Here is a 71,144-nt window from a genome sequence, read left to right as displayed (position 1 = left end):
TGGAAGCCAACTAAAAGGGATAAAGTTTCCAGGTGAGTACCAGCTTGGCTCGTCTGTGCTCTATGACGCAGGCACACAGTGTCTTCAGCAATGAGGTTTTACTGTCAAGAAACCAAAGCATTGGCTCTAGCTTGTAATCCTTGGGACCTTCCTAGCCAACAACTCCACAAGAATAGCCCGCTCCTGGCCTCTGTCTTGTCCCCTGTCTAGTAGGGGCATTGCCACCCTGTTATACAGGAACTCCCTTTAACCTCCTTTATTTATGTGTATGCATCGATTTTAGGACCTTTCTACAGCAGTAGGTTTCCAGTAGCTTTTCAAAAGGCCTGTAGTGTTAGTTACCCCTCCCTGTCCCCTCCTCCCCTGCCCTCCCACCCCATTTAACCCTTCCTGTTCCATTAGTCCCCGTTAACCTTTTATTATACTGCCGCATCCTAGCTCACCTCCCTTTAATATAACTTTAGAAGGAACATGCTTTCTACTGTTTCTAGTTTTTTCACTCCTAAAAGCTCAGGTGTTAGCATCACCAGTAATACTCCTGGAAAATATTGTAGAAACACACACGGTAATTTCTATAAACCCCCAAAGGGGATTCTTCATTGACATGCTCCCTAGAAGCAATAAAAGGTTGCCTCTTTAACATGACAAAAAGCCTATTTAAAACCAAAAGTCAAAATTACACTTAATGGGGAAACATGAATTATTCCTCTTTAAAACAGGGGCAAGACAAGGACAGTCACCCCCTCTTTAACTTGGGTCTAAAAACTCTAACAAAGCTTCTGGGGTGGGGAGGGAGAGAGATAATCAAAGAGAAGGAAGAAAGAAAGCTATCACGCTTTGCAAACGAAGTGAAAATCACCTCACAATTACTAGAGACAGTCGGTGCCTGCGAGATCCAGGTACGGCACAAATGAACCCAGGACCACAGCAGCACATCTCTCTCTGGTCGGCATCTCCCTTCCGTTTAGGCTTTAGGAAGCTGCCGTGATTTTATCGCTAAGTCTGATACATATCTTTTTTTTAAAACATGTTTTTACTACACACACGTAGGTGCACCACATGTGTGCCTGGTGCCTCCAAAGGGGGTCTTGGATCCCCTGGTAGTGGAATTACAGAAGGTTGTGAGCCGCCATGTGGGTGCTGAGAATTGACCACAGGACCTCTGCAGAACAACACGTGCTCTTAACCACTAAGGCATCTCCCCGGCCCCGTACATTCTTTTGTTTTTGTTTTTGTTTTTTAGAAGATTCCATACAATGTATTTGTTCAATCGGGTATTACTGTCATGTTTCAGAGGGTAAATGAGGTATTAGCAATAGTTTGCAGTTCTTGGGGGTCTGTGGAATCCCATTGGCCAACAACTCAAGAAGGGGTGAACATTCCTGGTAATGGCGTCTAACTGGGGTATTGTTCCCCCACTTCCTCTGCGCCCCATGTATTTCTTATTAACATAGAACATAGCATTGGACTTATTTAGGGCTGTTTTTGTTTTCAATCACTTATAAACACCAATTATTTACAGTTACTAACTACAGAGATGACAGAGGTGTGTCACGTGGGCACAGCATTAAAGTCCTGTCTAAGACGGGTAGGAGCGTATTTTCTGGTCTGCATGGTGTCAGGCTACTTCCATTTCCTACTGTTCTTTTCCTTTTCTTTTTTCTTTCTTTTCTTTTTCTTTCTTTCTTTCTTTTTCTTTTCTTTTCTTTGTGTGTGTGTGTGTGTCTCTTCCTCCCTCCTCTCCGTCTTCCCCGCTTCTCTCTTGGACAGAATCTCCTCAGGAAACTCAGGCTGACCTCAGATCTGTGATGTGTGTGTGTGAATGTCTCCAGTATTAGAGATCCAGGCATGCGCCATCACACCCAGCTTCTTCGTTTTGTGTTATGATGTCCTAAGCCAGGTAACTACTGGGAGGTGTATTAAGAAGCGCCCTGTTCCTGGCACAAGGCATGAGACCAGCCGTCATGCAGGCCAGCATCTCTAGCTAACCATACCTCCTGGTTTCTGGTGACCAGCCTGCTGCAGACATTGCTTTATTACAAACCGCCAAAACATAATGGTCTCAACAAAATGACATCATCGCTGTTTATGATTCTGTGGTGAGTGGGCCTATACGGAAGTGTCTCTCTGGGAATTTACAGGCAATGGATCTGAAGCCTCGGCTGTGCTGAATGGTGGGTCAGTTTTGGGGACTGAGCCCCCAGCCTGTGGAATCTGATGCTATCTACAGGCAAAACAACTGAGTTAGAAGACACCCAACTGGTCCTTTGGAGAACTGACTTATCGGAAAAGGAAACCAGCGTCCCACACACTTCCTGGTGCTCAAGGTGTCTGAAGAGCTGTTCCTTTCCATCTGAGGCTGTCGCCATGTTTGGAGAGAGTTGCCTTCATTCAGGCTGTGGAGCCGAGCTCTAACTGGGGGTGTAGGGACCCCTTTGCTCCTAGTGTTACAGCCCTGGGCTCCGATGTCGGTGGCTCGGCCCCCAGCAGTCAGTGCTGAAGCTCCAGCTTGGTTAGGGCACCTGGCCCTCGGCCCTGCTCTTCCAGCTCTGGGCAGCTTCTTAGCTGCTGTCAGGACCCATGAATGTTCCCGGGCGAGGCTCACGGCTGGCCCTCAGCAGTCCCTCCTCTTCAGTCCGGCCCTTTACGGCTTTCCATCTTCTGAAGTCTCTACTCACCGCCATCCCTTCGCCCGCAGCTCCTTCAGAGCATCAGGATCTCCAGAGTCTGTGCTCACAGCTGTTCACGACTCTTGTCCCCTCTATGGGCGGCTTGTGCGTCTGGGACCAGCAGCCTCTGGAATCGTCTGTTCTTCACGCAACGAGTCTGGCCTGCTCTACCTGTGATAAAAAGACAAAAGGTGGCTAGATAAAGCTCTACCTGTGATTTAAAAAAAAAAAAAAAATAGGCAGTTTATCGGAGGAGGGCTCCCAGAATGCTAGAGGAGCACCCTTCACTCAGCCAGCCTCTGCCCTCGCTGTCGTGGGGACGTCTTCCTCGCTCAGTGGAGGATGTCATCATCACGAAGGTCGGAGCACCCGTGGCAGGATATCTGAAGATGTAGTGGACCTCGTCCTCTGAGGGTCGGCGTCTGAAGTCGTCACGGCCTAGGCCGAGGCTCCCAGACACCCGAGGATTAGGGTGGTGGTCAAGACAGCGGTGTTAGTAACCCTCAACGGAAGGAAGTTTCTCTGGGCTGCCAGCAAGTGGCTGATGTCTCCTAGCAGAGTCATGGGCCGGATTCGAATCTCCTTCAGGTAGCTACAAGGGTTTAGAACTGACTGCCCTGGTAACGGCTGGATAAATAACTGAGGCGACTTGATTGACAGCTCCCGCAGCCTCCGTGGAAATGGCTGCCGGCCCTTCAGCAGCAAGGTGATATTGCTCACAGTGTCAGGGGACTCGGGAACTGTGGAGACGACAGCTGTGAGCCCTGATCCAGCCTTCATCTCTGCAGGTCGGGGACAGGTGCTTGGTTTGGCCTTGGTAACCAACTGTTGCTTCAGCTAGGCATTGGGAAAGGTCCGACAGCTGTCAATCAAGTCCCCCACTTACCCCGTCAGAGAGATCCCATCTTTTGAGAGGGAAAGTGTGTAAGGGGTGCTTGTGACAGACTTGACACACGGGTTTACATACTTTTTCTTCAGCATTTTTTTCCCCTGATAATTTGTGACCTTCGGCCAACTAGCCTTAGGGAGGGGCATGGGCTCTTGGTCTGTGTCCTCACTCACCACTGATGCTGAAAACGCTCACGCCCCTCTCTTCTAGCTGTTTGGAATATGTAATGCGTTGTTATTGTCTAAGCCACCCTACCGTGTAAGCACGCCAGAGTGCCTCACTGCCGTCTAACTGGAACTCAGTGCCCCAGGATCCGCTGGCCGCCTCGCCCCTCACCGGTGTTTTGTAACTGAGTCATATCAGGAACACTGACGACGAGGAAGAGAACTTTAAGGTGCTGACTTCCTAGAAGCCAGCAGACTTGGTACTCATTTCCAAACTCGCTTTTGAACGAGGCTGGTCTTCTCTTCCGCTCTGGTTTGTTTCTTTTCTTAGAATTGTACTTGAACAAGAAGGCAAAGCAAATTTAAAAACAGGCATTTCCTCTGTCCTCTGCTCACTTAGGCCTGCCCCCCCCCTGCCTCCCCCGAAATGTCAGCAGGATCATTTAAAGTAAAAGGTTTTTGACAACTGGAATAGACACTGTGAGAGTCTGGGGCCTCAGCCTAGCGAGCCCCAGGCAAACAAGGGCAGAAAGAATGGCACCCAGAGTCCATCTCTGACTCAATTAGGGAGAATCAATCTTGTCACTGAGTTTCCAAGGAAATTCAATTACAGGTCAAGTGTGGGAAGCTGGCTAACTGGGGCTTAAGCAGCGGACATGGCAGGCGGTCGATAGCTGCCTGGGGATGAGTTTGACTTCAAAGCCCCCGAATCTGCCGTGAGAAAAGGCAGATGTGGTCGCAGGAAGCGAAGGCTGGCTGACCACTGAGAGCCAAAGCCAAGGGTCCAGACCGGGAACTGTGAAGGCCCCCACTGCCCTTAGTAGCTTAGTTACCAGTGATGATGGGTGACTGACTCACAGGGGCTCGTGGGAAAGACCACCAGGGCCCGGGAGGGACCTCCGGCACCAGTGTGTGCAGTCTGTATGGGCAGAAACCATACTAGACACACACAGTGCGCTGGACGAGAAGTCTTCACTCTTCTAAGGGTCGGAAGATGTTTTTCTCTGTGAGGTTCGGAGTCGTTCGCCCCCTAGTGGTCGCACAGATGTTGGCAAGGCATGTTTGTAAGTTGGAAAAAAAAATCCAGAAACTATAAATAAAATGACTAAAATCTATTACATTAAGAACGAGTTTTTGACAGAGTGTGGCGGCGCACGCCTTTAATCACAGCATTCAGGAGACAGAGGCAGGTGGATCTCTGTGAGTTTGAAGCCAGCCTGGGCTACATAGAGAGACCCTGTCAATAATAATAATAATAGAGGCTAGTGAGATGGCTCAGTAAGGACATGCCTGATGACCTGAGATGGATCCCTAGGACCCACCCTGTGGAAGAAGAGCAGGAATACTTGAAAGTACCCCCCAACACACACACACACACACACACACACACACACACACACACACAGGAGTGCCCAGGGGGATAAATAAATAAGTAAATATTAAAAAGCTCATTAAACACCTGATCAGAAAGTGAAATACAAACCCAAAGAGAAACGTTAAGATGAAAGTGGCGTAAGCCATTTTCCCTCCCTTATAGACTGTGAGGACCCCCAAACCCAGAGCTGGACAGCGTACCCTGATGGTGAGTTTGGAGAAGCCAATAGCCTCGCATTCCACCCCCACCCCCAGCCCCCGACAGCACAGGGACACACTGTAAGGCTGTGCGTGTCCATGCAGAAATGACAGAGAACATTCACGGAGACCGTCACCGCCGCAGTGTGGAAGTCACCCAAATGCCCGATGCTGGGAGGCCGCTTATGTGTGAGTCACATGATGGGCTAAATATAACACACAGTGGGGAGGGAGGAGGAAGAGTTCTAGGTGCTGATCTGAGTTCCTGGGCTGCCATCACTAACTGAAGCAGGGCCAGGAGAGGGTGCATGGTGCCTCTTTGAAAGAAGGACGGAAATGGAACATACGTTTGGGGGAAATGTCACCTTTCCTGGAAGGGGGAGAGAAATGTCACCTTTCCCGGAAGGCGGGCGAGAGGGCAAGGGAGGGATTGTTTTTCCACTCTGTCTTTTTATACCACTGTGATTCCTAAAGATATACATCTGTTTTTTTATCTTTAAATTTTCCCGAGACAGAGAGATGGTCTGCAGAGCAGAATGGAGTCGAACTTGTCCTGTGGGAAAGGAAAATATTAAGGAAGTGCCAAGGCAGAGGGCATTTCCGGAAACCCCTCCACCCGGGCTGGAAGCGCAGAACTCGGCAGTATCGGGGAAGTGACCTCCGCAATCGGCTAACTGATTTTGTTTGTTTGGTGAGTGGTTAGAGTAGGCCCTCGGCATCTCACATGCTAAACAGTGCCCTGCCTCTGACACACACCAGCCCACAGTTCTGTATTTAAATTTTTAAAAATTTTGTATGTGTTCTTTGTATGTGTACCTGTGCACCACACATGTGCTTGGTGCCCAGGGAGACCGGAAGATGACGTCAGATCCCCCCCGGGACTGCGGTTACAGATGGTTGTGAGTCTCCATGTGGTGTCCGTAGCAGAACCCTGGTCCTCTGGAAGAACAGCCATCGTAACCACTCAGCCATCTTTCCAGTCCAGCGCTGTGGTTATTGGAATCATTTCTTTTTCACACAGTTCCAGAGAGTAAGACAGGAAGGGAGAATCCGCGAATCCACTTACCTGAGGACTCACGGCATACAGTGTGAAAACCTCTGAAGCCAGAGTCCGGCTTCCTCACGTGGGGAAAGCTGACCTCTTTCTGGATGGGGTAACAGTCAATCAGAGCCGCGGCTTCGCTAGACAGCTGACCACCCCAAGGCTGCAAAGGAACTGACTCCGAACTGGATTTGGCTCCATTTCAGTCCTTCAGTACTGGTATGGACAGGGGATGACCCTTATTAGATGGCTGTACACCAAGGTCATGGGACACAGGATCAGCTCTCAGTCTAGTCAGACGGAGAAGATTCATGGAGCCAGAGGGGACAGACAGTTCATCTACTCAGGTGGAAGGCAAGAGAAACAGACTGGCTACATGATGGAGGAGTCCACAGTTTACACAATTTTAACCACTTTTTGAGGATACATTGTTTGTTTCAAAAGCCCACCCTCGCCAAGCATGGTGGTGCAAGTCTTTAATCCCAGCTCTAGGGAGACAGAGGCAGGTGGATCTCTGTGAGTTCCAGGACAGCCAGAGCTATGTAGATACTATCTCAACAACACCTCCCCTGGGGGGGGACAAAACAAAACAAAACCCATGCTCATTGACCTCCTTCTGCCTGCTGACCTACCTCCTAAAATTCCTCTACAGCCTTTCAAAACATCATCCCCACGGAGTAAACAATGCTCCAGAGGGTGAGCCTGAAGAGGCTTTCAGATCCAAACTCTACAGACTTTTAAAATTAACTCTGTAGTTAAGCAAGTGACACTAATTCACCCAAACATGGGGTGTGGAAAGATAAAAGATGAAGCGGCTGATAAACCACCACCTAGTCACCTGTCCTGGCTAACTTTACCCTGAGCTCAAGTTGGGAAGAGCCATCAGATGGCCTGCAGGCAAACCTGTAGGGCATTAATGATTGATGGGGGGCGGGGCGGGGGCGGGGCAGCCCACTGTGGGCGGTGCCTTCCCTGGGCAGGTGGTCCTGGGTGGTATTAGAAAGTCCGCTGAGTAAGCCATGAGAGCCAGCCAGCATACCGAAACTCCACGGCCTCTGCTTCAGCTCCTGCCTCGAGGTTCCTCCCTGACTTCCCTTCATGATGGACTACCGCTGTAGGGGTAGTGTTTGTCAAAGCTCCAGAACGCAGACTAAGACATCACCCGAGGTGTGAGACTGCATCTCCGCTGTGATCCGCAGCTGGAGGCAAAGGGGACGGATGCACTCTAGAAATGACCACTCAGACTGTGCAGTAGCTGGGGTTTGGGGTGTATATGGAAATGCAAAGCAAAAAGAAGACAACTAAAAGTACACTCTCTTGATTTTATATTTATATATATCACATAAATAATAAAGTGGCCAAAGAGTGTTGGGGTGACTCTTACTGGGCCAAGGCTGTACTTGGGCCAGTCTGAGTTTCAGCTGCCAATCAAGTATGTCCAAATCCAGATCTCAAAGGAAACTAGGCCGATTCGTAAGAGTGGGAAAAGAGAAAGTGTGCGGAGTGTGTGTACCAAAGACTTATTATTTGGTTATTGGGAAACAGGTCAGGCATAGGAGGACACTGGCCTTCAGTCCCAGAACTCCATAGGCTGATGCAGGAGGAGCACAAATTTGAGGCTAGCCTAGGCTACATAATGAGTTATGGACCAGCCTTGGCTATATATAAAAACTGTTTCAACAATAACCACCCCCCATGGCATGTATTGGTGGGATCATAAAGTTTTAGTTACTTATTTGTGTGTGTGCAATGTGTACCATGGTGTGTGTGTGTGTGTGTGTGTGTGTGTGTGTGTGTGTGTCTGTGTGTGTGTGTGTAGGCTAGAGGACAAGCATGGGGGCTGGCTCTTTGCTTCCACTGACCACTTGGGTTCCAGGGATCTACCTCAGGTCATCAGGCTTGATGACAGCAAGGACGTTTACTGCTGAGCTATAGTCATAGTCCCATAATGTCCCTAACGAAGCGCACTTGGGGTTGGGAGGACCAAAAGGAATCCTTGTCAGTCTGCTAACTTCATGGTGCCCCACACATAACATGTTTAACACGTTTGTTTTTTAAAGAATTCCCCCCCCACACCAGGTACATTGACAATTATAAAAATGTTGAAAGGCAGTGGGAGAACATACTGAAAAACTCCTGAACTGTCTGAGACATGATCCCACATTCCAATAATGACCAGGATTTTTAAATGAACCTCGACGTCCCTCTGGCTTGGGGTCCAAGGCCGTCTGCACATGAATGACTGAAGTGGTCAAGGGATGGAGAGATATTTCCTCAGCATAGAAACATGTGTGCGTTGTTCCAGAACTTGCTGCCGAGTCCCAGTGGGCTGGGGTCAGTCAGCTCAGAGGGTGTGGGACCACGAGAGGGCTAAGGTGAACGCTTAGCCGGAGAGTAATGTTTGGATAGACTTTCCATGGGCTACCTTTGCCTCCCTTGCAGATGAGTTCTGGGAATGGATGTCCTGACTGGGAAGGTGCCCCCGCCTTGCATGCATGGCTTCCAGTACCGATAAATCAGGTAACACAGCAGCAAACCCAACAAAACCCGTCCAGTTGGTAAGCTGGGAGAGTACGGAACACTTGATGAGAAGGGAGTAGCCCTTTCATTACTGCTGTGTTTCGGGTGTCTGGGGTAGACAGTCTCTGTTTAGCGTCTCTGTGTGGAGGGCCGACTTCAGCTATGGCCAAAGCTCCTTCCACAATAGCCTCTGGGATTTTGGAACAGAAACTCTACATTTTCAAGACAAAGATGGAAACCCTTGGACATATGTAGAGAGAAGAGATGGTTCACAGAAAAAAGGACACATGAGGATCACCAACTATTCTACTAAGGACTCAGAGTTAGGGACAATAACTGTATCATCATCATCATCATCACTATTATTATTTGGGGGAGGGGTCAGGCATGGTGGTGCATGCCTTTAATCCTAGCACTTGAAAGGCAGAGGCAGGTGGAAATTCTGTGAGTTCAGGCCAGCCTGTTCTACATAATGAGTCCAGAATGGCCAGAGCTGCCTGTCTTAAATAATAATAATAGTAATAATAATAGTAATAATAACTTTAAAAATAAAAGTTAATGTGTTTGGGTGATTTGCCTAGATGTCTGTCTGTCCACCACATGTATCACTGGTGCCTGTGGAGGCCAAATGAAGATGTCAGGTCCCCTGGAACTGGAGTTACAGATGGTTGTGACCCACCATGTGGGTGCTGGGAACTGATCCCTGGTCCTCTAGTAGCGCAGCAAATACTCTTAACCACTGAGCCATCTCTCCATATTTGAAAGGATAAAGCCAAATGGTACTGAGATTATTCCTGCTTTTTCCCGGGCAGCAGGGAGTTATTATAGGGTCTTCTGTATCTCAGCCTGCCCTCTCCATCCTCCTGCTTCAAGTGTTGGGATTTTAGTGTGCATACCACGCCTGGTTTGTGTGGTGTTCTCAGTTCAAACCCAAGGCTGCGTGCATGCTACCAACTGAGCAGCATCCCCAGCCGCTACTGCTTTTGGAACCTGACAACGCCAAACACGAGTCCTCAAATTTGAGCGGCACTGCTCTGTAAGACATCTGGCCACAGGCGATGATTGGTCCAGATGGACAGGATTTGTTGTGAGTGACTGAGAAGGATGCCAGTGACATGAAAGTGTCTTTTGACAAAGATTTTGAAACCAAGCCATAAAACAACAACTTCTCCTTTGCCAAAAGCTGTCTAAGCCACTTTTCAGGAGGCAGCCCCAGAGTCGCGACCTCGGGAAGCGAGTGGGACCACAAGGCACTGTAATGAGCAGAAACAAGAGCAGGGTCTCATGACCTGCCAGCAGCTCCATGATGGACCAGGGCTATGCACACACTTCACCTAGTCCAGCAACCTGGGAACAGGTAATTCCACCTAGACTCTTGATTATCGGTAGTCCTGTTTCTGTGGGGCCACTTCAATTTCTTCATTACTGGTTCGTCAACTGACAGGGAGATGGATTTAAGTGTGGCCTCTGTTTCCTCGTCAGTCAACATACGTTCAAGATCCTTCTTCCTGCAAAATCCAGTGCTACACACCGTTACCTCAGGCATAGAACTCTTTTTTTTTTTCTTTTCTTTCTTTCTTTCTTTTTTTTTTTTGGTTATTTAGAGACAGGGTTTCTCTGTGTACCTTTGTGCCTTTCCTGGAACTCACTCTGTAGCCCAGGCTGGCCTCGAACTCACAAAGATCCACCTGCCTCTGCCTCCCAAGTGCTGGGATTAAAGGCGTGCGCCACCACCGCCCCAGGCACAGAACTCTGGCTTGAGAACAACTTTGTGGATTTTTGCCTCCTTCCATGTTTTAACACGATACTAACACTGGCCATGTTTCTGACATTCAGTATCCTTTTGGGAGAGGTTGAGGCAGGGTTTCCTCTCTGTAGACTTGGTCTGTAGACCGGGCTGGCCATGAGTTCAGAGATCCACCTGCCTCTCTGCCTCTGCTGGGATTAAAGGCATTCATCATCACCACCCAGCTAACATTCAGTATCTTATATAAACAGGCCTTGTGCTCACAGCCAACAGGACAAAGTCGGGCTTGAACCGCTCATTCCTATTTACCCATCTCTGGGGAGCTTGAGTCATGTGGAGACACTGCACAGGGACGCACAGGGGTGCTCACCGCTGAGCAACCAGAAAACGCAGCTGTTGGTCATCAGGCACTCGAGTGAGCCACCCTGGATGCCCAACCAGCATGACTCGGAATAGAGCTGCCCAGTGCACCTGCAGAATCATCAAATAGCAGAAGGCTACAGCTTTAAGCCACCAAATATCAGGGTCTTACATTTCCTAGCCACAAATGGGCAAATCCCCTGACGTTTCCAGTTCTCGGTGCTGCTGGGAGCCTTCCGGGTGTGATGTCTCTCCCCGGCCTCTGCCAGCACTTGAGTGCGAGTGCCCTGCAAGGCCAGTCACCCCTCACCCACCGCCGCGTTGTGCTGCTTGGGCATCCAGGGTGGCTCACTCGAGTGGCAGACGACCAGCAGCTGCGTTTTCTGGTTGCTCAGTGGTGAGCACCCCTGTGCGTCCCTGTGCAGTGTCTCCGCATGGCTCGAGCTCCCCAGAGATCGGTGAATAGGAATGAGCCGATTCTGGTTCTCTCCTCAAGCCTGACTTTGTCCTATTGGCTGTGAGCACAAGGCCTGTTTACACGAGACACCGAGCTTCCAGAATGCTCGCTTCTCTTGTGTTTCTCACTGCTGTTCTTCTTGACCCTGTGGGTTTATGCCTTCTAAAATTTTGTTTTTTATGTTTTTATTTACTTCATGTGTAAGGGTGTTTTGCCTGCATGTATGTATGGGTACCACGTCTGTCCCTGGTACCTGTGGAGACCAGAAGAGGCTATTGGGTCTCCTGGGACCAGAGTTACAGACAGTTGTGAGCTGCCATATGGGTGTTACGAATCCAACCCAAATTCTCTGGAAGAGCAGCCCGTGCTCTTAACCACCGAGTCATCTCTCTGGCTCTTGGTTTATGTCTTAAAAAATCCTTTTGTTATAATTTGGGGGGGGGTTGAAAGTCAATTTTATCTGTTTAATCTGCTTGTGTAATTTGAAGTTTCTGCTTCCCTCTCTTTCTCCATGTTCTCACCCTCGACAGGGTCTCACTGTGTAGCTCTCGCTGGCCTGGAACTCATATAGATCAGATGGACTTGAACTCACAGCAATCCTCCTGCCTCTGCCTCCCAAGTGCTAGGACCAAAGGCTTGCTCCACCACACATAGTCTGTCTTCTGCATTCTCAACCTGTTCACAGAATATTCTCCTCCTAGACCCTGTAAAGCCCAGAACTGGGGGCCTAGGGTCAGCCTCCCTGCTCTTTGAGGGGCTCACGGTTCATTTCTCCCATGAGACCCCCGTCCCTGGAGTCTGCCAGTGCTCTTGAGTAACAAGGACATCTCTATATCAGTGTCTGGGCTTTTCAGTCCAGTGGCCTCAGCGTCGAAACAACTACCTCAGCCATCATTTTGGCCTTCTTCTCCGCCTCCAGGGGGGCATGCCACCGCCCCTCAGCCACAGGCCAAACCCTGACTGAGTCACCTCCCAGAGTGACAACCCTGAAGTCACCATTGCAGACTGGCCATTCATCACCACGTGAGGAAGGGCTCCCCTCTCTCGTGGGGCTGATCCTGAGACCTGAGCGATACCTCTTACCCCATCATGAACCCCTGAATGGGTTTTGTGTCTTGTCCTCCCTCTCCTTTTAACCTGCTCTCTGAGGACTGTGCAGTGCCCTTCCGCTCAGCCCAGCAGACAGAGCTGGGTTTTGTTGTGGACCTCTCAGTTCTTGCCATCTGAGTCACATCCTATGTAGCCCAGGCTAATCCACCACATCACCTGGTGGCAGAGGCAGGTTTCAGGGTGGACGCTGGACCAAAGATAGATCAATTTCTCTTGTGGTGACTCATGAATGCAGCTCCAGTGCATGGATGGGAGGCTGGTGCAAGATTACAGAGCTTTCTATGGATGCATTCTTCATCAAAAGCTGAGTTTTCAGACTTTCGTTGAAGCCTTTAGGTGAGTAGGGCTGCTTTCAGTTTGGAAGGCTGGGAGGCCAGAACTTCTACCACTCTGAAAGGGGAGCCTCTTTTGCAGGCTGCCATACCAACCTGCCAGGCAACGGTGTTACAGCTGTTATGGGGGTAACCACCTGTGTGCTGAAAGGCCCACGTCCCCCCACGCCCCGTGTTATCGAATATTTGTACACTGTGTGAAGATGTATTGCTGTGATTGGTGTAATAAAAAGCTGAATGACCAATAGCTAGGCAGGAGAGATAGGTGGGACTTCCAGGCAGAGAGAGGAAGAGGAGAGGCCATCAGACATGGAATGTGTTGGACATACAAAATGGGAGAGAGGTAAAAGCCACATGGTAGAATATAGATTAATAAAAATATGGGTTAGTTTAAGTTATAAAAGCTTGTAGGCCAAGCTTTCGTAATTAAAATAAGTCATTATTTGTGGGCTGGTGGTCCAAAGAGAGTCGGACAAGAAAGCTTGCTCTACCACAGGAGGGCGTTTATACTTGGTGCTGTGGACCTGTTTCGAGGCCCACAGCTGGGGAGGTCCTAGGTCCTGGGGGTGAACACACTGCTTCTGTTTTGCTAAATGGACATCTTGTCAGACTATCTCCTAAATGTCCGTGTTTATACTCACAGACCAGTGCTGCTGCTCTTGGCCCTGTCAGAGAAGGTTCTGTTTTCAGTGAATGGTGACTAATTCAGAGACTCCCATGGCTGGTCAAAGTGCTGAGAGTAAGTGACTCCTGAGGGCTTGATTCGGACAGGACATCAGACCATCCCTGACAAGGCTCAGAGAGCCTCACAGGAGAGGGAGGGGGGAAGAGCCGGAGGACGGGGAGGAAGGCTGCGACGCGCTTGTTCTGGGCATGAGCGAAGCCATTGCACTCCTGTACTCACAGCAATTGCCCACGGACTGCACAAGACCTGCCCTGCCAGCATTCGGTCATGGGTGGGGAGGAGGCTTCCGGAGGGCGTTGGCAGCTAATGGCTGCTGGGAGAAAGGGAGCCGTTGTCTTGGCCGGAGAAGCTACTAGTGGAGTATCTGTGCTCATGCAGGCAGCCCTGGTTAAACTCAGCGGGTCACAGAACAAAATTAAACTAGAAGAGAAAAGGACGGGGGTGGGGGTGGGGTGGAGGGGGTGGGGAGCTAGGGGGTGATGGGGGGGCCGAGAGAGTGGGTGTGCCTGACCAGAATGTATTACATACCTGTATGAAGTTGTCAAAACATAAATTTTAAGGAGAAAAGAAAGGCAGTCCTTGTGGTCAACAAAGCCAGCCACAGGGAAACCTAATGACCCTGGAGTTGTCTTCTTGGAACCAGACCCACAGCTCAGGCTCCCCGCCTTACCCAGGATGTTCTTGTGGCCTCACTAAACCCGCTGTCCAGAAAGTCACGCCCTAAACTGGCCCAAGAAGGACACAAAGCAACAATTCTCTGAAAACAAAACTCCCTCATAAAAGCAAAAGCAAAAACAAAAAACACACACACAAAAAAAAAAAGGAAAAAGAAAAAAAACTTCAAAAACATGGTCTACAGCGCCCCCTGGTGGATAACATTTTTCAGCTCGTTGGCCTTTATTTCACTCTGCCGGGGGCCCAGTATTCTGCATACAGTATACTCATCAGCGCATCTAGGTCAATTTAAAACATCTCTCCTAATTCAAAAAGTATGTAATTGTTGCTACTTAGAATCCTGATCACAGAAAATTCCCACAGCCCTTTGTAGCCTGGAAGTACAATCCCAAAGAAAGCATGTCTCCAAATTGTGCAGTTAATTTAGAATGAGCTAGAACATCAGGAATCAATTGTCATAACTATCAAAAAAGAGAAAAATATGACGGAAGAGCAATGGCACTAAAAAGTGTAAGGCAGCAAGTTCACCGAGTCCAGGTCTCACATCTTCCATTCGCCTCTTTTCTCCCAAAATCTTTTCTCCCCAAATCATTCCAAATGGAAATGAGCAAAGAGAGACAATTTGACAGCCACGAGGAGGATCACTTCCTGCAAATTCAAAACTGGAGAAAATGCATCCGGAGGAAACAGGAGGAAGGGCTGTTTTCCTGTCGAGAGCCAAGCTAGCCTAGGCTGATCTCAAAGGAGGCTCAGGAGGCAGGAGGGACGGGCTCGGCCGAGCAACTGACCTACCGTGGGCCTCAGGGTCCCGCCAGCGGAGTTTCCGAGCTGTGCTGGATCCTGGGAGGCAGATCTATGATCTCACTGTCCCTCTTTCGCTAAGTCACAGAAGGAAACTTGCTGAGAAGCGTGAAGAGGCAGGTGCAGCCCTCAGCAAATCCCAGCTGCCACTCCAACCCCGTCGCTGCCACGCACCGCTCTGACCCGCTCTGAACCGCTCTGACCAGGTCTGCTCCCACAAGAGGAGCTGAGCCGGGAGAGAGCCATTCTGCCTCATCGGCAGGCACAGAGCAGTGGATAAGGGAGGCCCAGGTACACACGGTCTCTACAGGTCGCTCAAGCCCAAGGTGCCCTCACCGTACTCTTGGAGATGCCCCCAGTGACCCATCCAATCCTGGTGCCTGATCTGAAAGGGCCTGGGGCTTCTGCGCTCTCGTACAGCGCCTGTGCCCTACTCTGTGCTCAGGTGGTTCTGAGGGGAGATGACGGCCCCTTGCAGGAAGCTAAAGATGCTCTGTGTGCATGTTGGAAGAATGCACGCAGTCTCCAAAGCATCAGCCTACACCTCCACTCCCAAGCTCTTTAGAACCATCAATGTCCTGGGGGAAGTGGGTAAGGGCCATTGGAAAATATGCAAAGTGCCACCCACCCCCATATTAACGGCAGAAACCTGAATTGTAACAAACAGCTTATAGTACCGAATGCGTATCCACACAACGCAGCAAAATGAATGGGATTCGGTGTATGTAACACACGACGGAGCCCTGAGAATATGCCGGGGAAACAGACCCAAGAGGACAGTGGTTCGTTCCTGTTACCTGAAGTACCTAGAACAGGCAAACTCCTAGGAAGTGGAGCGGCCAGATGGAAGCGAAGAAGTAGCCTTCATTGGACAAGCACAGCTTTTCTTGGAGATGGGGAATACAGTGATGGTGGTCACACACAAAAATGTTCCTTGCTTAACTGCTACCAAACTGTAAGTTTACAAATGGTTAAAATGGAAATTTGTACGTGTATTATATATCTAAAAAACTAACAAAAACTATTTGTTGGAGAAAAAGAAGCAACTAGAGAATAAAGAATTTTTGGAAGTTTAGAATATAATGGCAAAAACGGAAAACTAAATAAGAGTAGGGAATCATGGGATGGGCTGCTTTAAAAATCAGCGTGACTCGGAAAGGCAGCCAAGGAGCTTGCTTAGAAAAAAAAAAAAAACTGAAGATGCTATTTGGATTTATAATTATTTCCATCTTTAGTCAGTTCTATTTCCAAAAAAGTCTGTGGTCTCAATCGAAGAAGAAGAAGAAGAAGAAGAAGAAGAAGAAGAAGAAGAAGAAGAAGAAGAAGAAGAAGAAGAAGAAATAATCAGGCACAAACTCAAAAGTGCAGTTTTTATTCCACAATAAAAAAAAAAAGTCCTTGGGGCTGGGGATTTAGCTCAGTGGTGAGTGCCTAGGCAAGCGCAAGGCCCTGGGTTTGGTCTTCAGCTCTGGAGGGGGTAGGGAGTCCTTGGGCTGTTGAGATGGCTCCGTGGGTAAAGGCACTTGTCACACAAGCCGTCTGTCACTCTAAGTTTGATCCCAAGAATGCTCATAAAGGCAGGAGAGAACTGATTCCACAACATTGTGTTGTGGAATATTATTTTAAGATGTGTTACATCTGTTTATGCTGTGGAACATTTGCTATAATGATGTGAAGATGTGTTGCATTCTTTTATGTTGTATTTGTCTAACTCTGTGAAGCTGTGTTACTTTGCCTGTCTAAAACACCTGATGGTCTAATACAGAGCTGACCGGTCAATAGTGAGGCAGGAGAGAGGATAGGTGAGGCTGGCAGGCAGAGAGAATAAATAGGAGAAATCTGGAAGGAAAGAAGAGAGATCAAGGAGGGAGACAAGAAGGGGCCAGCCACACAGCCACACAGACACACAGCCACCCAGCCACACAACCACACAGCCACACAACCACACAGACACACAGACACACAGACACACAGACACATAACCAGACATGGAATAAGAAGGAAAGAAAAGACATTACAGAAATAGAGAACGGGAAAAGCCCAGAGGCAAAGTGTAGACAGTTAATAAAAGCTGTCCAGAAATAAGCCAAGCTAAGGCTGGGCATTTATAAGAAAAAATAAGCCTCTGTGTGTGATTTATTTGGGATCTGGGTGTCGGGCCCCCCAAAAGAGCAAAAACAACCAACAACATGTTGTCCTCTGATCTCCACATGTGTGGGGACACACACATTAATATAGTAGCAAATTAACAACAACAATAATAAAACATCTTTTGCACCATTTCTCAGTGTGAAGGCAAGGTGGGGACCTTAGTAGGAATGAGAGTGAGAACTAGGGGATGGAGAGGAAGAGCTTGACTTCTTTTTTTTTTTTTTTTTTTTTTTTTTTTTTTTTTTTTTTTTTTTTTTTTTAATGGGAGGAGAGGTTGGGGCCAAGAGTGCAGAGGAAGCCAGAGAAGTGAGATCCCTTGGGGCTGGGTGACAGGTGGTTGTGAACCTCCTTATATGGGCTCCTGTTCTATGCTAAAGAGTAAATACTGAGCCACCTCTCTAGTGTCCCCTGGACGCCTCCCATTTGTTTTAGATGTGATCTCACACTGTAGCCCAGGCTGGCCTGCAACTCACCACAACCCCTCTGCCTGAGCCTCCCAAATTCTAGAATGACAGGCATGAGCAACCAACCATATCTGGCAAGGGCATGACTTGTTTTTTTAAATGAAGCAGAATTGAAGTTTTTTAGAGATATTTAATATAGATGTTGCTAAAATTCCTTCCAAGAAGGAGACATAAACAATATCTCCCCCTCCTCCCAAAGTCCCAATGGCGGTCTGAGGCACGATTCCACTGAAGTTCATGCTGTGGGACCAGTGAGGTTCTTGTGTTTCCCTGCAGATCGTAGGTGAGAGGTTACTTACAGGGGTGCGGCGGCAGCGGCGGCTCCTCCCCAACGTTCTGCTCCTGAAGAGCTTTTACCTAGCATGGATGAGGATTTCCCCGTAGCTGCACAGATGGAGTCCCTCTTTTATCAACCCCCCCACACACACACACATACTCTAGCCCTTTCCTGATGCCACATGCAATTAAGACCTACAACAGGTGATAGGGAGCGGCTGGCTGCCCAGCTGAGGGCCTTGTGGCCCTCCCTACCCCTCTATGAGGGGGTATAAGCAGCCAAAAAGGCCAGCTGGGATAACCCTTTTGCAAGGGGGCACAGCTGGACTTCTCCAGATAGTAGTTGCTTGGCTCTGAGGACGGTCGCTCACAATAACAGGCTTAAGCACCAAGGTTAAGGGAAAGGGGATGCTGGAGAGATGGCTGAGCAGTTAAGAGCACTGGCTGCTCTTCCAGAGGACCCGGGTTCAATTCCCAGCATATGCAAGTCAGTTCATAATTGTGTAACTCCAGTTCTGAAGGATCGAATGCCCTCTTCTGGCCTCTGTGGGTACCACGCATGTGGTGCATAGACAAACACAAGTAAAACATTAAAACATGAATACAAAAAATAAATTGTGAAGCAAATTACATTTTTTAGACTAAAAAGGAGGAGAAAGAAAAAAAGAAAGGCACATTTGAGGGTAAGGGTGTGGTTTTCTGGAATAGTCCCCAAGAGCTTTACTCTTTTTATTTATTTATTTATTTACTTTTATTATTTTTAAGTGTGCGCGTGCGTGTGCGCGTGTGCATATGTGTGTGTGTGTGTGTGTGGTGTGTGAGTTCAAGTGCCTGTGGAGTCCAGAAGAGAGTGTCAGATCTCCTGACGCTAGAGTTAAAGGTTGTGAGCTGCCAGACAATGGGTTGCTGGGAACCAACCTCAGGTTCTCTGCAAGAGTGGCGTGTGCTCTTAACTCCGGGAAACTAACATGCGGCACGGTGACAGAAAGTTATCACAGGGGAGAGAAAGAGGCATGAAGCCCGTGTTACTTTCCCTGCTTGCTTGGAAGTGGGGGAACCGGGGATTCTGTGTGGTGGGAGTGTCTAGATGTCAGGGCTTGTGGACACAAGCAAAGGGAGACTTCAAACCAGGAGAAGCCAGGGGAGCTGCAGTGAGATGGGGGTTAGGACAAGGACAGGGAGGGGGGAGGGGCCAGAGCTGCCACCTCAGGTCTGGGACAAGTTTGGGGGTTAGCGCAGTCACGCCCTACCATGCTCAGATGCTGCTCAGAAAAGTGATGGGAAGATAAGGGAAGTCCCGTGGGGAAGACAAACTTAAAATGAGGACATATTTACTCCGAAGACAACATCTCTGGAGGAGGCAGGACCTCCAATAACTCTCAAGTTAATGTCCTTTCTCTCGCTGCCAAGGGGAGGAAGGAAAAAAGAGATTGATCGCACACATAGAGTCTGCACAGCAGGGACACGAACCGGAATCAGAAGGAAGGACTCAGCAGACAGGAAACCAAGGAACGATGCTGAGGAAGGAGGCCGTGAATCACGTGGTGGAGTCTTAGCTGCCGCCGCTGCATGTATGAAAACTCAACACAATAAATGAGAGAGATTGTTTAATTTCTGGAGCTCGGGAGCCAGCGGGATGGCTCAGAGGGTAAAGACACTTGCTGCCAAGCCTGAGGACCTTAGTTCAATCCCCAGGACCCACACGTGGTGGAAGGAGAGAGAACTGACTTCCACAAGTTGTCCTCTCTCTTCCACTCCAAGCAACCACACATATACACATATGCGAATGTAAAATAATTTGAAAAAATTCTGGAGCTACCTGGGCATGGTGACTGATGCCTATAATCCTCAGCGCTCAGGTGGCTGAGGCAGGAGAATTGCACATTTGAGACTAGCCTGGGCTATAATGAATTCTAGTCCAGCCAGGGCTGCAGAGGAAGGCCTAGCCTCAAATTTTAAAAAAATAAAATAAATATTAAAAGAATAAAACAAGATGTTCTGGCTAAAATACTAGAACTGAGACTCTCTCAACTAATCCGGGTATATTTATAGCTTATAAATTATACCTTAATTTTTTTTAAAGAAAAAGAACCTGTAGTGTGCACGCTGTCTCCCCATCCCTTCTCTCCATCACTCTCAATTCTGCATGAGCTGCCTGCTTCCGGCTCCCCCTCAGCGTGCCGGCCTCATGTTATCATACCGCCTGCTGAGGTTTGTGGTCTAGCCTGTGAAGCCACATAACATCTCTTCTGCTATTACCACAAGCCCTACCGAGATTCAGAGGTAGGGGACACAGACACTCACGGAGAAGTGCCCAAATCACAGTGTGGGGCCTGAGGAATGCTGTGGGGCCGTCTATAGAAAAAGCCAGCCTTCCACAGCCCAACTTCTGGCCACAACAATTTATATCCCTCCCACAAGAAAATTCAAGTCTCATCCCACCACGACATCTACTTGGAGTCTAGGATTTCAGCAACCAAATCAGGCCCAGATGAAGATGAGGTTTCACACGTGTGATTCACCAACTTTTCAAAACTCGGGCGTGCCTGTTCTCAATGAAAAATGTGCTCTGGGGCTGGCAAGATGCCAGGTGGGTAGAAAAACAGCAGCAGCCGACTGCCATCCCCGGTAGGAGAGAACCGACTCCTCCAAGTTGTCCTCTGACTTCCACAGGCACGCCACGTCACCTCCTCTCCAGATAAATACATGTCTGCAATAAAATAATTTTAAGTGAGACCAGCCTCTGGGGTGGTCAAGAGCTCACTCTGAGATTTGGGTAACATCTTTATAGCCGGCCAGCATACCTGGAATAACATCTGCATTCCCACGACCACGTGGGTATGGAAAATCAGCACAACTGAGAAAGACACGGGATCTGTCACCATAAACTTTCCCTGGTCCTCTGGCTGCCGCTGCATGAGCTGGTTCCAGGTCTTAGATGTCACCCCCAAAGGTGGAGCCTCCTTCTTCAGGCTTCTTAACTTTAGAACATTCAACTTTCAAATCCCATAGCTGTATTCCAGGCTGACTTCAGAGGGGGTTTCTTGTTTCTTTGTTTTCTGAGACAGGGTTTCTCTGTAGCCCTGGCTGTCTTGGAACTCACTCTGTAGATCAGGCTGGTCTCGAACTCACAGAGATCCACCTGCCTCTGCCTCCGGAGTTCTGGGATTAAAGGTGTGCTTGACCACAACTGGAAACTTTAGAGATTTCAATATCAGCTACCCCCTCCAACTACGTAAAGGGTTTATACGCTGGCCCTTTCCACCAGCCAACTTGCCATTTTAGAAAGTATACAGCAATGCTTGTTTTTGCCATTTCTTAAACTGTTTATGATGTAGTTGAGAACAAACTCTCTTAAACTGGACACAATTGAGGAAAGGCTAAAAAAAAATATTGCCAGGTGTGATGGTGCACATGCCTTTCATCTCAGAGCCTGGGAGGCTGCGGCAGGCAGATCTCTGTTGAATTTGAAGTCAGCTTGTTTACATAGTGAGTTCCAGACCGGCCAAGACTGCATAGTGAGGTCCTCCTAAAATGAACAAAAAAGGCTCAGAGGTTAAGACCCCTGACTGCTCTTCTAGAGGACCCAGGTTTGATTCCCAGCACCCACAAGGCGATTGCTCATAACTCCAGCTTCTGGGGATCCGGTGCTCTATTCTGGTTTCCAGAGGCACCGGCACACATTGTATACACACACCTACAGACACACATAATCATAGACAAATAAAAAACACAGTAGCATTCTAGTTTCATTCTGTTTTGATACAACACTCCGACTATGGGAACGTAGGGAGACAAGGTTTGTTTGGCTTCCATTTCCAGGTCACAACCCATCATTGAGGGAAGCCAGGCAAGAACCATGGAAGAAGGCTGTTTGCTAGCCTGCTGGCTCCATCTCTGGAGCATGCTTACCTAGTGTTCTTATACAGCCCAGGACCACTTACCCAGGCAACGGCACTGTCCATAGTTGGCTGGACCTTCCAACATAATTAAGACATCAAGAAGTCAAGAGCTGGGTGGTAGTGGTGGTGGTGGCAGTGGCAGTGGCGGCGGTGGTGGTGGCGCATGATTTTAATCCCAGCACTTGGAGGCAGAGCCAGGTAGATCTCTGTGAGTTCGAGGCTAACCTGGGCTACAGAATGAGTTCCAGGACAGCCAGGGCTGCGCAGAGAAACCCTGTCTCAAACAAACAGAGAAACAAAAACAAAAGCAGAGAAAGATAACACTCAATTGAATCTCCTTTCTCAGGTGACCCAAGCGCTTTGGGTTGGATTTGAGGCCTGCTCCACAGGAAGGAATTCTGTACTGAACACACGCATGGTCAGAAGCCCGAGACGGAAGAGGCCATAGTCCTTGGCGGAAAAATTTTACTAATGTTGTTTTGCTGAATGCTCATGTTGTCAAACTGCCTTCCAAATACTTGTGTTTAGTCCCATGGATCTGTGCGGCTCTCTGTCTTGCCGCAGAAGCTCCTGTTTGCATGAACAGTAGTTACTCATAACTGGTCAGAGGACTGCTAAAAAATGACCACTGAGTGCTCATGAGACACTCAGATGTCCCTAAATGGGACAGCTGGTATCTACCCCCCACCCCCAAAGCTCGGGGAACATCTCAAATGAAAAAACAGAGAGAACATAAGAGCCGGAGGATCGGGGGAGCTCTTTGAAATGCTCCCTCCCTTCCATATGACATGACCATTATATGGTTTCCTAACCAAAGTCAAGTCAGTCAAAATTCTGGCACAGAGTGGGGGACTTTCAACGCCCCGCCCCAGCTAAGGAGCTATTAGCAGTTGATGGCTGCTGAGGAAGGGAGATTCAATTTTCTCTGGGGTGCAGCCCCTAGGAGGTTGCCTGTGATCCATTGGATAACCCCAAACCACGCACTAAATGAAATCAGTGAGCTCTAAAAAGAAAAAGAAAAGGCATGAAGGCGAAAGGGAACCCAGAGTGGACACGATTAAGATACATGATAGACAAGCATGAAGCTATCAATAAATAAAAATGATGAATTAAAAAGGAGAATTTTCATATTTAATTTTATGATAGTCATTTAATATTCTCAAAAAGGAAATTTTGGAAAAGAGATATAGTAAGACAGAGGGAGAGGGTAATTGTATTAGCTAACTAAAAAGTTCTTTATACTAATGAAAACAGTGTGCCACTGGATTTTTGTTTTGGGGGGGTGGAGTGTTTTCAAGACAGGGTTTCCCTGAGTAGCCCTGACTGTCCTGGAGCTCGCTCTGTAGACAAGGCTGGCCTCGAACTCAGAGACCTGCCTGATTAGACAGACTAACCAATGGGACAGAAGGAAAAATCCAGAAATACATGCAGATGTATTCTGGGGTGTTTTTATGATGAAAATGAGAGGGGAAAGTGAGTTATTCAATAGGATAACCCAGTACCAGTGAGAAGAAAACAAAGCTGGAAACTCACTTGATGCCTTGAGTCAAGATATGGGACCGCAGTGGCACACACCTTCAGTCTCAGAGCCTGAGCGGCTGAGGCAGGTGAATCTCTGAGTTTGAAGACAGCCTGGTCTACAAAGAGAATCCCAGGAAAGCCAGATTTACACAGAGAAACCCTGTCTCAAAAAACCAATAATAATATTTTTTATTTATTTGCTTGTTTATTTGTTTATGGTTTTTTTTGAGACAAAGTTTCTCTATGTAGCTTTGGTACCTATCCTGGATCTCACTCTGTAGACTAGGCTGGCCTTGAACTCACTGAGATCTGCCTGGCTCTGCCTCCCGAGTGCTGGAATCAAAGGCATGCACCACCACCACATGGCAATTATTTTTTTTTAAAAATAAATAAAAATAAGTGGAGGACCAAAGGACCGTGATTTGAATGTAAAGGTCAAAGTATAGATCCGTGCAAACTCTGAAGAATTTGTTCATAACATCTACTTCTCTAATAAAGACTTAAAATCCAAAAGACATTTCGGGATGTTAAAAGACTGCACATAGTGCCAGGCAAATATGGTTCAAGGATTTAATCCCAGCCCTTGGGAGACAGAGGCAGGCAGATCTCTGTGAGTTCAAGGCTAGCCTGGTCTACATAGTGAGTTTCAGGACAGCCGGAATTATATAGTAAGACCTTGTTTCAGAAATGCACCCTCCCCACCCCCCCGAAAAGCCTGCATCTGTCAACATGGTTAACAAACACATGCCCACATTTAGAGCAAACAGAAAGCACATTAAACTGATTATTTTTCCTAAATCCCATTTTTACTCGAGTTCTCTGGTGTCCCGCTCAGTGGTCATCCCCAGTGTGCCGGCTAAAGAGACAAGAAACGGGGGAGAGCAGAGAGAGGCTTACTGTGTCAGGTCTTGGCTACAGAGTGAGACTCTGCTGTCTCAGAGTGTCCCGACACCGGTGTGTGGATCCGTGGAAAGAAGACTCAGAGGCATCTTAAAAATGAACCTAACCTTTCATGGCTGCAGGGGGCTCCAGCCTCTGGGGACTGAAGCCTTTCCCTTCGCCCAGGGCATTTTTATTTTCTCTCTATTTACAGTTTAGCCAGTTAATTTCTGTAACTTCAAAGCAACCCAAAAGGAGCTCCCAAAGATACAACACCAAGTGCAAATTCCTTGATTTCTCAGGTACCGGGGTCTTTTGGGTTTCCTGAACCAAGTTTTGCATAGGCCTTGGATCCTTGGGAGACTCTCAGACCAGATTCACACCGGGGGATAAGAGAAACAAAAGGTGTCTTAAACAAAGGATGGATTAGGGCTCCTGCTGAGCTACGCTCTGGAGCCCGGCCAGGAGCAGCTCCGCAGGAACGCAGCCACACTCCGCCCAGGAGGGAAAGAAGATGGGTCTGGAGATAGGGCCCAGAGGCCTACAGTGCTCCCAGTGCGGAGCTAGGAGGTACCGTGTTTAGATCTCAGTACCACATAACAAGGCAAACGTGTAACAAAATGCCTGTAGTTCCACCTTGGAGCGATCTCACCCCCTCTTCTGGCCTCTGTACATAGAAGTGTGTTCACCTGCACATGTGTGCACACTCATTCACAGAGACGTATGGCGGAATATTATTTTAAGGTGTGTTATGTTTGTTTATGCTGTGGAACATTTGTTTAATGATACAAAGATGTTGCTGCATTCTTTTTTGTTACATTTGTTTAACTCTGTAAAGCTGTGATTCTTTGCCTGTCTAAAACACCTGACTGGTCTAATAAAGAGCTGAACGGCCAATAGCTAGGCAGGAAAAAGGATAGGCAGGCAGAGAGAATAAAAGAGGAGAAATCTGGGAGGAGAAGATTGAGGAGCAAGAGAACAAGGAGAGGAGGATGCTAGGGGCCAGCCACACAGGGACACAGCCACCCAGCCACCCAGCCACCCAGCCACTTAGCCACACAGCCCCACAGCCCCACAGTCACACAGCCACACAGCCCCACAGCCCCACAGTCACACAGCCACACAGCCAGATACAGAGTAAGAGTGAAAATAAGATATATAGAAGTAAGAAAAAGCCCAGAGGCCAAATAGTTAAAAAAAAAATGGCCAAATAGTAAAAAGAGTAAAGATTACAACCAACAACAGACATGCATACAAATAAATACATACACACATTAAATGTTGAATTTTTCTTACATATTTGTGTACATAGAAGGGCCTGTGGAGGACATATAGACTCCTTTTGACCCAGCTGAGATGACAGGAAATGGGTCAGGGAGGGACACTTCACTGTATATTTATTTGTTTATTTTGTTTTTCATAAAACACACTCCTGCACACACACACAGTCCTGGGCATTGAACTCTAAGCCTTGTATATGCTAGCAAGATCTGTACCGATGAACTGCCTTCGAGCCCTGGTTTTAATTCCCAGGATCACACACACAGGCAGAACATAAAAATTATCTGTTTCCTTGTGTATGAATTTTAATAGCTATTACCAGTGTTGAGGAGAGAGCTCAGTCAGCAAAGAAGTGAGTGACCCTAAACGGGATGTCTATACCACACCTTGTATTAGTCAGGGTTCTCTAGAGAATCAGAATTGATAGAATAAATAAATGCATGTAGGATTTATTAGGGTGGCTTACAAGTTGTGGTCCAGCTAGTCCAACAATTCAACAGTCCAACAACCCAGTAGTCCATTGTTTGGTCCACAAGGCTGGATGTCTCAGCCCATCCTCAATATACATTGGGATGGGTCTTCTCACCTCAAATGATCTAATCAAGAAAAATCCCTAATAACTGATGCAAAATCTCAATTGCTAGAAAAAAATTTTAAGAAGATACATTGCACCTGAGGAATGAAACTTGAGATTAACTTTCATCTTCCACAACGCATCCCTGAAAGCACACACACACACACACACACACACACACACACACACACACATGCACGCTTGCTTGCACGCACGCACGCACGCATGCACGCACACATTGTTTTGTTGCCTCTTTTAAAGACTTTTTTTTTCTTATCTGCTGCCACAGAAATTCCACAAATAGAAAAGAATTCCTTCTGTGAACTCCTCCATGGCACTAAGGGAGAGGGGCCGAGAAGCAGGAAGAAAGACCTTTTCCCTTTCCTTCTATAGAAAGAGAAACCTAGACCTTCTTATGTGCCTCCTGGGGCAGCTGAGGCTATTTATAGTCTTTGGGTTTAATTATAATTCTGCCCTCTGGTAACCTGGCTGGCTGCTACTTTAAGCTCTGGCCCCACCCTTCCTATAAGAGGACCGGTTTTCCTTCTGTACATTACAGATTGGATACAAATTAGCAAACAATAGATAAGAACGTAAACAAGGTGGATCAGTGTGGTGGCCACAGGCTGGCTATGTCATCTTGGGATGAGGACCAGATAGATTTAAATATTCTACTCCTTGAATATAAAATAGTGCAGCAAGTGTAGTTAAAATAAAACGGAAACCCACCATGCCGTCTCCTCAAACAATTAAAAATAGAGTCACTGTATGCTCCAGGAATTTTGCTTCTGGTTATAAACTCCAGAGAATGGATCTGTTGTTATGGTCAGAGTGGCTTTATTCTCTGCAGTAACAAGGTGGAATCAACTTAAGGGTGGATGGACAAATGAACAGAGTGTGGTACGTGTGCACAGTGGAACGCTTCGCAGCCTTAAAAGAGACAAAACTACCCAAAGCTGAGGAGCCATTGACAGTCGATGGCTTCTGGGTGAGGGGAATCTTCTCACTAGGTCTCACTAGGTCCACCACACTCCAGTGGATAATGCCACACCCAAGAGTATATGAGCAGTACAGATTAGAATCTGTGGGTTAAAATTAAATAAACAAGAGAAGTATGAAGTTGGGAGGGAAGAGGAGATGGGAATGGATCCGGAAGGACTTAGTGGGAAGATTGAGAATTGAATACAATCAAAATATACTACTGTATGCATGTATGAAATTCTCAACAAATTAATTACAAATATTTTCAAAAGAAATGAAACTCTCATACATGCCACAATGTGGGGTGGCCATGTAAACATTATGGCCAGTGAAATAAGGCATTAAAAAAAGGACAAGCTCCCTGAGACGGCTCAGCAGATAAAGACACCTGCTCTGAAGCATAGTGACCTGAGTTTGATCCTTGGGTCCCACAAGGTGGAAGGTGAGAGCTGACTCCAACAAGTTGTCCTCGGACTACTACAGGAGTGCCATGGCATAAATGTGTCACACTCTTGTGTGCGCGTGTACACGCGCGCGCGCGCGCGCACACACACACACACACACAAATAAATAAGTTAAAAGGGACAAATAGTATATGATTTTACTCATATGAGATATTTCAACTGATCAAATCCACAGAGACAGAGAGGAGAATGAGCTGGGGACCGGGAAGTGGGGTTAGTGTTTAATGGTCCACAGTTTCCGCTGAGGAGGAAAAGCTCTGGAGACGATCCTCCTGATGGCTGTACAACAATGCAAATGCTCTTAATGTTATTGAACTTAAAATGGCTAACATGGACTTGTTTCGTTAAATATATTTTACTACAAAAAAAGTTTTTAAAATCTTCTCTTCATCCTTACGTACATCATCTGTGAAATGTGTAAACCTTTTGGATAAAGGATATTTGGGAAATTATCAGTTAATCCAGATAAGTCTCTAGACCTCATTTCCATCTGGTCCATGGAGGGACTGGGTGGGATTTCCATCATTTCAAGGGGCTGTGCCAGACAAGGGAGATGGGAGCAGACCACCCTCGTGAGAGGCAGGAAAGAACAGACCATCTAAGTGAACATAAGCTTGAAATTCACTTGTTATTTAAAAATAATTGTAAGGTGTTATAGAATATTATTTTAAGATGTGTTACATTTGTTTATGCTGTGGAACATTTGCTTAATGATGCAAAGATGTGTTGCATTCCTTTATGTTGCATTTGTTTAACTCTGTGAAGCTGTTAAAATTTTTGTTACTGTGCCTGTCTAAAAACATCTGATTGGTCTAATAAAGAGCTGAATGGCCAATAGTGAGGTAGGACAGAGAAACAGGTGGGGCTGGTAGGCAGAGAGAATAAATAAAAGGAGAAATCTGGGAGGAGAGGAAGGAGCAAGAGCAAGAGAGATCAAGGAGGGAGAATGTTGCTGGAGGGCTTCTCTCCAGGTTCCCCAAGCCCCGCAGTCCCACAATCCATTTATAAAATAATCACTCAGACGCTTATATCACTTATAAACTGTATGGCCGTGGCAGGCTTCTTGCTAACTGCTCTTTTATCTTAAATTAACCCATTTCTATAAATCTATACCTTGCCACGTGGCTGGTGGCTTACCAGAGTCTCTACATGCTGCTTGTCCTGGCGGTGGCTGCAGTCTCTCTCCTCCTTCTTCCTGTTTCCCCAATTCTCCTCTCTCTTTGTCCCGCCTATACTTCCTGCCTGGTCACTGGCCATCAGTGTTTTATTTACATAGAGTGATATCCACAGCACTTCCCCTTTCTTCTTTTTTTAAAAAGGAAGGTTTTAACTTTAACATGGTAAAATTACATATAACAAAACAATTACCGAGCAAGAATTATAGTTACAATATTAAAGAAGATGTCCTATCTATCTTATATTTGTGAGTTTAAGGTTTTATATCTAACTTATCTTTTATCATAACTGAGGAAATTATAACTATCTAGTTTTCAACCACATCAAAGACCTGAGAAGGAACATAATGGTACCTGAGAAATGGTAGATGGATGCAAGCAACTTTCGGGAATCTTGCAAGAGTAGACCAAGACAGCTGGCAGCCTGGACAGTCACCTGATGTTTCTCAGCATTGTTGGTGCATTCAAATTGGCTACAGGCCTAGAGTATCTGACAGACCATTTTTAGAAGCAGGAATTTTAAGAGACCATCTTACCCTGTCTTGGCAGAGTACAGTGGTCGCTTTCCTTGTATCCCGCTTGTCCAGAAAGGACAGCATTGCATTTGTACTGTCAGCCATCAAGGCAAGGGCAGTTCTTTGCCCAGTAGGCCATTTTGTGCCAAGAAGACAAACTTCCAAATGGAAATGTCTTAGAAGCCCAACATTCTCTCGGGATCAAATTGGTGCAGCCAGGAGCAATTGTGTCTCACGTCAACAGAATTCTAAGTTATTTAAATGCCATATTCTCCAGGCTGCACCAATACGAATGCCTCGCTGTTTCTTGTCTCTATTTTTTAATCCACAGCCCTTCGCTCGGACATGGTGAACGGGTATTGGTAACGCGGGCGTTACTGCTACAGGAGAAAAGAAGGGGCCAGCCACACAGCCACACAGCCACACAGTCACACAGCCAGCCACGGAGTAAAAGTAAAAGTAAGATTACAGAAGTAAGGAAAGGAAAAAGCTCAGAGGCAAAAGACAGATGGGATAATTTAAGAAAAGTTGGCAAGAAACAAGCCAAGCTAAGGCTGGGCATTTATAAGTAAGAATAAGTCTCCATGTGTATTTATTTGGGAGCTGGGTGGTGGGCCCCCCAAAAGAGTGAAGAATCCAAAGAGTAAAAACAACAACAGTAAGGGCTATTGAGATGGATTGTGGTGATATTTTATTTGTGCTGAAATGTGATATTTTATTTGTATGTTAATAAATAAAGTTTGCCTGGAGATCAGAGGTCATAGCCATAAACAGAAGTCAGGCAGTGGTAGCACATGCCCTTAATCCGATCACATGGCAGGCAGAGTCTTTGTGTGTTCAAGGACACAGCCAAGCATGGTGACACACACCTTTAATCCCAGTACCAACCATAGAGACCTGGAGGTCTGTATAGACAGACAGTGACGAGGAAGTGATGTGGCTGGGCTAAGAGCCAATGAGAAGGCAGAACAGGAAGGTAATAAAGGCACAGGTTAGACAGGAAGAGGTTCTCTTGGGAAGCTATGGTAAGGTTAGTTGGCGGCTATTGTTCTGATCCCTACGGCTTGCACCTCTGTATTTGGCTCTGCATTTCTTATCTATAATGGATCAGCAGGGAAAGGGGCTTGTCACCAAGCCCTCAGTTCAATCTCCCAGCCCCACATGGCAGAAGAACCACTCTGAATTCCAAGAGTATGCTGTAGCATCTGCACCCACATACAGACACACAAATAAATAAATAAATGCAACATTTTAAAAATAGCAATACTAGAGGCTGGAGAGATGGCTTAGAGGTTAAGAGCACTGACTGCTCTTCCAGAGGTCCTGAGTTCAATTCCCAGCAACCACATGGTGGCTCACAGCCATCTATAATGAGATCTGATGCCCTCTTCTGGCTTGCAGGCATACATGCAGATAGAATACTATACATAATAAATAAATAAATCTTTAAAAAGAATAGCAATGCTAAAAAAAGAATAGTAATACTAATTTTAAGGACCAGTAGCATAGCCTGCAGCAAAAACCTGATGGCCTGAGCTCAATCACCAGAACCCATGATAAAAGGACAGAACTGATGCCTAAAAGTTGTTCTCTACCCACTGTCCATGGCACGTGTGTACCACACTCACACACACACATATATCGTGCACACACACAATAATAATGATAGAATAGAAAAACAGAAACAAGCAGTTTAGTAACATTTCTGACCTACAGAATAACCTCTAAGTCAGTGTGGGGAGCAGAGGGAACCCTGGATGATGGGTGAGGAGTGTGCAGTCCTAAGTGAATGTGTATTGTTGACAAGGGTAAGTCTATGTTAAGGACTCAGACCCATGGGAGTGGCAAAGCCTTCTCCAGGTCAGGCTTAGGGGACTAGACAACCCTTTCTTCTGGTTGGGGTCCTAATATTGACAGATGTAGAGAAAGCATCCACCCCAGCTTCCTCCTCCCAGCGTTTACAGCCTAGCCTGCTCCCTACAGAGACTTCACACCAAGACTAGCTGGACCTTGTCCCATTTTCTGGCTGTGGATCAAAAACCTGCCTCTGACTGGGCGGTGGTGGTGGCGCATGCCTTTAATCCCAGCACTCGGGAGGCAGAGCCAGGCGGATCTCTGTGAGTTCGAGGCCAGCCTGGTCTACAGAGCGAGATCTAGGACAGGCACCAAAACAACACAGAGAGGCCGGGCGTTGGTGGCGCACGCCTTTAATCCCAGCACTCGGGAGGCAGAGGCAGGCGGATCTCTGTGAGTTCGAGGCCAGCCTGGGCTACCAAGTGAGCCCCAGGAAAGGCGCAAAACTACACAGAGAAACCCTGTCTCGGAAAACAAAAAAAAAACAAAAACAAAAACAAAAACAAAAAAAAACAACACAGAGAAACCCTATATTGAAAAAGCCAAAAAGAAAAGAAAAGAAAAACAAAACAAAACAAAACAAAAAACCCTGCCTCCTTACTCATCTGTATACAAAGAACTCCTTCCTCAGTTCAGACGTAGACATAAACACACTGGGTTGTGGGTTTTGTACTAGGTGTCCTGCCCTTAGGGCGACCATGGCCTCCCCAGTCCCAGGCTTGCTGTATTTGTGTCCGTTGTCTGCGTTCCCATGTCCCCACTCAGGTTCCTTGGACCAGCTCATGCAGAACACAGCAAATAAGGAATAATCACCTTCCACCAATTGTAACAGATTTTCAGTTTTTCTGTGCATGCTAAAGCCCACCCTTTGGGCTTGTGTATTGTCTTCTGTCCTCAGTGGAATGTGAGCCCCACAAGGACAGGGACTCCAAAGTCTTAATTCATGGCTGTGTTTCCAGAGCCAAGAATAGTGCTTAATGCACAGAAGAAAGCCAGTAACTTATTTTTTTTTTTTTTTAAGATTTTATTTTTTTTGGTTTATTTTAGACGGGGTTTCTCTGTATAGCCCTGGCTGGCCTGGAACTAGCTCTGTAGACAAGGGTGGCATCGAACTCACATAGCTCTGCCTGCTTCTGCCTCCCAGGTGCTGGGACTAAAGACATGTAACACCATGCCCAACTAAAGATTTTATTTATTTATTTATTTAATTATTTTTTTTTTTCCCAGAGCTGAGGACCGAACCCAGGGCCTTGCGCTTGCTAGGCAAGCACTCTACCACTGAGCTAACCCCAAGATTTTATTTTTTAAGTAGCGTACGTTTGTGCTTCTGTGTGTGGGTATGTGCACATAACTTCAAGCGCCCAGTGATGTCAGAAGGTTGTGTGTTGGATCCCCTGGACTAGAGTTACAGACAGTTATGAGCTGCCATGTGGGTGCTGGGAATTGAACCCAGGTCCTCTGGGATAACAAGTGCTCTTAACGTGAGCCTTTTCTCCAGCTCCAGTAACTGTATTTTTGATGAATAAATGAATGAATGCTTGTACAAGTCTGCTCATCCACAAATAGAAGTTACTTCTCTTGATGAAGGCGCTGGCTTCTTCTCGTAGGAGGCGTTTATTTTGACTAACTGTTTAAGCTCACCGTCCATCCTGCTGAGGAAGGCATAGCAATGGGAACACAAGGTGGCTGGTCCCACCTTCAGCAATCTGGAAGCAGAGAGTTGAACTTGGTGCTCAGTCCCCTTTCCAATGCTCAGTACAAGGACTCCAGCACAAGGAATGTTGCCACCCACATTCAGGGTGGGTTTTTCCTTCCTCCATTAAATTGTTCTAGGAACTTCCTCACAGACCCACCCCAAGGTGTGTTTCTGCAGTAATTTTTAATCTCATCAAATTAACTGCTGTGGGAAGATACCGGAAAATGGGCTTGCCATGTCCGCCACTGTAGACTGACCCTAGCGATACCGTCACCAGCCAATACAGGTTCACGTTTCAACGGATCGGTATTGTCACATTAGTATTTTTGCCAATCTGACGGGTGTGAATGGTGCGTCACTGTCTTGTTTTATTTCTCATTTTGGTTATTAGAGAGGTTGAGCATTTTCTCCTAAGCTTTTCCATGGATGTGCCCACTCAAATCCTTTGTCCATTTTAATACTAGAATGTTTACCTTTTATACGGGTATAGATAGATTTAGATGAGTAGAGATGTAGTAGATGAGGAGAGATATACAGATACCAACTTTTTTGGGCTGGAGAGATGGCTCAGAGGTTAAGAGCACTGCTTGCTCTTCCAAAGGTCCTGAGTTCAATTCCCAGCAACCACATGGTGGCTCACAGATACCAACTTTTGTTAGTTGGTTTTTCTCTTTGTCATTTTCTTATTCATGACAGTGTCTCATGAATCCCAGGCTGGCCTTGAACTCAATATGTAGTCTAGGATGACTTTAAACTCCTGAGCCTCTTGCCTCTATTCCCAAGTGCTGGGATTACAGGTGTGTGCTACCATGCTCTAATTTATGTGGTGCTGGGCACTGAAGCCAGGGCTATGTGCGTACTGGGCAAGCTCCCATCTCCTGACCTGAGCTGCGCCCTGGCAATTTGCTCGTGTCCATGAAGATTTTCCAGTCAGTGGCTCATGTTTGCTTTATTGTATGCTCTGACTTAGAGCCAGGCATTTTAAAAACGTATTCATCTTTAACTGTATAATTTGGACTTTATATATCTTCTTTAATAAATCCTTTTTTATCCTGAGCTGATAAGACATACTCCTTTTTTTTTTAGCATTTTCTATCAACCTTTTATTCAGAAATGACTCCAAACTTATGAAACACTACAAAAATAACAAAGAACTTATTCATGCTCTCTGCCCTGATTCACCTGTTTTTCAGAGTGTGTGTTTGTGGAGTATGTACGCATGTGCTCATGTGTACTTGGGCACACCGGTCTACGCATGCCCAGAGACTGATAGCAGTGTATTTCTCTATCTCTTTCCACCTTATTGTTTTGAAATTATAACATAATTACATCATTTCCCCTTCTCATTCCTCCCTCCAACTTCTCCCATGTCCCCTCCTTGCTCTCTCCGATCATGGCCTCTTTTTAATAGTTTATATATACATCCCTAAATACATGAATATAACCTTCTCAGTCCGTATGCTGTTGCCTGTGTGTATATGACCTCAGGGCTGACCACTTGGTATCAGATAGCCAGTTGGAGGGCTCTTCCCTGGGGAGACCATTTCTTCTGCTTCTTATGACTTGGGAGTTTTGTTTTGTTTTTGTTTTTGTTTTTTTAGACAGGGTCTCACTTTGCAGCTTGGCCAGCCAGGGACTCACATAGACCAGACTAGCCTCAAACTCACAGAGATCTGCCTGCCTCTGCCTCTCAAGTGTTGGGATTAAAGGCGTGTACCATCATACCTGGTCGAACATTCCTTAGTATGTAGTACAGTTATTAACGTCATGAATTTACCAAATTGCCCACTCACATTCCAATTGTGCCAGTGGCCAGTTCTCTCTCTCTCTCTCTCTCTCTCTCTCTCTCTCTCTCTCTCTCTCTGTGTGTGTGTGTGTGTGTGTGTGTGTGTGTGTGTGTGTGTATGTGTGTGTGTATGAGTGTGTGTGCCACGTGGAAGCCAGAGGATCACCAAATGAGTCATTCTTCAAGAGCCATCTCGAGTATGCTCTTTTATTTGGCCCAAGACGTGACTTCACTATGTAGCCAGACTGGCCTCAGTGCCACCAACCTCTCACCCCACCTCCTGAGATTACAGGCCCCCACTACACTGACTGATGCTGGAGCATTCTTGTACCATTTTTTTTTTTTTCCAAGACAGGGTTTCTCTGGGTAACAGCCCTGGCTGTCTTGGAACTCACTCTGTAGACCAGGCTGGACTTGAACTCACAGAGATCCACCTGCCTCCACCTCCCGAGTGCTGGGATTAAAGACATGCACTACCACCACCAGGCTCCTTACAGCATTTTGATAATTCTACTGGTTTAAAGTTTTCCCCTAAAGATTGCATATGAGTTGGGAGGAGGGAGGGTGACAGGAAGACAGAGTAATTATGGGAGATGAAATAGGACACTTTAATATGAACTAGGCAGTGAAGGGGCAAATAAATGTCCTGTACCTGTAGACTGGATACCACCAACCAAGGGGTGGGGAGGGGCTGCATCAGTTACAAGCCTGGAAAGATCACTCAGCAGCTCAGAACCTTACATATTGGTCGGTTCCCAGCCCCCACACGGTGGCTCACAATCGTGTGTAACTCCCGTTCTAGGGGTTCTGATGCCTCTCCTGACCTCCATCGGCCCCTGCACACTGTAGTGCACATACATAGACTCAGGCACACACACGTACATATAAAATAAAACAATTGTTTTGAGACAGGGTCTACTGTAGCCCTGGCTGTCCTGGAACTCTCTAGGTAGAGCAGACTGACTTCACACAAAGATCCACCTCTGCTTCCTTGTGCTGGGATTAAAGGCCATTACACCCAGCTATAAATATTTTTTTTACAATTAAAATTGCAGCAATTATAAGTTTGCTGTCTCCCAACCTATAAGTAGTAAATGGAGTGATGGTTTATAATCATGGAAAACAAAACATCCTGACGGTCCTCAAATTTTCCACCTAGCTTTAGTAGCCGTGCATGATTCTTTTTTTATTTCTTATTCTTTTTGGTTTTTCGAGATAGGGTTTCTCTGTGTAACTCCTGAAACTCACTCTGTAGACCAGGGTGTCCCTGAACTCAAGAGATTCATCTGCTTCTACCTCCAGAGCGCCAGGTGTGTGTTTTAAGGTGTGTGCCACCACCGCCCAGCTCCAAGAATGATTCTTACCTGATTCAATTTTTGCAGGCAACTGAAAAATAAATAAAGTTTTGATTTCCACGTGTAAATCTAAAACCTGACATTTTGCTCGCGGTACGGACCCGATTCTATCACTTTACCTCCGCGTGTGTTCAGTTAAGCAGCTCTGGCTGTCTGGAGGCGGCACAGATCCCACCCAAGAGAACAGGAGGGACTATCATCCTCCATCAGCCCGCCCCTCTCTGCTTGACTAAAAGATCCTAATCGGCTTGGGGAGATTAAGGGCTGCAGAGGGCTGTTCCCACACCCCCGCCCTGGGCTGGGCTGCCAGGGGAAACTGAAGGGGCATCGACCTGTGACCCCTTAGCCAGGTCCCAGCCCGAGACTTCCCGGTAAGTAGTAAATGACCCACTCCGTGGACTCGGGTCCTGAGTGAGGGCGTGGGAGTATCCCCACCGAACCTGAGGATGCTGACCAGGGAGCAGGGGGATAAACAAACGGGGACAAGCAGGTCAGGCCAAAGAGGCCTTGGGGCGGTGCGCTGTCCCCATCTAGGTAGGGTCCAAGTGTGTGGAAGCCGAGACACCCTTGGGGTTGGCAGGGATTTGAAAACCGGCTTGAGTGGAGAACCCTGAGGGAGTGGTGGGGGGGTCTCAACTCCGCTTGCTCCCTCTGTGTTCACAGAAGAGGGCAATGACCGCGTGGCTCCTGCCAGCGGGTGGGCTTCCCGGCGCCGGCTTCTGCGTCCCTGCGTGGCAGTCCTGGTCCAGCCTTTCGCGGGTCCTGTGCTGGCCAGGGCCTCGGCTGCACGGACTCCTGCTGCTGCTGCTGCTCCCGCCGCCTGCTGTCCTCTCGTCCGTGTTCAAAGTGGGGGTCCTGGGCCCCTGGGCTTGCGACCCCATCTTCGCCCGGGCCCGCCCAGATCTGGCTGCGCGTCTGGCCGCTAACCGCCTGAACCGACACCTTGCCCTAGACGGCAACGGCGGCCCCCGGTTCGAGGTTGCGCTGCTCCCAGAGCCTTGCCTGACCCCAGGCTCTCTAGGGGCTGTGTCCTCTGCGCTGGCTCGAGTCTCTGGCCTGGTGGGTCCGGTGAACCCCGCAGCCTGCCGGCCAGCCGAACTGCTAGCCCAGGAGGCTGGAGTAGCTCTGGTGCCCTGGGGCTGCCCAGGCACGCGGGCGGCGGGTACTACAGCCCCGGCGGTGACCCCCGCTGCAGATGCCCTCTACGTCCTCCTTAGAGCATTCCGCTGGGCCCGCGTGGCCCTGATCACGGCGCCCCAGGACCTGTGGGTGGAGGCGGGACGTGCTCTGTCCACAGCACTCAGGGCGCGGGGCTTGCCAGTTGCCCTAGTGACCTCCATGCAGCCCTCAGACCTGTCTGGAGCTCGGAAGGCCCTCAGGAGGATCCGGGACGGGCCTAGAGTTAGAGGTAGGCTCCCGTTGTAGAGTGCAGGGAGACGGGCGGGTCCTGCGGACAGCGGGCAACACGGGCAGCGCAGCGAGCCAGCCTTTGTGTCCGCAGTGGTGATCATGGTGATGCACTCGGTGCTGCTGGGCGGCGAGGAGCAGCGCTACCTACTGGAAGCTGCAGAAGAGCTGGGCCTAGCTGATGGCTCTCTGGTCTTCCTGCCCTTCGACACGCTCCACTACGCGTTGTCTCCAGGCCGGGAGGCTCTGGCTGCTCTGGTCAACAGCTCCCAGCTTCGCAGAGCTCACGATGCGGTGCTCACACTCACGCGCCACTGTCCTCCGGGAGGCAGCGTGCAGGACAGCCTGCGCAGGGCCCAAGAGCACCAGGAGCTGCCCGCTGACCTCAACCTGCAGCAGGTAGACGGACTAATGGATGGAGAAGAGGAAGGAGAGCCAGGGAAGTGAGCAGAGAGCAGACAAGGAGGGAAGGATGGAACCAGTAGGAAGAGGTGGGAGGGAAAGGGGAAAGGGGCTAGTGGAGACAGTTGGGAAAGAGGAAAATGAAGCCAATAGGAAAGGGAGGTGGAGTCAATGGGGAAGGGAGGGTGGAGCCAGTGGGAATGAGTTTGATGAAGCTAGTGGGAAAGGGGAGGGTGGAGCCAATGGGAAGTGAACCGTAGTAGCCACAGCTGATCTGGAATTTCCTGGGTGCTGTAGAAGTTCTGGTTTGGCTTACGGCATCCTCATTACTACGATTACCCCTGAGAGTAGGCAACGAGACCTCTCAAATCCGGCTCCAAGGAGTAAATCCTAAATTGCCACATCATTTTTAGATTGCTTCAAAGCAGACTTACCCAGCACCTCAAGAACATATGTAACCAGCAGCTGGTGTTCTGGGAAAGAGAGGGGATGCAGATGTAACCTTCACACCTAACCTAGTTCAGAGACATTTCCTCTGGGGTCCCGACTTTGTTCTCTGGTCACACCGGTGTTCTTAACTACATGGGGGTGGGAGGGGAGACTGTCCCACAATCAGAACCAAAGGTCATTTCCAACATCTAGTTAGTAATCAGAATTCCTTGATCTCCAGGATCCCAGTTCAAATCATCTAATTCCTTCTCAGTCACAAACGGAGTCTAGACGCTACTGAGGTAGATATCAGTGGGAAGAAAATTAGCTGTCAAGAAGGCCATTCTCATGCCAGGCCTGGTGACATGGGTTTGTTGTCTCAGATACTCAGAAGGCTGAGGAAGGAGGAGAGCAAGTTCAGGGCCTTCCTGGGCTCTAGAGCAAGTTCAAGGCAAGTCTGGTCCACTTAGGGGCCTGTCTCAAAAACAAGAGGCGGCCAGACAGCATAGTGGAGGAAACCTGCCAGAACTGTGCAAGGCCTCAGGCTCAGTTTCCCAAAATAAATAGCCATGCCCACACTCAAAAGAGACCACTTAAAGGAGGTTAAGGTGGGGAGTGGGGTCGGGAGGCATGCAGAACTCTTCCCCACCAATGCCTCTAGCCTTCTCCAAGAAGATGTTTGGGGTAGAAAAGAAGAAAGAATGGGAATGATCGATGAAGAGTGAGCTGAGGTGGGGATCTGTCAGTCCGGGGAGAAAGAGGGAATGGGTAGGAGGAAGGATGCTGTCATTCGCTGTCATGAGCGGTGCGGCCAGCTGACCATGCTGGAGACCGGGTTCTCCTCTTTGTCCCCCACAAACCAGGCCTGAAGCCCTCTTACTGTTCCTCCTGAAGGTCATTAGAGACCTCATTCATACTCTCCCCCTCACTGACACTGCCCCGACTCAGGCCACAGCATTTCTGGGCCCAAGTCTAGAATCTCCCAACTCTCATGTGACCCCCGGCTTCTCTCCATCAGCAACGAGATTCGGCTTCAGAAACGGATATGCTCTACAATCCCAAGACATGGTTCAAGGCCTCCTGGTAGTTTCTGGATGGCTTCCTGCATCCTGAGTTGGGGAACCTTCATTATCCTGTATAGGTGGAGGGCTCCTCACAGGGCCTACCAGGACTGAGTCTTGTTTCTCCTGCATCTTCCATGACCTTCTGCCTGACTAAGCAGCCACTTTAGGTTCCCCCAATGTGTCCTTCTCTATTGTCCCTCTACTACCCCATTCTCCCCTAGATAATTCTAATTCATGACCGAGGGGATGGTCACTACTTCTGGAACCTTCCACCTCTTCCTCCCTCCTCCTCCTCGTCCCTAAAGCCCTCTTGCTTCCTGTGCCCTCACTACTGCACTTCCTTAACATTCTTGTCTCTCCCCCCTAAAGTTTGCTCACAGCATAGGACTGTCCCACACACCACAGTGTCACTAGTGTCCATGGCGTCTGCCATCCCAAGAAACAGGAACTGGGAACAGTGGTGGGGAGAGGTAGTGGTAGTGCCTCTTTGGGGAGGGGATGGAAGAAACACCGGTAACCAGGCTAGGCCTGCTAATGTGGGCAAGCAATCCCAGCTACTTATAAGGCTGAAGCAGGAGGATCAAAAATTCAACATCTGGCTGGGGATGCATCACTGTCTGCTGACACTGGAGGTCAGAAGTTCAAGGCTGTCATTTCCAGGCCTGTCTGGGCTTCATAACACAAAGAAAGAAAGTGAGGGGCTGGAGAGATGGCTCAGTGGTTAAGAGCACTGACTGCTCTTCCAGAGGACCCAGGTTCAATTTTCAGCACCTACATGGCAGCTCACAACTGTCTCTAACTCCAAGATCTGACACCTTCACACAGACGTACATGCAGACAAAATTAAAAGAGAGAGAAACTTAAAAAAAGAAAGTGTGTGTGTGTGTGTGTGTGTGTGAGAGAGAGAGAGAGAGAGAGAGAGAGAGAGACAGACAGACAGACAGACAGACAGACAGATAGACAGACAGAGAGTGGAAAAGAGTGAGGAGGGAGGAAGGCAGGAATAAAGATAGATCCAACATCTGCCTAGGCTACAGAATGAGTTTAAGGTCAACCTCAGCAATAAATAAACAATACGAAGACATGAGCAAAGGATGGGGGCCTTAGATGAATGGTAGATGATGAGATAGATTAAAGGTATAAGCCAGGCAAAAAACTAGATGAAAAAGTCTAGGCTATTGAGAGTCTCAGTCATGATGAGAGAAGGACCTAATTCCTGAAAGGAGGTGCGATCCGTGCCAACAGACAATGGGGAGTGTGGGGAGCCTTCACCCAGGAGATAGGAACCCTCGGAGGTAGTGGGGCTCATGAAGGAACAGGCAGTCTGGTGAATTCTCACCTGTTCATGGGCTCTAAGTCCAGGCCCTGAGTCCTCACTCTCCTCTCCTCTAGGTCTCTCCACTGTTTGGAACCATCTATGATGCTATCTTCCTGTTGGCTGGGGGAGTGACAAGAGCCAGAGAAGCTGTGGGTGGTGGCTGGGTGTCGGGTGCATCTGTGGCCCGCCAAGTTCAGGAAGCCCAAGTCTCTGGCTTTTGCGGGGTCCTGGGAAGAACCGAGGAGCCCTCCTTTGTGCTGCTGGATACAGATGCGTCAGGAGATCGGCTCTTCACCACACATCTGTTGGATCCTATCCGAGGCTCTATACGCCCTGCTGGGCCCCCTGTGCACTTCCCTCGAGGTGGACCTGCGCCTGGGCCAGATCCTTCCTGCTGGTTTGATCCAGATGTGATCTGCAATGGAGGTGAGGGGAGCCCCTGCAGGCTCCCGCTGAAACAGTCAGCGTGGACAATTCACAATGCTGTGTGAGGGAGGGAACTCCTGTTATTCTCCCAGGTCCTCCTTCAGCCCACGGCTTGCTCAGGACTCCTCAAGGATTTCTAAACCCCTTGAGGGCCCTTGTAGAATCTCCAGACTCCCCCATTGAGGAATCTGTGAGCTTTGACCCAGCTCCCAAACCCATTTCTTAGATTTGGCATGATTGATTGAACATCCCCCCCTCCCCCTTAAGGGGTCCTTCCCTTCCAAGACCAAGGGCCCCTCTCTTTGTCCCTTTAGGAGTGGAGCCAGGCCTGGTCTTCATTGGCTTCCTCCTGGTGATCGGGGTGGGACTGACCGGAGCCTTCCTGGCTCATTACCTGAGGTGAGTAGGGAAGCAAAGTTGTGCCATAAAGACAGGCGGTGAGGTGTCCACAAGATGGGGAAGTCGCCTTGGGAAGGACATAAGGATCCAGGGAGTTGGCAGAATTCTAGAGTATGTTTGGGGGACTGCTATATTCCAGTACACTTCCCTGAACTAACATCACCCCTCTGCTCTATCCCCTGCTGGCCTCTTATGGAATTTGTGGGGATGACCACCTCCCCACACCAGGCACAGGCTGCTACACATGCAAATGGTCTCCGGCCCCAACAAGATCATCCTGACTATGGAAGATGTTACCTTCCTTCACCCACCAGGGGGCAGCTCTCGGAAGGTCAGGAAAGCAGGGAGCCAGGAGCCACCTGTCCCCTCCCTGAGCCAGCTGTGCCCCCAGCTCCCATGTGAGGAACTTAGCTTCTGCTCCGGCTTTGTCCTTGAGAATCAGGGACCTCATCTATGCAATAGGGGGACAGTCCTGTCTCGGGCTCGTGTGAAGGTCCCACTAGAAAATGAATGTTTGTTTGTTTGTTTGTTTTCAAGACAGGGTTTCTCTGTGTAGCTTTGCGCCTTCCCTGGAACTCGCTTTGTAGACCAGGCTGGCCTCGAACTCACAGAGATCCGCCTGACTCTGCCTCCCAGTGCTGGGATTAAAGGCGTGCGCCACCACTGTAAAGTGTGATGTACTGGGTGCCATTTCCACTTGCCCGCAGATTCCTTTTCCTCCTCTCTTTCACCCACAGAACTCAGCCTCAGCCCCAGGACTTTGGCCCCAGAATATATTCTGATTCTTGTTTTGACCTCTGTCCTCAGGTGGCCCAGGGCAGTAGATCAAGTCTGGCTACCAGGAGCACATCAGACATTCGCAGTGTCCCCAGCCAGCCCCCAGAGAGCAGCAACATTGGCCTCTATGAGGTGAGCAAATCCCCAGTGAGACTGCCCCGTACTCCAGGAAGGGAAGAGAAGGAAGGGGGCTCAGACCAGAGTCGGAGAGAGACAGACAAGTCCCATCCTGCAGGCTCCAGGCAGGGAGATGGAGCTGAGCAGGATCTAGGGAAAAGTCACGGATTTAGCAATCCTAACCTGATTCTCCTATCTGGAAATCCTTTCTGCCACAAGACCCAGGTGAGGCCTTCCCAAAACCTAAAATCTGGAGGCTGGGGGTGCTGATCAGCATGCTGTGATCGGGGTACAGGGTGGTGTAGCCAGTGAGGCCAATTCCTTCTCTGCTGGAAGTCCCTGACCCCCACCCCCTCAACATTTTCAACCAGTTCTGGTCAGACTCATAAACACAAGCCCTACACCAGAAAAGACATGTCAGAGAACACTAACAACTGGTCCAGGACGCGTGAATGTGGCAGGGTGGGCGAGAGATACTGAGGGGAGAGACAGGATGAGTTCGAGATCTCAACTCATCGGGAGGAGTGGGGAGATTGGCCAAGCTCAAGGTCTTGGAGAAAATGTCACAGTTCTTACTGTGCCACCTGAGACCGTGGTGACCGACCGGTTCTCAGCGACACATTATTGTTATGTTAAGCAGGCTGTTCTTTGCGTGGGACCACCCTCTGCCTATGCTAAGTCTTTCTTCTCTCTGGTCCCGCCCATTAAATGCAACCCCAGCTTTTAATGACCTTCAAAACGTATCTCCATATTTACTTCCAAATGCTTATTAGGAGACAGTACCAAATCTTCACGACTCTCTTCTAGTTCCAGTCTCTTAGCAACAGGCAGGACCACTAATCTGATTTACAAGGCCCAGGGCAAATTAAGAACAAAGGGCTCCTTGCTCATCCAGATAACAGCAGCAGATCACTGAACCAAGTGTCTACACCATGGCATACCATGAACTGACCCTTCCAAGCAGCTGGAGACAGTGAGGCCAGGACCCACAGGGATGACAGCTCCCTTCACAGTAATTCCTGATGACTCTTAGTACAGTGCTCTCTCATGACAAAGGATAGTGATGAGGGCTGTGTATGCAACAGTTCACTTGTATGAGTGTTGATGGGTATATCTGGAGAGGTGAGGACTACCATGCACGGCTTCACATCTTCCTCACCTGGGCTCTGACCCAGCTACCCGGGAAACGTATGGGCATGCACTGAGCTGCTTGCCTCTGATGTTCTCGGTCTTGTGACAGATGTGTTCTGGGTCACTGGGCCAGTGGAAATGTGAGAGCCCTAGAGCATCTTGCATCTTGGGGCTTCATGGACTGAATTCCTTAACCTTCTGCTGCAGGGAGACTGGGTTTGGCTGAAGAAATTTCCAGGGGATCATCATATGGCCATCAGGCCAGCAACCAAGACAGCCTTCTCCAAGGTAACCCATGATGGGGATTGGTCTGCCCATCCTTGGCTTCCTTTTGCAGCAGGTTACAGAGGTAATTCTCAGGTTTCCTTCCACTCTGGAGAGGACTTCCCATCATCCTCTCTTGTGATATTAGATGGTTTTTGGGTTTTGTTTTGTTTTTGTTTTTGTTTTTTTTGGTTTTTGTTTTTATGTTATCACAGCTTCTATGTGGTAAGTAACATGTCATTTTATCACAAAAGTTGTACGTTCAACTATGGTCTGGCTTATCTGCCTCCATCATGGACTGAAATCTGAATAAGGATGCTACCTTATTCCCTTCACCCAGCCCAGGGTCTCCTCACAGGCCAGTAGAACTGTATTAAGTGAAATGATTAAAAAAAAAAAAAGTAAAAATGAGGACCCATCGAGACGGCTCAGTAGACCAAGGTGCCTACTGACATCACCTGGATGTGTTCCCCAGAACACACTTAGTGGAAGTGAAAGAGCTGACTCCTCCAAGTTGCCCTCTGATCTCCACGGGGGTGCCGCGGCACACAGATGCCCACAGACATACACATATGCAGATGTGCACACACCCATCAATAAACATTTTTTTTTCAAAGAAAAAAACATTGAAATGAGTTCCCGCATCTGTGAGGACACCTGTGTGGAGTGGGCCGTTGACAAGGAGGCCGTCATGTCCCCCTCCCCCCAGCACCAAGCAAGCAGCCTTGGTTTGGCCTCTTTCCAGGAGGCAGCCTCGGGAGCTTGTGGTCACAGCTGTGAGTGCCTTAAGTGGGTGGCCTTCGTGGGTATGGACGAAGTCACCATTTGACACCGGGTGTTTAAAGTGAAAAGCAGCCCCTGAACCGGCCTGTGGCCCCAGGGAAAGCTGGAAGGCAGCAGCAGCAGGCGCTGCTCTGTCTCGTCCTCCATCAAAGACTGGGGTGCAGGGCTGCGTGGAGCATTGCTCTCCCTTTACGACTCCACTTAACTCTAGTTAATTTAGTCCCTCAGCTTTATGGTCAGCAGAGCAGAACCTGACTGGGTCCTAACCCCCAGTACATGTTTGTCTTTTCATTCATAACTTTAAGCTTAGCCATTCATCATCGAAACAGAACTACATAGAGAAGAAAGTCCTCCCACCTCCACACCATTTTACCCACCATTCTCAGCCCTTCATTCCCAGTTTGGCTGCCCCCAAATAGGCACTGAATATGGGGGAAAAATAATTGGTGCTCTGTGCATTGCCTCCTGGGCAAAAAAAAAAAAAAAAAAAAAAAAAAAAAAAAAACAAAAACAAAAAACAAAAAACTCCTGTCGTCGGTTTCTGCCTTTCAGCTGCGGGAGCTCCGGCATGAGAATGTGGTTCTCTACCTGGGGCTGTTCCTGGCGGGGACAGCAGACAGCCCTGCCGCCCCTGGGGAGGGCATTTTGGCTGTGGTCTCCGAGCACTGTGCTCGGGGCTCCCTCCATGACCTCCTGGCCCAGAGAGACATAAAGCTGGACTGGATGTTCAAGTCTTCTCTCCTGCTGGACCTCATCAAGGTGTGTGTACTGCCTGTGTGTGTGTGTTTGCGGGAGATAGAGACGTGCTGACGGGGATGCTGGGGGACCAGGGGAACTGAGGTTGCCTCTTCCTCCACGCCTTCCAAGGGAATGAGGTATCTGCACCACCGCGGTGTGGCCCACGGGAGGCTTAAGTCTCGGAACTGCGTGGTGGACGGGAGGTTCGTGCTCAAGGTGACAGATCATGGCCACGGGCGACTGCTGGAAGCGCAAAGGGTGTTACCGGAGCCTCCCAGTGCAGAGGGTAGGAGTCCCCCTGGGGATCCGGGATCCCTATAGTCTCAAGTGCTTTTCCCTCCATCCCTTTCGCGCACTCTTCACATCCCAGATCTGCTAACAATAAGCAGCTGCAGAAAAGGTCTGTGGCCGGCACGTGGGAGCTTGCCAGGGGGTGCCTGAACTCCGGGTCTGTGGATAAGTGGCTTTTGCTGAAGGCTGGCTCTCCGGAGGCCGAGTCTTCCCTAGGCACCGCCTTCGGGAGGGCAGGCTCTGAGCTATTTGCGGGGTTGTAGGATTAATTAGCATCACTGAGGATCTGATCCCCGGGGCCACCGCAGCCTCTCTCGTGCCCACATCCCTCTTTCCTCTTCCTAGATCAGTTATGGACAGCCCCAGAGCTGCTTCGGGACCCAGCCCTGGAGCGACGTGGAACCCTCGCTGGGGATGTCTTTAGCCTGGGCATCATCATGCAGGAGGTCGTGTGTCGCAGCCCTCCCTATGCTATGCTGGAGCTCACACCCGAGGGTAAGGTGGCTTGAGGCCAGGCAGCCACCCCGCAGTTAAAACAGCCAGCCTAGACCCGGCCTGGCTCTTTAGTAAAGTGAAGCCCCGTGCTGAGACTTCATCTTGTGGTGGCTTTCTTTTTTAGTTTTTCCAGACTGTTTCTCTGTGTAGCTTTGGGCCTTTCCTGGATCTCGCTCTGTAGACCAGGCTGGCCTCGAACTCACGGAGATCCGCCTGCCTCTGCCTCCTGAGTGCTGGGATTAAAGGCGTGGGTCGCCACCGCCTGGCTCGTGGTGGCTTTCTTAAAGTTGGGGTCTAGGGCGGCAGTGGGAAAGCCGAGCCAAGCCTCTGTCCTGACCCTGGCCCCACCCTGCTCTTCCATCACACAGACAGGCTCCTCTCTGATTCTCAGAGATCCTAGGAAGGCAGAAGAGACAACAGAGGGGTCAGAGGATGGTCCCATCGCATCCAAATCCAAATCGTTCATCATCTATAGGATTCTCACACGTTTCTTATGCTCAGTAAACATTAGTTTGTCTCTGTCGCCTCTTACTGACCCTCAGATTTCAAGGGCCCCCCGTTACTCCTAGAGATGCCCATCCATGTTACACTCCCCCGCCAGCTAAAGCATCTCTTTACTTATTATTTGTGTGTAGTGTATGTATGTGTCCATGTGTGCAGACAGTTGTGTGTGTGCGCGCGCGCGTGCGCGCGCGCACCCGCAAATGGAGGCCACAGGCCAGTGCCAGGTGTCTTCCTCAATCGTTCTCCCCTTCATTTTTTGAGACAGAGTCTCTCACTGAACCTAGAACTCACCAGTTAGCTATATTGGATAGCAGCAAGCCCCAGGGAGCCCGTGTCTGCCTTCCTAGTGCTGGGGTTACAGGTGTTGCCACCGGGTCTGGCTTTTTACAATTATTTTAATGTGGCTGCTGGAAATCCAAGCTCAGGCCTTCTGGCTTGCATGCCAGACACTTAGTGACTGAGCCATCTCCTAAGGCCTGGAAGTTCAAACAATCCTAGCCAGGTGTGCGCCTTTAATCCCAGCACTCGGGAGGCAGAGGCAGGCGGATCTCTGTGAGTTCGAGGCCAACCTAGTCTACAGAGTGAGTTCTAGGACAGCCAGGGCTACACAGAGAAACCCTAACTCAAACAAACAAGCAAACAAACAAGCAAGCAAGCAAACAAACAAACAAACAAACAATCCTCTCTGGCTGGGAAGAAGCTCAGTTGGTAGAGTACTTGCCTAATGTACACAAAGTCCTGAGTTCAATTCCCAGCACCTCATAATCTGGGCGTGGTCACACAAGCCTGTGGTCCCAGCACTTGCTTGGGAAGTGGAAGTAGAAGGATGAGAAGTTCCGGGGTCATCCTCAGCTGCATCGCATGCTGGAGAGCAGCTTGGAATCATGCGAGACCCTCTTCCAGTGCCCCGTCTTGGGCTAGAGTGAGAGGTGGGTTGTATTTGGGCTTGCCCACTTCTCGCGGTTTCTTCTTGCCTCTAGAAGTGATCCAGAGGGTACAGAGCCCTCCCCCACTGTGTCGGCCCCTGGTGTCAATGGACCAGGCACCCATGGAGTGCATCCAGCTGATGACGCAGTGCTGGGCAGAGCAGCCAGAACTTCGGCCTTCTATGGACCACACCTTTGACCTGGTCAGGAGCTGGCATTGGGCAAGGACTGGGCTGGCCCCTGGGATCCCAGATTCCTGTCAGCATCCTGTTTCTGAGCAAGCAGGCTAGCAGGATCTTTGACCTTTTAGGCTCTCTCCTAAGGATTAACCTAATGACTGCAAATTTGGTAGGGAAGGTTTAGGAAGCATTCGAGGACTTGTGGAGGCCTTCGGGATGGGAAAGGGAACTCTGGGTGGGAGAAATACTTAATCCAAATCAGCAACATTGAGTAAGAACCAGATATGTGCTTGGTTTACGGAGACAGGAAAACCCTGGGCTTGAGTCCAGTGTCTTGTCAGTTCCAACTCAGAGCTGCTATCTGTGGGAACCCTCCTTTTCCGCATACCCCATAATAATACCCACAAACATAGTGGCCAGGAATCTGGGGTGCTTCGTGAGTAAAAGGTAAACGGTGCTCAGATGTGTAGCCCCGTGAGAGGGTCCAGGAGAAGCAGCCCAAGTCTTAGGGTTTTTTTGGTTTTTTTGTTGTTGTTTTAAAAAAAACTAGTTTTCTCCTCTCCTAGTTCAAGAGCATCAACAAGGGCCGGAAGACGAACATCATCGACTCCATGCTTCGGATGCTGGAACAGTACTCCAGTAACCTGGAGGACCTGATCCGAGAGCGCACAGAGGAGTTAGAACAGGAGAAGCAGAAGACAGACAGGCTGCTCACGCAGATGCTGCCTCCGTGGGTGCCTGTGGAGAGGAGTGTGGGGAGAGGGTGGCCAGGTTGGGGTGGCCTCCAGGTGACCCTGCGGCTTGCCATTCCTAGATCTGTGGCTGAGGCCCTGAAGATGGGGACATCTGTGGAGCCCGAGTACTTTGAAGAGGTGACGCTCTACTTCAGTGACATCGTGGGCTTCACCACCATTTCGGCCATGAGTGAGCCCATTGAGGTGGTGGACCTTCTCAATGACCTCTATACGCTCTTTGACGCCATCATTGGGGCCCACGATGTCTACAAGGTAGAGTGTGCAGGAGATAACCCCCTGCCCTTCGGTTTTCTTTTGTTTTCTATGTATACCTGGGTGGCTTAGAACTTGCTTGTAGACCAGGCTGGCCTCAGACTTGTGGCAATCCTCCTGCCTCTGCCTCCTGAGTCCCGGGTTTCCGTTTAAATGAAGCAGTTCCACCTGCCTCAGGACGCCAGCTGGATTTCCTCAGCCCGGCGGCCACTGATCTCTTCCTTCATGCCCAAGTGCAACTCCTGACTCCCAGCGTGGCTTCCCGGCATGTCTGTCCTAACCCTTTAGACCTCCCGACACGTGACACTGCTTTGCGTTATTGGGGGGGAAAGGTGCTCAGAACTGAACCAACACAGCCCCGTCCCCCAGGTGGAAACAATCGGCGATGCCTATATGGTGGCCTCCGGGCTGCCACAAAGGAATGGGCAGCGGCATGCCGCAGAGATTGCCAACATGTCACTGGACATCCTCAGTGCGGTAGGCTCTTTCCGCATGCGCCATATGCCTGAGGTACCAGTGCGCATCCGCATTGGCCTGCACTCAGGTAACTCCTTGGCCCTCCCGGCCTTTGGGGCTCCAGATTTCAGCTGTAGGAGGCAGCTACCCCCTTGGTGGGGGTAGCGTGGGGTGGGGGTAGCGTGGGGTGGGGGTAGCGTGGGGTGGGGGTAGCCTGGGGTGGGGGCTTGTCTTGAAGAAAATACACAAGAGCGTTTTTATTGGGGGAGTCGGTAGAGAGTGTGGGTGCTAAGGTATCTCAAGGCCCTCTGTACAGCCTAGCTGCTGGGCACCGCCAGCTTTGACCCAGTCTCTGCCTGCCCGCCCTCTGACCTGGCGTATCTCCCCAGGCCCGTGCGTGGCTGGTGTTGTGGGCCTCACCATGCCTCGGTACTGCCTGTTTGGAGACACAGTCAACACGGCCTCACGAATGGAGTCCACGGGGCTACGTGAGTGTAACAGACAAGGAGAGGTGGGGGAGGTGGGGAGAGGCTGGACAGGGGAGATGATGGCCCAGGATGGAGAGGAGAGGTGAATCCTGAGATCAACATCTTCCCTCGCTGCCTCAGCTTACCGCATCCACGTGAACATGAGCACTGTTCAGATTCTTTGTGCTCTGGACCAGGGCTACCAGATGGAGCGGCGGGGCCGCACAGAGCTGAAGGTAAGTCTGGACCACACTCTGCCACTTTGTGGGGGTCCATACAGATGTAGGGTCTCCCAGATTCGCCTAGACCTAAAGATTCCTTTGTGTCCCCCAGGGCAAGGGTGCTGAGGACACGTACTGGCTTGTGGGTAGACAGGGTTTCAACAAGCCCATCCCCAAACCACCGGATCTGCAGCCAGGGTAAGCGGGTGGCTTGAACCTGCCGCGTGACAGGTGCCTCACCCCTGTTTCTCTTTCCTGAGGCTGCCATCTCCCCTGCAGGGCCAGCAACCATGGCATCAGTCTGCAGGAGATCCCCCCAGAGAGGCTCAGGAAGTTGCAGAAAGCCAGGCCGGGCCAGTTCACTGGGAAGTGAAGCTCCCTGGGAACAGGTACTGTGTCTCCCCCTCATCCTCAGGGACCTCTCACTTTTGGGGGGTAGGATGGGGGTGTACTTCCTAGGGGTCAGGTCAAGACTAGGTAGGAGTTGCCTGCAGGATGTCCCACCCAAGCCAAGTGTCCCTATTCCTCTCTGGTTTAGGAGACAGGGGCTGATTCCTCAGCCTGGAAAAGGGATTTCCCCTAGAGGGAGCACCAACATCGGGCATACTGATTTGGTGGGTCTGGAGTGATCCCAGAATCCAGGTTTAGGAGTTTTTTCCCAGACCCACCCCTTCCCTGGCCATAAACCAGGCTTCTCAGAGAGGTCCCTCACTCAGGCTGTACTGCACAAAGATAGACTTCTGCGGGATAGCATTTGCCAGAGCTCAGTGTGAGGTTGTATTTGCAGTTCTGTCACAGCTAAAGGTCTCTCCATGGCCTTCACACAAAAATCTCTAGGTCATGATCCTCCTTCTGCACACTTTTCTTCTTCTCTGAGACAGCTCTTATTCCCTCAGGATTATTCTGCAAGGCCCTTTCTGAAGTTGCTGCTATACCTGGGTCTGACATCTGAGGCTTCCATCCAGTTCTGCCTCCAAGGACTGAGCCAGGAGTCTGCTGCAGACCAGCAATGTGACCTTGGGAAGATCTGAAGTGCTGTTCAGTCTCCCCTGGGTGGTAGAATGAGGGGGGCTAAGTGATTTCCACCACGCTGTGGCCCTTACAGTGGCCTTTAGAGTGGCTGGCCTTGGGACTCAGGACACTGTGGCATAGGCCCCCAGCTCCAAGGACCCTGAGCTCATTGGGGGCTGCAGAAGTGGAGGGTTCTCCACTCTCTGGGTCCTGTGAGACCCCCAGAAGCAGGGATCTGGGATCAGAAACTCCAGGGGCATGGAGGCCTCATGTTCTACAGGGCAGGAGTCATCATGCAGCCTGGAAAGACCAGGTCTTCTGTTAACCTCCATCTTATTCCCTCTACTCTCCATCGCTCACTGGTAAGAAACTGGTTCCTGCTCCAGTGGGCAGAACCAAATCACTTGCCCAAGTGCAGAGAAAAGCTTGCTTTGATGCTCCAGGGGAGGGAAATCAGCTGCATCAAACTTTGCTAACCAGAATAATGGCAGATGGATAGTTTATTGTCTGCTTATCTGGGTGTTGGTGAATTGATAGTTGAAAAAAAAAATTCTCTTGAGATCTTTGCAGCCAACGTCCACATCTAGTCCTGGCCAATCCCCAGCTGAAGTTTCCTTTGTGGAACACTGAGGTGCCAGCGCCTGGGCTTTGGCAAATTTGATTCTTGCTGTCTCTGTCGTTGGCACAGATTCTGGAGGATGTTGGCAGCAGACACCCAGTAGGTAGTGCGTGTCCAGGACCTGGCAATGTGCAAACAGAACTGGAGACGATGTTGACAGAGTCTGAAAGATGAAAGAAGTCCTTACTAAGAGAGGCACAGCTGGTACGCCAGCAGCACTGGCATCACCTGGGAGACTGTTAGGCACACAGAGCCTCAGCCCCACACCCACGGAATCAAGTCTGTGTTTGAAGGTGGCCCCTCAAAGCATTACAGGCCTGCAGCAACTTCTTAATCTGAGAATGCTCAGGGCAGAAACTAGCCATTACGTTTGTTTGATTTGGCTCGTGGGATGTTTTTGTTTTGAGCTAACATTTGAAAATCAATTGAAAAGTAGTAAACTAATGCATACATACATATATATGTACACACACATATATATACATATATGTGTATGTATATATGTGTATATATATAGATATATAGATATAGATATAGGCTAGGGGTGAGGGGCAGGTGTGGTAGCACACACATACCTTCAATGCTAGCACTGAACAGGCAGAGACATATGGATCTCTGAGAGTCTGAAGCCAGCCTGCTATACACAGTGAGTTTCCAGCTAGCCAGGGCTGCCAGTAAGAACCTGTCTAAACAAAAACAACTGTGTATAGTTATATATGTAATATACAAGCTAGGGCTGGAGAGATAGCTCAGTGGTTAAGAACACTTGTTGGTTTTCCAGAGAATCAAGGTTTGATTCCCAAGACCCACCTAGAGGCTAGCAATGGTCGATAACTCCAGTTCTAGGGGATCTGACACCCTCTTCTGGCCTCTGCAGGCCCTGGGAATGTATGTGGTTTACAGACACACATGCAAACAAAACACCCACACACGTAAAATAATTTTTTAAACAATCTAAAAATATTTTAACTTTCTTTAAAAAATAAAAAACATTAAGTAGGTACCGCTAAGTATCTATAATGTACCAACTCAAGGACTCTGGTGGATACCAAAATCCTTGACTCTCAAGTCCCTTATATAAGATATAACTTTTTAGATAGTACCTATGCACTTTATCCTGTGTACTCTAAGTAATTTCTAGATTATTTGTAATAGAGATGATGGTAGAGAATAATGACAGGAAAAAGCAGTATGTGCTCAGTGCGGATACACCTTCCTAGGCCTAACTGCACAGCACACAGCCATGGTTGGCTGTGTCAGCATAAAAACCACAGCTCTCATCATAAAGGAAGTAAGAGATTTTTTTTTGTTTGTGCTGGGGCCATTGTGAGGGACCATGGCCTGGGAACACAGATTTTGGTTACCCCAAATTCCATGCTCTAACACGGAAGCAGTTTCATAGAGTTTTTTATAACTTTACAGAAAGAAGAAATTCATAAATCGAGGCAACTTTAAAATACATTGGTGGGTGTCCCAGAGAGCTGGGTACGAGGAGATGGGGAGCTAGTCTATAGGCCCAAGATGCTACTGTGTGACATTCTTGGCTCTTGGATTGGTGGAAACTAGCATTCTGCTAAATTAACAGCTTCTAAGAGGTTTTTATTTATTATCACAAGGTATTAGCTAGGATACAGAGTGGGGCAAAAAAAAATGGCTGTTCCAGAAGATTAGAACTAGCACAAGATAAAGTAATTAGCCTCTGAACCTACAAAATCCCATTCTCTCCACAGTAGTGAAATTCCAATGGGTCCGTCAGTCTCTGCAGACACAGACTCCTTCCCTGAGTTTCTTTCTTTCTGTCTTTTTTTTTTTTTTTTTTTGGTTTTTTGAGACAGGGTTTCTCTGTGTAGCTTTGCACCTGTCCTGGATCTCGCTCTGTAGACCAGGCTGGCCTCAAACTCAGAGATCCGCCTGGCTCTGCCTCCCGAGTGCTGGGACTAAAGGCGTGCGTCACCACCGCCCGGCCTCCAGAGTTTCTTGGTCACAGGCAGCCAAGCTTTTTTTTGGGAATTTTCATTCACAGTGGAATCTGTGGGTGCGGGATTGGAAAAACACAAAGGGCTGACTATACTAGACTCCCCACTTTTCCTGAAATTGAAAGCACCACATGGGGCTTGCATCTCCCCTTGGCCACAGTCACTTTAATCCAGGGCGCCACCCCTCCAGTTCTCCTGGCCCTCACTACTCCCCGCCAATGGCAAACACCAAGGTTCCTTTTGAGAACACCACTGCCTGGCATCTATAGACATTAAGCCTAGGATGTTAAGATCACAGCTACTTCTAGAGCCTGCTTTTCCCTCCTCCTCCTCTCCCTCCTCCTCCCTCCTCCTCCTCCTCCTCTCCCTCCTCCTCTTCCCTTCTCCTCCTCCTCCCCCTCCTCCTCCATGTTTAGTATTGATTAATGGCTTCCTCCCCTTTCCTAATGGCAAAAACAATTTTTTTTTTTTAAATAAGTGCAACACTTTCAGTTCTGGCTAGCTAAGTGATGCTGCTGTAGACTATTTAGTACAATTTTAAAATTTTAACTATGCTCATAAATGATGAGTTAAAGCTGAAAACAAAGCAAAACAGATTTAACGTGCACACTTGCACAACAGTTTAAAAATATATTTACACTGTTAAACGTCTTTCATAAAAGTTTTCTCTGTACTCGGGTCCCAGGGTTGGAGGGCAGATTCCAAATTGCTGGCCTTGGACCTGACTGGGGATTTGCTCTCAAAAACCCTGTCCTTCCTTCCCTCCTGTTCTCTCCCACAATTCCTTCCCTTCCTGCCTGGGGCCTGGAGTAGCTACCAGTGTGTGATTCAGGAGATCCCAAGGAAGAGTCCCCCTGGGTTAGGTGCTGGACGGAGGACTAGCCTGGGCAGGCTGGGGCAGGGCACCCCAGAAGAAGGGGGGGATAAACTGAGGTCCATACTTAGCTTGAGGCTAGAGGAGAAGTGTGCAAGGCTCGGCAGGTCTGTGATTGCTTTGGCTCAGCATCGTTTCCAGGCCAGCCGGTAATGGCCTCAGATGACTGATGTGATGAGGTTAGAGGGTGGGTGGGCCCTTGCTCCAGGAGGGTGGGCCCTTGCTCCAGGATTCACAGAGGCAGTGGGAGAAAGGGAAGATAGGTTAAAAGGTTCCTCACAGACCTTTCTGTCTTTCCCACTCCTCCATGTCCCCCTGCCCGCTTCTCTGTCCCTGTCCTCCTCTATCCTAGAGCCCTCTTTGCCCTGTTCCTCCTGCCTTTCCCTGTGTTTCCCTCACTTCTGAGGACCCCTCCACCGGGCTCGGATTACTAACTGCCAGTCTTAGAGCTCTGACTCAAATATCCCCTGCCTCTCACTCTGTTGTCCCTAGACCCAGGCAACTCCCAGCCCATTAAAGCACCTGACGTGGTCACTGGGCACTCCACATTTTCAGATGTCCTTATACTACCTCGGCCAGTTGGCCTGCCCCAGAAGCCCACACTTGGGGCTGTTCTTGCCTTTGGGATGGCTCTGTAGCTGGGACCCACCATAGCCAAAGCGTGGACATCCCCCAGCTGCTGCTTGGATTCTGAGGCATGCCCCAGGGCTAGCTGGCGCCTTTCCTGTGTGCTGCTGTTTTAGTCTGGGTCCTGCTCTGCCTGCTTATCTGGGGTGAGCCCCAGGGACTTCCCTTTGGGGAAGTGGGGCGAGCTGCGCCTTGGCAAGGGCTTGTAGCACAACACTGTAGGGTCAACCGTGTTTATAGGGATCTTCTGGACTTTGCACCCAGCATACCAGGTGGTGTATCCTGGTGTTTGGGTCCTGGGATGATGAAGACTGAAATAAAGGTGTACTTCCTTATATCGCATGTGATGTGGTCCTGCTAATCCCACTGGATGAGAATAAAACCACTACCACAATTTTTGGGGCATATTGAAGCAAGCTTTATTCTGTTCAGGTGCATCTGAGAGCTGGTCAAGTGACTGCGTCATAAGTTGGGTCAGAGAGAACAATGCTGACTCTGTGTCCCTTTTAAGGAGTAAAATCATGAGTAGCTGCAAAGCAGGTTTACAGAAGTGAGGCAATGAGCTCTTAGTTAGGTACAGGGAAAAAAAATCTCAAAAAAAAATCATCAAGTGGAAAACAGCCATCTTCATGTGGTCACTTATTAGAGAGGGTCAGGTGTTCTCAAAAACAAGCCATTGTGGTTGTCTTAGTTGGGATTTCCATTGCTGTGCAAAGACACCATGACCACAGCAACTCTTACAAAGAAAAGCATTTAATTGGAGTTGGCTTACAGTTCAGAGGTTTAGTCCATTATCATCATGGAGGGAAGTATGGGGGCACACAGACAGACATGGTGTTGGAGAGGTACCTGAGAGTTCCACATCTGGATTGGCAGGCAACAGGAAGAGAGAGAGACACACTGGTCCTGGCTTGAGCATTTGAAACCTCAAAGTCCACCCCCAGTGACACACTTCCTCCAACAAGGCCACACCTCCTATTAGTACCACTTCCTATGAGACTGTGGGGGCCAATTTCATGGATTAAAGTCAGTGTGTTCTTACAAACAAATCAGTCAGGTCGCAGGGAACAGAAACTTAAAAACAGAAACTCAGCTGTTACATTTAATGGAAACTTATTAACAACAAAATGGTTTCTGTCTTCAAAATGGAGTCAGGCAGGTTCCTCATTCCCTCCTTGACTTATGTGTCCCTGTCAAATCCTTAATAGGGAACTGTTTTTAATAATGTCGTCTGGTGGCAATAGTTCTAGCATCGTTTCCTTGATGGGTGATCAAGTTGGTAACACTTGGAAGACCCAGGGCCCAATTCTGATGACCAGTAGAAACACTAGAGGACCAGTGAAGGGAGAGAACCATCTTAGCCATGTGGGCCAGTCAAAATTTGTTTGAGAGATTTCGTCTATTTTTTTATGTAGATTATCAATTTGGTTATCAATAGTATGAGAGAAAGCAAAGATATTAAAACAGCACATATCAGTAAATCACTGACAACCAAGATCACGTTTAAGCAACAACTAGTCTATGGTAGCCCTACTGTGTAGAACTATTGTTCTTGGTTCTCACATTTCTTGATCACTTTGGCTAATATATTGTAATATTAGTAGGTTTGGTGATTGATCAGGCTAGTTTAGAGGTTTCTCTTTGTAACCCGACAATGAGCCTGGGGGTGGGTAATAGAAAGGCTGCAGTATCGGCAACCCTGTTGGGATCTGACAGGTGTGGGGAATCATCGCAATTCTCAGAAAGGGCTCTTGTGACTCTATTACTTGATTGTGAAGATTTGCTGAGTAAAATGGGGTGAACATATGCTATCTCACATAAACCTTTGTATCCTCAGAGGGAGCAGAATAAGTAGTATTTTCACAGAAAAGGGTCCATCCTAAGGGCAGGCATTTACCAAAGGGGAGGATGTGACAAGAAGTGGAATTACAATGAGAGGGAGCGTTAGCTCCATCAAAACATTGACAGTGGAGGAAAAAGACATCATTAACAGGAACATCAGCTATGGCTCTAGAAATGTTGGTGGGGGCCATGTTCCATTTTGTCCCCCACTATTCTTGTGTAATTTTCATATGTAATCCCTATGTCATATAAATATGAGTCCAGCAATAGAAGGATCAACTCTGACACACCAAGGAGTTTTCTTGTTGGCTTTTTGTGGTTAGACGGAGTCATAGGTTATACCCTATGCCATTAGTAACTTTATGTTAGACAGTCGAACCTTAGACAGTTTGATTTTTAATGCTCTTTTTTCAGTCACTTTCCACCTCTGGGGGTTGGGCTCCTCTTCCAAAGGTTCCTTGGGTGCCCTCCTGAGGGACAAGTAATGAACCCAGGCAGGAATACCAGAAACCTTAACAGCAGTAGCCATCTGGAGAATCATGATCTAAGGTCCTTTCCATCTAGGTTTAAGCCAGTCAGTGTCAAAGCAGTAGATGAATACAGAGTGTCTAGGTGGTCAGTACCCAACAGGTTGAGCAATGGGAACCTGAGGAAAAATCTTATTGAATATTAATTGCAGTCCTTTTAAAGACGCAGAGATTGGAGTGGGGCAATCTGATCTTAGTCCAGCATGTACCTGAAGAATCATGGGAGGTGGTTGCCCATAGATTATTTCAGATGGGGTGAACTTTTCTCAGTAGGGGGTACATTGGACTCTGAGAAGGGCATAAGGCAAGGTAACCCAGTTACCACCAATTTCAAGAGTATATTTAGTTAAAATTTCCTTTAAAGTTCTATTCATCCTCTCTACTTTCTCTCAGCTCTGAGGATGATAATACAACAGTTTCCAATTTATGCTAAGAGCCTTAGAGAGTAATTGAGATAACTTAGCCATGAAGGCTGGGCCATTGTTGAACCCCAGAGATATGGGAAGGCCAAATCTGGGAATAATTTCTATTATTAATTTCTATTATTAATTATCTTCACCCTGGACCATTTCTGTTTGGGACAGAAAGGCCTCTACCCAGTCTGTGACAGTATCGACAAAGACCAGCAGATAGTTGTAGCCATATAGTCCTAGTTTGACTTAAGTAAAGTCTGACTGACAAGATTCACTGGGTACAGTACCTCAACTCTGTTGTCCTGGGGATGGATGCCTGACTCTGTGTCCTTCTTTGCATTTATTGGAACACAGGTCAGGCATCCATCTGAAATGCTCTGAAATATTTCTCAACGTCCAGGGAGCCAGATGGGAAGCAGTTAGGCAGTTCCGGCACAGTACTTTTGGCATGCCAATTCTTCCATTTGGCAAGATCCACCATCCACTGCAGCTTTCCTGATCCTCCAAGTCAGAATAGAACTTGATTTCTTCTGGACCATACTCAGAAACATCTGCACTGAGGCATAATGGGACTGGGGAACAGTTGATAGTTCTAGAAGGGTCTGGGCTTTGGGTTCCCAAAGGGCAGGCAGGCTCTTTGGTGACTTGATTTGCATGGTTGCTACCTTGAGTTTGGGGGCTTTTGTCTTTTTGGTGTCCTGGCCAATGTATTATGGCCAGTTCAGGTGGCAGCCAGAGGGCCTCCAGCAACTGGACAATTTCATGTTTATTTCCAGTAGCCTTTGTAGCAGGAATCTTAAAAGTTCTTATTAATAAAATCAAACCTGAGACCAGTTATTGGGCTGAATTCTGGAAGATCAGAGAAGCAGAACAAGCCACAGCTACCTCACCTTGCCAGTTCCTCAGCTGATCCTGTTTCCTCAGACTGGAAGCCTCTGAGTCCTCATCCAGAATGGGTCTCAGCTGAACTGTTGCTCAAAAGCCTGAAAGCTTAACCAGCCAAATGCTTAACCAGCCAAATGCTTCTAGTTTCTGGTCTCAACACCTTATATATCTTTCTGTTTTTGCCATCATTCCCTGGGATTAAAGGCTCACTTCTTGGGATTAAAGGTGTGTGTCACCATGCCTGGCTCTTTCCAATGTGGCCTTGAACTCACAGAGATCCAGAGGGATTTCTGCCTCTGGAATGCTGGGATTAAAGGTGTGTGCTACCACTGCCTGTCCTCTATGTTTAATATTGTGGCTGTCCTGTTCTCTGACCCCAGATAAGTTTATTAGGGTGCATAATAGTTGGGGAACACAATATCACCACAAGCCTTCCCCTCTGAGGTGAGTAATCCCCTCTGTTTATATCTCTGTCCATGAACATGAGCCAAGGCAAAAGTATATGGGCTGTCTGGGTAGATAATGACCTTTTTTCCTCTAGTCCATCTTAAAGCCTGTGTCAGAACAATAATTTCTGCTCTCTGGGCAGATGTGCCCCTGGGCAAGACTTGTGCCCATCTGACCTCCTTCTGGCCCATGGCTACCACTGCTCCCACGCCCCCAGCCCTCACATACCTACTTCCTTCTTGAATGAAGCTGTTCCCATCCGTGTACAGATCCACATCTCCGGTAGTGAGAGGGTCCAACATCTCTAGGCAGTCATGGGTGGGCTCCTCAGGGTCATCATCTGGCAGTAGGGTGGTGACATTGACGGCCAAGGACTCATCAAAGACCAATCTGTCCTTATCCTAGAGAAGAGCTTGGTACTGAGTCAGATGGGCATTCGATACCCATCAGTGGGTGGCATCCCTCAGAAGGGTTCCCACAGTGTGTGGAGCTATTACAGTTAGAGTCTGTCCCAACGTGAGCTTGTCAGCTTCTTTGAAAGAATTACAATGGCTGGGACGGCTTTCAGACAAGGAGACCACCCGGAGGCTACAGGGCCCGGTCTCTTTGACAGGTAAGCTATCGGCCTTCTCCAGGGACCCCGGGTCTGAGCAGGACTCCCTTGGCAATGCCTGTTCCTTCATGGACGAAAAGATGAAAGAGCTTGGAGATACCAGCGAGAGTTAAACCAGGGGCTTGTACAAGGGCCTCTTTTCAGTTCTTAGAGGCTTGTTCCTATTCCTCAGTCCGTTCCAAAGGGGTGTTGCCCTCCGGCCATAGCAGAGTACAAAGGTTTGGCAATTTCAGCAAACCCAGATATTCAAAGTGGCCATATCCACCAGCTCCCAGGAACTCCCCAGTTTGTTTGGTGGCTGGAGCTGGGATTTGAATTGTGGCTGCAGGTCTGGGACAACAGTGCTTTCCTTCTTTTAATTCACATCCCAAGTTAGTAACCTGGAGCAAGCACATTTGGGCTTTCTTTTTAGAAATTTGGTAACACAACTGGGCCAGGGGTTCCAAAAGGCTTTGGGTAGCTCTCTTACAGTCCTCATTTTTAGTTGCCAATAGTGAAGCATCCACATATTGGAGCGAGGTTACCTCAGGGTACTTACTGTGGAAAAGACTGAAGTCCTGGCCGAGTGCTTCATTGAAGATGGTGGGGGAGTTTTTGAACCATGAAGCAGTCTGGTCCAGGTTAGTTGTCCTGATATCTCAAGTTCAGGGTCGGCCCATTCAAATGCAAAGATGAGCTGACATCATTTTGACAGATGAATGGAGAAGAATGTGTCTTTTAAGTCCAATACAGTGTAAACTTTGTGTTCTAGTGGTGATAGACTAAGCAAGGTATAGGGATTTTTAACAATCAGGTGAATGGTTTCTACCCATTTGTTTACTTCTCTCAAGTCTTGTACTGGCCAATAGTCTTGAGTCTCAGGTTTTTGGACAGGCAACAAGAGGGTGTTCTAGATTGACTGGCAAGGAGTCAGTATGTCTGCTTCAAGGAGGTGCCTGATGTGAACCTTAATCCCTTCCCTGGCTTCCAAGCAGATGGGTATTGCTTGCCTCAAGTGGGCATAGCCCCTGATGTTAGTTGCACTATGACAGGTGGCCCATGTTTGGCCAAGCCAGGAGGATTGTCTAAAGTGTAGGAATTTCCTGGATCAAGAACTTTTTCCATCCCCCATGCAGGGAATGGATTGAAATTTGGAAGAGCAGATATCCCTCACTTATTGGGCAGGTTATAGCTAAAGCCTTTTGGGGGCCTCCCTACTGCAACCCAGGAGTGTCTTCTGAGAAGATATTGTTGACTGGAGCTTGTTCAAGAGGTCCCGCCCCAATGAAGGGTAGGGACATTCAGAAATAACAGTAAAGGAATGAGTCACAGTTTCCTTGTCCTAGATTAACAGTCCATAAGTGGTCTATTTATAGTCTTTAATATCCCCTGTTGCCCTCTGTATTTCCATTGTTTGGTTGGTAAGGGGTCTTGAGGGGCCCCAGTGTCTACCAGAAATTTATAGTTTTTCCCTGGATGGTGAAGATTACCAGAGGCTCTACGTGCCTAGTTTGAGAGAACCTTAGCCTTGCTGATCCTCCATAGTGAGGATTGGCTTGGGTTTGGGGTAGCCTACCTGTTTCTGTTGTGGGCATTCATTCTTCCAATGACGCATTCTTTTGTAGTGGGTGTGTTGGTCATCGAGGCTCTTCCTGAGAGTGCTTCAGCTGCTTTCATGGGAAGCCATTCCCTTTCTTTGCTAGTGAAGAGAGTATGGAGACTCTGCCGACGCCATCCCACGTGGGGAGGTGACTGAAAAAGAATCTATTAGAGAAATTAAGGAATCGGTGCTGAAAGGGGGGTTCTGTTTCTTCCAGTTGTAGAGACCATCCTACCAAATGAAACTAAGACCACTACAATTTGGGGCCAAATTAAAGCAATCTTTATTCTGTTCAGGTGCACCAGAGAGCTGGCCAGTTACTGCTCTCTCCAATCCGACTGAGGAGGCAGTGAGGCAGGGTTTCAGATAAGAATGAACCCTGAAGTATCCTGGGAGAGGTAAGAAAGTGCCAGCTGCCTCCAGGAGCTCTTAGGTCAGGCACTCTGGTTTGAGGGATTCTTGACAGAGAAACATCAGACTTCTCAAACTTGTGGGTTCTCGGTGTGGGAGTCATGACTTCATCTTTTGACCATGGACAAGAAAGAATGAAGAGAAAGGCTGAGAGATGACCAAGGCCCACAGAAGCTAGAGTCGGGGGCTGAAGGCACAGAGTCCCAGGAGAATGTGAAGTCTCAGGGGCGGACCACACCAACACACTTAAGAACCTGCCCCTGGGGTCACAGCAGGAAAAGACTATCCCAAAGCCACCAAGCGTTGATAAATGTTCCCAGCTCAGACCCAATATTCCTGACACAGCAGCTGACAAAGAGCATTGCTTGTCTTTCACTCTCAGCCTCCATCCTGTTCACCATGAGTGGCCATCAGCACCCCATTGCTTTTCTCGCGGCCGGGACAAAATGCCTGGTGGAAACAACTTATGGGAAGACGTCTTTTGCTCATGGTTCAAGCCAGGGAAGGCACCGTGGAGTTCACAACAGCAGGAACATGTAGGGGAGAGTCCCAACATGGAAGACAGGACGCAGAAAACTCAGGCGGGAACTAGAAGAGATGTAGAACCTTTGTAGGCCCCTAGTTACCTATTTCTGCCAGCCAGGCTCCAAAATAGCTCAAAACATGGGCTGGTAGGGGTATTTCTGATTCAAACCACAACACCATGGGACTAAATAGAATTGATCTCTGACTTCTCCTTCCAGTCCAGTTTCTTTTCTCTGGGATTCCTGAGGGAATGAGACATGGAGTGGTCTGACACCACAGAGACAAGGAGCAGACTGGGCACCGGGAGACAGTCTTCACAGCCACTGAGCTGCCACACTTTGCTGGACCCAAGGCAAGATGTTACTGTCTAAGCACCATAGGCTGGAAAATTGTTTTGTTTTGGGGGGAGGAATTGGGGGTCCTAGTCAAGTCTAATTGGGGGTTTTGTTCTTTGTAGCCCAAAATATCTGAATACTCCCCCCAGAGGGTTATGGAAGACAGTACAGATTGTAACCAACTTAAGAAAGACCAAAAGAGCCGGGTGGTGGTGGCGGCGGCGACGGCGACGGCCGCCGCGGCCTTTAATCCCAGCACTTGGGAGGCAGAGCCAGGTGGATCTCTGTGAGTTCGAGGCCAGTCTGGGCTACAGAGTGAGTCCCAGGAAAGGCGCAAAGCTACACAGAGAAACCCTGTCTCGAAAAAACAAAACAAAACAAACAAACAAACAAACAAAAAACAAAAGAAAAAGAAAAAAAAGAAAGACCAAAAGAGAGCTGGAGAGATGAGAATAAGTTTGATTCCCAGCACTCATGTGGGGTAGTTCACAACCACCTGTAACTGTAGCTCCAGGAAATCTGATGTCTCTGGCCTCCACAGGTACCTGTAACTCATGAAATATCTACTATGAACTCATGGGTATCTGTCCATGCAGAGACATACACATAATTAAAAGTAAAATAAATAAGTCAGCTGGGCAATGGTGTTGCACACCTTTAATCCTAGCATTTGGGAGGCAGAAGCAGGAGGATCTCTGTGAGTTCAAGGCCAGCCTGGTCTACAGAGTGGGTTCAGGACAGCCAAGGCTACACAGAGAAACCCTGTCTCAACAAACAAACAGATAATGAAATAAATTGTTTTGTAAAAAAGGAAAACACCAAGAGAACTGTGGCTTGTGAAGGGGGTGTAAGGGTGTGTAAAGAGGAGGTGGTTACCACACACTGACTCCACGGAGGACCAGCTGATCTTGCCCCTGTGGCATAACTGATGTGGTTATTAAGACTCCAACAAGGAAATGTCAGGACCTGGGGTGGGAAAATGGCTCATCATTTCTAAGCAAATAAGAGTGCAATGCTGTCTGTTGGATTTGTCACAGCACTGTGTGGACATCTTTGGGAGTTAAATGACTAATCTTTGACAAAGAACTTGGGATGGGGGCAGATCTCTCCTTTTGCTCCCAGGAAGGGAGTAGAAGACAATGGTGATATTTGGGAATCTGGTATCCTCATGCCTCCCGCCTCACATGCCGGAGACACACCCATTCCAGGTGTTTTGTCAACCCCAGCGAGGCCCCACATCCCACCCATCCTCCAGCCTGGCAATCTTGCCCGGTTGAAGTGTATGTACCTGATGAGTGCAAGATACAGGAGCAAGTCTGAGCATTTAGACTCAACCTTGGTGTGGCTAAGAAGGATGCTGGAGCTGTGTTATTTATAGTCTTTCCTGCTTCGAGGCTTCTTGGCTATTCTTTACCAAGAACACAATCAAAACTGCAGGTCACTTGCAGTAAGAGTATGGGAAGGTTTGAATGACGAGATGACAATGTAAACACACTTTTTATTTCTCAAGTTGCCGCCTTTAAAGGTTCAGCCTAATTGCAACCATCCATTTCCCCGGTCCGGGAAATGCCTGCTTCTAGCTGTGCCCGTCAGAGACCTGGGGGAGGAATTTATATATGCTAACTCCATTTGTTTGTCCCACTGACTGCTTAGTCAGAAGAAGAGACTCACAGAGTGGCCTCATTAGACTCTTGCTCTTCAAACCAAGGATGATGGCGGGGCCTTGACTGGCCACTAGCTGGGGACATTTTCTAGTCTGGTTTTGGCTCAGTTGCTGATGTCTCTAAGAGTCTGTCCTTGCCCAGATGGGACATAGGGATTAAGTGAATGCTCCAGAAAGCTAAAAAGTTGAGGTTTCATGGTGTCTTATCTGCAGAAATCCCTTTCTAGTTCCCCTACATAGTTATGTTGGGATTCAAGGCAAATGGGCCATGGCATCCATCTTTTTTTTTTTTTTTAATTATTTACTTTTATTTTATTTGCATTGGTGCTTTTGCCTGTATGTATGTATGTCTATGTGAGGTTGTCAGATCTTGGAGTTACAGACAGTTGTTACCTGCCATGTGGGTGCTGGGAATTGAACCCATGTCCTCTAGAAGAGCAGTCAGTGCTCTTAACTGAGCCATCTCTCCAGCCCACCATTGCATCCATCTTGAAGATGTTCTCTAATAAAAGACACAGGCCAAGTGTACTGGCACATGCCTTTAATCTTAAACACTCAGGAGGGAGAGGCAGGCAGATCTCTGTGAGTTCAAGGCCAGCCTGGTCTACATATCAACTTCCAGGCCAGCCAGAGATACACAGTGAGGTCCTGTCTCAAAATAAACAAACAAATAAATAAGTAAATAAACACCTTTATAACTGGGCAAGCTTCCAACATTCACATCTGAATTTTCATACTTCTTGTATGATTCCTTGGGGTTGGGTTTCACCTTTCCTCGTCACTGAAGACCCTCGGGTGGGAACGGTACAGCTCTGTCTGAGTGTAACATCTCCTTCTGTGTGCATGGCTGCCTGGGAAGCCTGGACAGAGATGCAGTTTCAAGCTACACTCCCATCCGTCCTTTATCATGAGCTGCTGTGGGAGCTGTCCCCTCCCCCACTTGTTAAACCACAGCCAGCCCACCGGACGAGGGGACCTCTGTCTTCCTCCCAGCCCTCTCTGCCCTGAAACTCCATGGAGCCAGAAATGACTTGCCCAAGCCCAGTGATTGAAGACTCCTCCACCCTAGATATCTTAGAGTTACTATTGCTGTGATGAAACACCATGACCAAAAGCAAGTTGGAGAGGAAAGGATTTATTTGGTTTATATTTTCACATCATAGTCCATCACTGAAGGAAATCAGGCCAGGATTTCGAACAGGGGCAGAACCTGGAGGCAGGAGCTGATGCAGAGGCCACAGACAAGTGATGCTTACTGGTTTGCCCATCTTGGGCTTGCTCAGCCTGGTTATTAGCACCCAGGACCACCAGCCCAGAGACAGGACCACCCACAGCGAGTTGGACCCTCCCGATCAATCACTAATTAAGAAAATGCCTTACAGCCGGATATTCTGGAGGCATTTCCTCAGTTGCGGTTCCCTCCTTTCAGATGACTCTAGCTTGTGTCAAGTTGACATAAAACTAGTCACCACATCGGATAAGTGAGTTTTCCAGTGTAGCCACTTAGGGGATGTGGGGAATACCTCCTCCCACCTCCTCCCCCTCTTCCTCTCGTCTCCACCCATCCATGCTGTGCAGCCTGGGAAGTCGGGGCTCAGATTATGACGGGGCCAGTTCCAAAACCTCTCAGAAGTCCCTGGGATGCCAGCCCCGGTAGGGGCAGCTAGATTCTCTCTAAGATGTGGAGTTCTCGGTGCTTAATTGTTTTAGGTGTGGGCCCTTTTTCTATTTCTGTGGCCACAGGAAAAATTTAACTCAACACCTTCTGTTTGCAGAATTAATATACAATCGGCCTTCTGTACCTGTGGGATCAGCACCCTAAAATTCAATCAAATACAGATTGAAATTTGGGCACGGTGTGTGTGTGATGTTTTTTTAATTTGCATATGCACACGGTTGTGTGTGTGTGTGTGTGTGTGTGTGTGTGTGTGTGAGCCCCACATGTGTGACTGGTACCTGAAGGTATCCGATCCCTTGGAACTGAAGTTACAGATAGTTGAGAGTCACCATGTGGGTGCTGGGAATCAAACTGAGGTCCTCTGCAAGAGCAAGTGTTCTTAATTCTCAGCATCTCTCCAGCCCTGAAAGTATTATATTCTTGTGATCTGCTCTCTACTGTGCAGTTAAGCCTGTGAAGGTTGTGTCTGTACTAAACATTAAATGTGAGCAGACTTTTTGTGTGATTGTTCCTTAACAATGCAGGGCAACTGCTGTTTCCATACCCTTGACATTGAAGTAGGAATTATGTATGAGTAATTAAGTGATGGCTTAAAATACATGGGGGAAGGAACATAAAGTTCTGTGTATAAAGTTTCTGTGCAAATCCAATACTAGACTCATTGAATGTGAGCATCCTAGTATTTTGGTATTGGGGTTAGTCTTGGAATACCTGCAGCTGTTGAAGGGGTATGAATGGGCTACCTTCTCAGCATGAGTTAACATATTTAAAAAAAAAAAAGTTAGGTCTGGGGCCTACCAGCACTCAGGAGGCAGAGGCAAGTGGATCTCTGTGAGTTCAAGGCCAGCCTGGTCTAGTGATTTCCAGGCCAGACAAGGCTACCATAGTGGGACCCTGTCTCAAAGAAAAGTATTGTGTTTATTGATTGATCAATTGTGTATGTGTACACACACACACACACACACATACACATGCCACAGCAACTGTGTGGAAGTCAGAGGACGATTTATAGAAGTTAGTTCTCCACTTCCATCATGTGGGTCCTGGGGGGATGTTCGGTGTTAGGATTAGTGGCAAACACTTCATCCTCTGAGCCACCTCACCAGCCCACATCACTTTAAAATGTCAAATAAAATTTGCTTTGTGCACTACAAAGCCCTCACGGTCTTTTCATGTTAACCAAGTATGGGTCTGTTGCATTAGAAAGTGCAGACTCAGCAGAGGCTCCCCCATACATCCTCCCTTAAACCACCAAGCGAAGCAAATAAATGTCCACCCACCTTCTGGCTCTGCCTCTCACCACCAATCCCTCCATCGATGACTAGTGTTCCATCTCCAGGTCTCTCCCAGGGTCCTGAACACCTGCCCCCAAGCTCTTTGTCCCCATCACACATGCCTGTCACTACCATCGACATCTGACTTGGGGCCAAACAGAGTCTCATGCATATTCATCACAGGTCCCTAAGGTTATCTCCCTCTCAGTTTACCCTTCTTTCCAGGTCCCTCCTTACTCTCTGACTCATCTGGAGATTGGGAGGGTGATGGCGACCCTCCCTGAGGTAAGACCTCAGGACATTGAGGTTCCCAGTGACAGGTCCCAGACAGACTGCACCAGGAAATGGAGGTTAGGAAGAGCTACCTCTGAACCCTGTGTACTCAGTACAGCTGCTGATGGATCCTGGCCCTTGGAGGACAAGTCTAGACCAGATCACCGCCTTGGGGGAGTCCCTAGGTCCTGGTGGTATTGGAACATGGGTAACACCCATGTGCGTTAAAGTGGTTGAACTGGATGATCTTAAATTCGCCCCCAAAATGGGAGCTGGACCTAAAAACTGGTCTTTCCAGGAGTCAGTGGTGCCTAAGGAGGCCCAGGACACACCCTGTGAATGATGCAGCTGTGGGATTCCTTTGCAAGTCAGAAATTGGGGGAGGGGGTTGCAGGTAGAGATTTGTGGGGCTTTTGGAGATTGGAGAGATGTGAGCCTATTCACCGATGAAGGGCAGAAGCCAGTGTTGAAGGAGAGACCCCGGATGCCATTCTAGAGAAACATGGTTTTGTACCCAATGGGAACAGACTGGGGTATAAGAAAGATTATGCCAGGTGGGAGGAGGAAAGGATCCCAGAAGGATGGCTCCAGCCGGGACTAGTACTTCGTATGCTGGGTCACTGTGGATTCTGTAACTTCGCACACCGAAGCTGTCTGTTTTGTATGTGATGAGCTCATCCTTCGAGTGTGTGTGTAGCATGTAGCAGGGGAGAAGGAGATACTCTATTTTATTGGGTGCTTACTATGTGCTAGAAACCATGCTAAACATTTTCCCTGAGAAAACTCATTCTAAAGCCTCCAGAACCCATAAGTCGGGGACCATTGTAACTCCGTTTCACAGCTGAGAACACAGAGACTTGGAGAGGCTGTTGGACCTGCCTCGGGTTACAGGTTAGCTACTCAGTGAGCGTCAAGATTGTAATTTTCCTGAGATCTTAGACACTATTAACCAAGGGGCAGAAACTGATGAGATAATCAAGTTCCTGTGGAGCCTGAATTCCCTGAGGAAATGCAAGTTGCCTGGGACAACAGTCCATAAACCTCTTCCTAGGAGGTAGGGAGAAGAGGAAAAGCTGTGTCTTAAAGCTGTTAGTGGGAAGCTGCTAACAAGCTTCTTTCCTGCCTCAGCATCAGTGGGTGTGAGCAGGCCAGCTGTCTGCAATTTGCAGGGAAGTCAGAGGAGAATGTGAGAGAGGTTGGGGTTAGGTGAGGTGGGGGGGCACACAGAGCAAAGTTTAGGGTTATAAAATATCCACATCCTCGAGATCATCACCTTCCTGGAGCCCAACTGTAAATGCACATTTCCCTGTCCCAACCACCCGGTCCCAAATAACCGACTCAGAGGCTTAATATTACTTATAAATACTCAGCCAATAGCTCAGGCTTGTTACTAGCTAATTCTTAAACTTAAAACAACCCATGTTTCTATTTATGCTTTGCCATGTGGCTCATGGCTTGTTACCTTATTTTTATACAACCTGCTTGTGTCTCTGGAGGCTGACTGGTGCCTCTCCTGACTCCAACCTCCTTCTTCCCATCTTTCTCAGTTTGACTTTCCTGCCTAACTTCCTGCCCAGCTACCGGCCTGTCAGCTTTTTATTAACTAATGAGAGTAATACCTATTCATAGTACAGAAAAGGATTGCTCCACAGCACCCAAGACCCCTGTGTGTGGAGACCTTCAGGAAAGGGTGTTCACAGCAAAAACCGTGTGTCCCTAAGAAACCGGCCAGCATGCTGCCAGGGGAGTGGAGCGGGGGACTCTCAAGGACAGTTGCAACGGGTGAAAGGCATGGGACAGACGTGCAGGTGGGGTCCGCCCCGACATTGCTGGAGTCATTTCCTCCCCCATATTCCAAGGCAGACAGAGGCCCCGCACGCTTCCAATTTATCTGTTTGGAAAATTGCCCTAGTTAGGGTTACTATTCCTGTGATGAAACACCATGACCAAAGCAACGTGGGAAGGAAAGGGGTGTTTGGCTCACACTTCCACATCACTGTTCATCACTAAAGGAAGTCAGGACAGGAACTCAAACAGGGCAGGAACCATAGGCAGGAGCGGATGCAGAGGCCATGGAGGGGAGCTGCTTACTGGTTTGCTCCCCATGGTTTGCTCAGCCTGCTTTCTTATAGAACCCAGGACCACCAGCCCAGGGGTGACACCACCCACCATGGGCTGGGCCCTCCCCCATCAATCACTAATTAAGAAAATGTCCCACAAGCTTGTCTGATTTTATGATCGTATGGAGGCGTTTTCTCGATCGAGGCTCCCTTCTCTCTGCTGACTCTAGCTTGTGCCAAGTTGGCACAAAACCAGCCAGCAAAGGCATGCATAAGGAAATCACCAGACCTGGTGGAGCGAGGTGCACATTCAGAGTTAGCTGTGCTTTCATCTGCCGAGGCCCCCAGACATTTGGTTCTTGTTTTCTCTCATAGCTCAGCAGCAAAAGGGGTCAGGAAGCAGGCGGTGACCCAGCCAGAGGTGTCTGGAACAACACAAGAGTGGGGGAGGAAGATGTAGGTCAATGGTTCTCAACCTGTGGGTCACAACCTCATTGGGGAGAATGACCCCTTCACAGGGGTCACCTAAGACCACCAGAAAACACAGACATTTACATTATGATTCACAATAACAAAATTACAGTTACGAGGTAGCAGTGGAAATAATTTTATGGCTGGGGGTCACCACAACACGAGGAACAGTATGAAGGGGTCGCAGCCTTAGGAAGATGGAGAACCACTAATGTAGGGAGTTGGAGAGTGTGGTTAAGAACGCACTGGTTTAGGAGCCACGCGCACCCACTTGTGGTAGCAAGTGTCCTACAGCTCCCCTGCACCCCAAGCCTGACATTATCTAGCTTGAAACCCATTCCTGCCAGACCCTGCATTGAATCGTGTAGAGGATTTTATGTTGTAGAGTTTCTACTGTCGGGAAACGGTCTCCCCACCCCTTCTGAGAGAACCACGCCACCCCCACAACTCATGGCATCTCATGGGAACAGTCTGTGAAGCGGTTTCTGTGATCTCCACCCACTGAACCAGGGATGGGCCCCTGCCTCGTGGGCTCAGGGGAAACCCTTTGCAGGGGAGCTTGGACTCCGAAACCTGTCTGTCGACCCTCTCACACATAGGTCCTCCACACAAAATGTGAAAATACAGAACACGTTGGTAGCCATTTTCTGCCAACGGAAAAGAACTGGAAGAGGAACAGAGAGGGTGGAAGGGAGACCGCAAAGCAGAGGTACACGGAGGACAGATGAGAAGAGGGAGTTCCTGAGGTAAACCGCGAGGCTGCCCTTGAGGCCCTGTACACTCTCCTAACAGAGTCCACATTTCGCTCAGGTTCTCTCTAGTGAGCACTTGTTACTTAGGAAGGAAGAGTCCTAATGAGCCCAATGCCCTGTCTCTAGAGGACAGCACTCTGGTCCTGTCTCCCTTTGTTACTGATCTGCCATTGCCCCCCCCCTTCCTTTCATACGTCTCTTTATTTCTCTCTTTGCTACAAGAGCAAAGTTCTGTGTAAGTGTCTCCAGGTCTTTCCAATTTTACAGCTTATAATCAGCCTATAAGTCTAAATGACCGAGAGAGAGAGAGAGATCAGAAGAGATCCATTTTTCAACACATGAGAGAGGTTTTTCCTTTTTCTGCCTTGTTTTAAAACCTTGACATTTGCTTTGCAGTGTTAAAGTAGTTCCAGTGAGCCAGGCTTGTGGACATATCTACAATCCCAGCCCTGGGGAGGTGGAAAAAGGAGACTCAGGAGTTCATGGCCAGCCTTGACTACACGGCAAGCTCACTGCCAACCTGGGCTACATGAGAGCCTGTCTCAAAAACAAAACCAGCTCCAAAGGAAACTATGGTTCTCCAGTCTATGG

At 48.5% G+C, this 71,144-nt stretch overlaps 1 protein-coding gene across 1 annotated transcript; it reads left to right on the top strand.

Annotated features, from left to right (window-relative positions):
• The first annotated feature begins 36,529 nt into the window (after positions 1-36,529).
• On the top strand, positions 36,530-50,813 carry Gucy2d (guanylate cyclase 2D, retinal). Its single transcript, XM_028869429.2, has 19 exons — positions 36,530-37,305; positions 37,399-37,703; positions 40,592-40,943; positions 41,258-41,342; positions 41,571-41,673; positions 42,150-42,251; positions 43,575-43,655; positions 44,967-45,173; positions 45,282-45,438; positions 45,789-45,938; positions 47,423-47,571; positions 48,114-48,277; positions 48,362-48,554; positions 48,924-49,098; positions 49,400-49,498; positions 49,619-49,713; positions 49,811-49,896; positions 49,978-50,087; positions 50,595-50,813. The coding sequence occupies exons 1-18, from the start codon at positions 36,570-36,572 to the stop codon at positions 50,069-50,071; spliced, it is 3,333 nt and encodes a 1,110-aa protein (XP_028725262.1). The 5' UTR covers positions 36,530-36,569; the 3' UTR covers positions 50,072-50,087; positions 50,595-50,813.
• The last annotated feature ends 20,331 nt before the right edge of the window (positions 50,814-71,144 follow it).

This window comes from Peromyscus leucopus, chromosome 8b (assembly GCF_004664715.2).
Source record: "Peromyscus leucopus breed LL Stock chromosome 8b, UCI_PerLeu_2.1, whole genome shotgun sequence".
Classification (NCBI taxonomy): Eukaryota; Metazoa; Chordata; class Mammalia; order Rodentia; family Cricetidae; genus Peromyscus; species Peromyscus leucopus.
Note: the sequence above shows the minus strand (reverse complement) of the source record. Positions and strands in the feature narration are given on the sequence as shown.

Excerpts from the sequence above, each read along its gene's own strand:
- Gucy2d (XM_028869429.2), top strand. The coding sequence starts at position 36,570 with ATGACCGCGTGGCTCCTGCCAGCGGGTGGGCTTCCCGGCGCCGGCTTC. Across the intron at positions 40,944-41,257 it reads AGATGTGATCTGCAATGGAG|GAGTGGAGCCAGGCCTGGTC; the intron begins GTGAGGGGAGCC and ends TTGTCCCTTTAG. Across the intron at positions 47,572-48,113 it reads TGGACCACACCTTTGACCTG|TTCAAGAGCATCAACAAGGG; the intron begins GTCAGGAGCTGG and ends CTCCTCTCCTAG.